Below are 53,380 nucleotides of genomic sequence, written 5' to 3'. Positions count from 1 at the left end.
TTTAATAGATGAAATAGCTGTAAGTGATATTTTCTTAAAACATTTAATGAGAATTTATATTATGTAACATATTCTGTGTTAGACATTTCAAACTAAATTATTTCATTATATTTTTACAATACACTCATGAGTTAATGGGAGAGGTATTCACATTTGTGAGATATTGCAGAATGGCATCTGGACTAGTTTAATTTACAGACAGCCTATTCTATTTATCCAGGTATATGTTTCAACAAGTTATGTTCTTTGAACACCAGATCCCAGAAGAGGAAAGAAAAGACTCTGCCTGCTAGCTCCTCATGGTGGAACTCTTTGATTTGGACCTTCTTTCCCTGGATGGACAGTGCTGAGAGTGGGCAGGGCCCTGATGGCTCCTGCAGAATACCACTTGCTTTCTTGGACTCCCATTTTCAGTTAATTAGTTTACTCCTGTGGCAGTTGTAAATTGAGCTTCAAAGTTCTGCCTTCTTGCATGGTCCTTCACTGAGCAACTGTCCCCTTGAGCATTTATATGACAATATGCGAGAAATGAGCGATTACTCTTTATTGATTTATTTCTTCCTCCACATCCAGTTGGAGGAATGAGGGTTCAATGATTTTTGGCTCTTGTATGTCAGTCTGACTTAGAGATAGGTTTACCAAGAGTGAAACCCAAAGCATTTCTTTGCCAGCCCATTTTGTTTAGTTTAAAAATAATCTCTGATTCATGCTATGTTTTGAGCCAATGTATTCTGTACCCTAAATATTAGTATAGCTTGGACTTCTATTTTTCAAAGGGAAGAAAAAAATAATAATCTTCTGTGAAGGAAAAGCCTTCTTACACAGGCTGATATCAGTTTTACCCTTTGATCCCAGCTAAGGTAAGATAATCACAAACATGAGAAATATCCAGAATCAAAACAAAACCTCAACTGGTCCATCAAGATCTAGTGCTCATGCTACTAAACCATTCACTTCTTGGTGCCTCCTGTGAGAATGCAGATCAGCATCTATCCAAGTGGTGGGATAGGAATGTTTGATGAAGAAACAATATAAGATCATAGTTAAGATAGAATTCCACTAGAATATAGTCTCTATGTGGGCAGGAAATTTGCTTTGTTTCTCCTGTATCCCCAGTGCCCAGGTCCTCAGTAAATGTTTGTCAAATTACTAAGAGACTCTCAAGGTATGGAATTTGCATTCAGACAGATCATTTATTACCTACGGCAAAATATTTTAATTTTTCTGAATCTTAATGTCTTCACCCTTTCTCTGACTTTACATTTAAAGCGCAGTTTCTGTGACAATAGTTGTTTAACTGGAAGAGAGGCCTGCAGAGAAAGGGATGGCTGGAGAAAGGGCAGCTTCAACATCAACTGTTCCTGTTTTCTTAAGGTGTAAGAAAATGAGTGTGCGCGTTTGTTTTGCTTTGTTTTGTTAATTTCAGGTTTTCTCTGGGAGGTTTTATGCCGTGCTACAGTGTTTCTTTGTGGCGACGTCAAATATGGTCATTCCATTTGCTTTTGGAGAAGATCATCTAAAACACTCCTTTTATCAAATTTTAGAAAATTTCAGTCTCCCTTCTCAACAATATTATTTCTGAATTTTCAAAGCCTGTTAAATTTGTTTCAGAAGCTTCCTTTGATCTCTGCATTCTGCAGTCAATGCAAATGGAGCGCCACTGATTCAGGAACACAGCTTCTCCTCTTTCCCAGGAGCAGGCATCTCTCTCTCACCAGAGTTCATGACTACCTTCCCCACAGCTCTTTGTGGTATTTGTTCAAGCCCAAAATGAGCTCATCATTCTGTGCTGTCTCCATTTCCTGCTCTGGAGTTCCTTAGGTCTGTAACTCTTGCTTTCCTGAACAGCCTTGCCTCTTGTTTCTCTTGTTTCCACTTATGTGTCCAATTTATATTTCTGAACATATTTTTAAACTGCTACTCATAGTTGTTACTGTCACCCGAGCTGGTACCCTTAGGGGCCCAGTGAAGACCAATATGCCGTCTACTCTGTGCCATGTCTCCCCTAATCCTGGCCTTTCCTCCTATTTTGAATTACTTTGGTTTTGGATAAGCTTCCTTACATTGATGGCAGCACTAATAGCCCTTTCTGCCATCCCTCTTCTCTGGAGTATAGCTGAGACACAGAATAATGGAGAAGCCAATGCTGGGTCATCAGTAAGGAATCCAAAAGCCTGTCCCCAAAGCTCTGCATGGGCTGAGTTAGGCTTGCCCTGGCTCTAGAACGGAATGGCATGGCCACCAGGCCCGTAGCTGTTCTTGCCCTCTCTATCCCAGCCAATACCAGATGACATTTATATGTACAAATCAAAATCTTCCCTTACTCTCTTCTCACAGGACTTTGCCTCCAAGAAATCCCACTCTTTTTGCAGGCTGATGTTACTGAGTAATCCAGACTCCCAAATCTCTGCTATGTGTCTAAGTCTGCCTGTTAAATTGAATCATATAAAATTGCCATTTTTGTAGGTCAAAATGGTCAAACAACTTTAATTGGATGATTCAACATAATAATTTGTGCTGTGACCCTTTGTGGGAGCCATGAGCGCTTTTGCTGTCTAGGAAAAGAAAGGTTGAACGAAGGTTGAGTGACTTCCATGTCCTCTGAAACCCACCTTGGCTCCAACTTGAGCCTCTACAACAGACAAGGGACAGTGGGTAGATCTCCTTCAAAACAGACTTGAAATTAATTATTGGAACACATTTTGGCTTCAGAAATGTTGCTACAGGACCCAGCCCTGACAATCGAGAAAAAGACTGGTAAATTTAGCTACTTAAATTCTTGAAACCTCTGGTGACCAAATGTAGCAGAACTTGGAACGGGCAAACTTGGAAAAGATATTTACAAAGATTTATTATTATTAATATATAAAGAGAACTCACAAATCAGTAAAAAACACAAATACCTAGTAGCCAATAAGCACTTAGAATATATTGTGTAATAATCAAAGAAATGTAAAACCAAGCAAATTTTTTACCTATCTTTATTTTGGATTATTTTATTTTTTTCAGCATTGTAAACGATATGCAAGGAACTTCACATATTTGAAGCATATAATTGATGAGTTTATGTAAAACAGCATTACAATCAAGAAAATGAACATATCCATTATCCCCAAAAGTCTCCTCTTTGCAATTCTTCCCTAAACTTTTAAAAACTAAATCATTGTGGCAAAAATTAAAAATATTGATAGAACCGGTATTGATGAGAGAACGTCAAGAAATAGGCCATTTCATACACTATTAATGAGACTATAAATTGATACAACCTTTTGGAGAAAAGTCTGGAAATATTTAACAGAAGCTTTTAAATTATATATCCCCTTTGACCCAGCAATTCCATTGTAGAAATTTATGAAGTAGATAAAGCACATAAACGTATAATAAGAATGTTTATTATTATTTCTTATAATAGCAAAAAAGAAATGTAGAAACTAGATTTTCTTTAGAAATGGATGGGTTAAATAAATAAGATACATATATTGAAAAAATATATACATTAAAGAAGATAGAATGTATGTATAGAGTCCAAAGTATTTAAAAAAGTATAGTAAGTAAGTGGAATAAGATGTTGTTTAGAAAGGATTCAGTTTTTGTAAAAAACTCTGTATAGATAATAAAAATTCTGGATGATATAAAGGAAAATATTAGTGGTTATTTCTAGGTAAAGAGATTAAGGCTGACTTATTTTTATGCTTTAGAAGTAGGTTTCTGTATTGCATAGAAACTTTTTAAATTGAACATTTGTTATTTTATAATCTGAAAAGAGACAAAGCTATTTTTGTTTTGAGTGAGAGAATAATCTTAATAGCCAGCCTAGGGATTTTGGAGACTCATTACAATCTGTGAACTATTATTTTAGCATATTTGCAGGAACTTATAGTCCTTTTGATTTCATTGCTCAATAGTTCTGTTGGTGAATAACATGGTGTTGGTGGATTATTTTCTTCCTCAAGACACAGATCTAATTACACAGTTACAGACAACACAGTTTATAGAAAGCAGCCCATTTAGACGCGGGAATTACACAATTAAAATGATTAGTTGCAATTATATCTAAATTTCCAATTTAAGGATTAATTTCTGTGTTGACATATAGTGTCAGTACATACTATTATAACTTTAAAAAGCTCAATTAGAGCCAGCCCTGATGGCCTAGTGGTTAAAATTTGTCGTGGTCAGCTTCAGTAGCCTGGGTTTGGGTCCTGGGGTGGAACCACACCACTCCTCTGTCGGTAGCCATACTGTGGTGGCAGCTCACACAGAAGAAACAGAAGGACTTACAACTATGTACTGGGGTTTGGGGAGTTAAAAAAAAAAAAAAAGGAAGATTGGCAAGAGTTGTTAGCTCAGGGTGACTCTTTCCCAGCAAAAAAAAAAAAAAAAAAAAAAGTTAGGTTTAAAAACAAGTGAAAAGCTCAACTAAAGAACTTCCTATTTATCATTATCTGCCACTTAGCATATATTTACAGTGGCCTGGAATCTAAGAATACTTACTTTACCTAACTTCCAGTCAATGAATTAAATACATTTAAGTTGAGTTTACCGTTCTTCTAAATGGAAAGATAAAGCATTCCCCCTCCATTGAGTTTCTTCTGCTGAAAACATTTATTTTATTCAATGAAATCTGAAATAAATCATTTATTTCCCCAGACTGAGCTTTTAGGAAAATAGCTACTAAAGAAGTTTGTATGATTTCAAAATGTAGGGATCTATTTATATTTCCTCTCATCTTTAAATTAAAAACACAAGTAAAATATTGCCTTGATTTATAAAAGATTTCTCCGTAGAAAAATGTATCCAGAAATGTGGCTATGTTTAGATTGTCATTAGGTCATCCCTTTTTCCTTTGGGTGGGATGGGCAGTGGAAGATAGGCTGTGAGAATATGTTGCGATCTACCTTTAAACGGGTGTGATCAGAAGCGGTAGCAGTGGACCCATCGGTAATGGTACAGCAGTTGTAGACATTGAGTGTTCTGAGCTGGCAGCAGCCTCATGGGGATGTGGCCCATTGTTAAAGCTTGTGTTCCCAATCTGCCGGTGATGGAAAGATGTCAAAACCTTTGTATAATTGCCTGATAGTGTGACTTTGGGAAGCATTGATCATTGCTGGTAACATAATTATTTCTTTCTATGTGTGTTACCCTGGTAGAGTAAGCTTGTGAGCTCCCTGAAGGGAAGGACTGGCTATTTTTTATCTTGTTATCCCCAGTACCACGTGGAGGACCCATGTATTATAAACAAACAATAAAATTTGGTTGGGTAAAGAATGAAAGAATATGGAAAAATCGTAGTCACTAACTTGAGTCTTCTCTTTATGCTAAGTAATTCCTTCAGCTTTTTTCTGAAGACCTAGTCAAATCTGAAGTTCAGAAAACAAATGAAAGAATACTTTATTTGTCTGACATTGTTAAGGAAATGAGATATCATGAATAAAAACATTTTCCGGGTAATAAGAGTTTTCCTCTTTGAAGCTTTACTATTTTGGTGGAAGTCTTTCTAAGATCTAGCACACACTTCCTTACTTTAGTAAAAACACTTTTGGAGAGTTAAGAGTTTTGTAATCTGGGATCACCATTTTAAATCCATTATTGTGTTGTGCGTTTAGGATATTGTACTTACAAGTAATAATTCCTACCCTTCTTTTGAGTCTCGGTTTGGACTTCTTTACATCTGGAAACTGCCCTGAGACCCAAATGTGGGTCTATACTTCTCATTTCATAACTTATCCTTCTTGATTATAATTATCTGCTTACTTGTGTTTTTCCAAATACATGATAATTTCCGCGATGATAGGGATCTTCGTGGTCTTGTTTACATGGCACAGTGACTGGTATATAATAGTAAGTAACTGTGGCGTGTCTGAATACTACCACAATTAGTGTAAGAATGTCGCATTTCACTATTTTTAGAAATAAGATAACTCTGCTTTGAGTTACTTTCTTCCATTTCTGGTGATGGGGATCAGAATTTGCCACCCAAAAATGTTTCAGTTTGGCTTGATTATTTTTAAGAAGAAACTTTGACTTTCTCCCTAACTGCCTAAAAGAATTTAAGATAGAAGGCCTGTTTCAGGAAGGAGCCAATACCATAGATAACTATAGTATAACAAACTAGGTGTTTAGGAGGTAGGGAGGGAGGAACCTAGCAAGGCACATTTGATCAAAGTCCTCCCCATGTCCCACTGTCTTTGCAAGGTATTGCAAACATCTGTTTACCAAACATTTGCTTTTCCATTTTCATGTGAATTCTCTTCCTCCCCTTTGAAGTCCCAAACCAGCACCCCCAACATCCTTCTTTGTGTTTAGCTGAAGCTGGTATTTAGGGCGGTGGCTTTGGCTGTTTTGGTGAGTTACTCAGTTTTTTTGGGTTTTTCCCATGCATACATGATGTTAAACTTTGTTTGATTTTATCATGTTATTCTGTCTCGTGTCAATTTAATTCTCAGACCAGCCAGAAGATCCTAGAGGGCAGAGGAATATTTCTTCCTCTCCTATACTGGCTGACAAGAAATTCAATCTAAGTCATGAATGAAAGGTTTCCTCCCTTTATTTCAGGTCATGCAATGATAGTAAGAATCTTAAATTATAGAAAATATTTTGGAGAGAGGACCATGGTCTCCAGTCCTCACTAGTCACCTTTGATATGCACACTTTCCAAGCTCACAAAATCCTTCGAAGGCATGACCGTCCACTGCTTCTTTGCCGAGCTTGGGGTTCTTTGTGAGATCTCACATTCAGCCTCCCTAGATGCACTATGCAGTCCCTTCCCCCCAGTTCATGCACCTCCTTGTGAAAGGTAAAAGGCTAAATAAGCCTCTTGCCAGTCTCATGATTTAAGAATGTTCCCTCAAGTACCTGGAAACCATCTCTCTGAAGTGTAATCATCAAGGAAGACACATTTCTTGGGGATTATGAGCCTAACTTCATTTATCACCGGACTCCAAATTACACACCCGACCTCCAGTCATAAAGATATGAGAAAATTAGCAATTTTATTTTAAAAGCGTGATGGTCATGGGTTGTAGCCACTTAGCTTATAAAAGAGTAAGATTTTTTCCCTTCTTTGCACTCTCTTTTGTGAATTGCCTGTGATGAGCACTGCATCCAGGTGAAAGCTTGTTCAATAATGAGATTATTTTCTTTCTCTTCTATCTTTGTGGAGAGGTTGTCTGGGTTGAGAAGAAATTTTGTTTTTAATTGTATGTCCCCAACACTTGGAGCACTCTACAGACTCTGGTTCCAACTACGTGTGAGATACTCCAACCACAGATCCTTTGCCCAGTCTCAGAGTAAATGAATATTATCCTCCTTCCTTTTGGCAACTGCCAGCTGCTGAGTTTTGCCATGCAGCATGAAAGCCCGAAAGCAAATGAACTTTCAAAGGCTTAAATGGGGAGTGATGAAGATATGTGATTTTGAGAATAAAATTCAAACCTGTGTGATAATAAGAACATACTGGAAGAAATTGAGTTTGTGCTGAGAATTACTCTTTTAAGGACAAATAAAAATTAAAAATAAGAAGTTTAATTCTATTAAAAATAAAGGAAGAAACTTCTCCTTCCTACTTTTTCTTAGGGGATTTACTTTAGAAAATTGTAATTATAATTATAAATTATACTTTTTCCCCTCTTTGAAATGTGTACATATTCTTTTGAAGACTAGAAAGGGCTTTTTGTCAGCTTAATGATCCAGGAATGTCTCTCTCAAGGCTGTAGGAGCCATCTCTTTGAAATGTAAACATCAAGGGAGATAGCCCTTCCCAGTTTCTGTGAGAGGGTTGGACCCCAACTTCAGTGGGCACCTTGCTCCAAGTTGCAAAACTACCTCCTGTCATAAACATATGAGAAGTTTGTTTCATTTCTGCATAAAGTGTGGAGAGGACTTCTGAGTTGGGAGAAGATTTGGTTTTTAATTATATTTCCCCAACGCTCTCAAATATGGCCTATTTACTCATATATCATGGACGCTGAGTCAATATTTTGTTCTTTATTTTTGTAATCGCCAAATATATTCTACCTTCTAAACATCCTTGTTGGTAATTCCTATACTTCTGGGTCACCTGCCTTCTAAAAAAACTGTGTCTTATTCTGTAAAGTAATTAGGCCACTGCTAATAATCAACCCAAGACCAGATGGTGTGTAAAAAATTATTTTATATTATTGATGCCATCTTTTTTTTTTATCAATGGATTTATTTACTCCAAAGATGTTGTCGATATGTGAATTCAAATGGAATTTTGAGAAACAGGACAGTGACAGTAATGGGAATTTAAATGGCTCTTTACTGCTTAGAAATTACATCAGTTGCAGGGTGAGAAATGGATCTTGGTTTGCTTATGTCCAATGAAGACTTATAGTACCCCAGCATAGTGATTTCTTTGGAAATGTAATACAAATATTTTATAAGTAGGTGATCATTAAAAATACAATAGGAGTTAATCTGCATAATTAACTACATCCTTTAACTCCCCTCTCCCCAACCCAAGATTTATTTTTGAGAACCTGAGTTCTTGGAGCTGGAGGGATGAGCTGTGTGATGATGATGCTACGTTAATATTGATGTCTAATGAATCATTTTCCCTAGTAAGCTGCAGTGGTCAGAAGCAGCAGCAACTATTCTCTAGAAGCTCTTCCATTTGTTTTTAGAAAACCACTTTCGACTAAGCATAGTTCATATGTCTACTTTGCTTTTCCCAACCTTTCTAAGATATAGAAAAGCTGCTGCTGAAACCTGGGAAAATGTCAAAGGAAAGACAAGGACTACCAGAGTAAATCAGAGCTTGCTATATAGAGGGAACCACTATCAACTTTTTCCTTTTCTCATTTGAGAGTCAATGGTTTTTAATATGACCTTAGTAGCTTTCAAAGGTCAATAGGAAGATACTACCTCTTGTTCATACACAGGACAGAATGAGAGCATGCTAGAGACTGGTGACTTTTTCCTTTTATGCGTTATTTGGATTTCTAATCACGTTTAGCTTTGAATGATATTGATAGAAAAGTTTATTGTTTAAATTAGTGGACTTTTCCTTTTAGATGACTGAGAGATTATCACATCCTTCTGCCATGAAGCCCTAACAGACTGTTCTCATTTGAGGACCTGTGTGACCTAGGACATTTTATGTATAGTGGGTTCTAAGATACCTGATAAATAAATAAGAGCAATAGGATATATTGGAGTATATGAGGAAGCCTTTTGGTTTAAAACTAATTTGGCCTGAACTCGTTTTTCCAAAAGGGCCTGACTTGGTCTGTTGAGCATGCATTGTACATCAGCTTTAAACATTTACAGTGTCCCAAAGACAAGAATGATGCCATTAAAGATAGGGATGTAGCTTCCCCCATATCGACATTTCTTTAAGGATAAGCATTTCTTCCTGGAAACTAAGGATTCATTACCAACCTGCTGTGCTCACCTTGTGGCCCCCGACCTGCTGTGCTAGCTAAGCATCATACGACAGTAATAAAAGAGATATTCCTGTCATGTGTGATGCATGCTCTTTGTTCCAAGACGGTATATAACCAGTCTGTACACCTTGCTTCTTCAGAGAGCTTCCTTCCTTAGGGAAGGAAACCCCCTGGGCTATAGTTCTCAGATCTGACACATAATAAACTCAGCCCAAATTTTGATTTATAGATTGGTTATGGATTATTTGTATCGACACACCTTTGTTATTATTGCAACCAAACACTCTAAGCTTCCAAGTGAGTAATAGACACGGAAACAGCAAGTAACCTCTAAGGAAATGTGAGAGTCTGATCTTAAAATAAGTGCATTCCTGCCATGAGGCTCAGAATGTAATAAGGTGATGGCCAATAGAATTCCAATTATCTCTGAATATTTCATCCATATTTCTTACTCAGAGAAAGCATCACTGTGCTTTTTAGGCAAATGGGGAGAGAGTGGGGGGAATAGAAGGCAAAAGTAAAAATAAAGTCTGACCTGATAGAAGGGTCAAAAGGGGAATGTGTTTGTGATTTCTATCTCCCTCACTCCCCCGAGGGTCTTGAATAACAAGAGTCTGTGTCATTTCAAAATAATTCTGACTGTTGCAGATAATAGTTTTGCAAATCTATTTTACATCCCCTTCCAGTCGCTTTCATTAATATTGGGACAAAAGATGGAACTCCGTCATGGCTTTCTGACATGAAGCAACATAGCATTGGAACATATTCTGTTATAAAAGGGGAATGTTGTAATTATCTTCAGAAAAGTGTTACAGGAATTGCTCTTTATCACTTTAGTCACAGAATCCACCTGAGGAGCTCATTTCTTGGCCTGCTGATGTCATGCACAGTTGTAATGGGCAGCATGAAATGCAACCAGGCAACCAAGAACGCAGGTTCTTAGAAAGCTCCTTAGCCTCAGTTACCCTCCTTCTTATAAGCACTTTTGTTTCTGAACATGACTTTGTTTATACAGCGAAGAAAGAAGTCAAGGAAAATTTGAAATGTCTACTTGCTTTATTTATATCATAATCCCCTGATTAATGCTGATGACTATCATTTAAAATCAGAGACATCTAGCTCTTGCACTTCTGAATAAAAGCAACGTTCCCTCAATGACTCACACTATAAAGCTGAATGAGTAAAATGTTTTGTAACTGTATAAAAGGAGGAATGTGATTAAGTAAAATAATAATAATAGTAATAATGATAGTTGTAGGAAATAGCGTTTTTCCAGGCAGGTCATCAGAACTTTGCTCTTATACTTGTCAATGAGGGGATGAACATTTCTTCTTGGCTGAAGTTTCCTTATTACAGTAAATTTGGTTTCTAGAACCTGCTGATTATCCCATTCCCCTAAAACATCTTTATTCTAGCTTTATTCACCTTTATTTGTGTTCCTACATCTCTCCATGTTTTATTTATTTATTTATTTTTTGAGGAAGATTAGCCCTGAGCTAACTGCTGCCAATCCTCCTCTTTTTGCTGAGGAAGAGTGGCCTTGAGCTAACATCCATGCCAATCTTCCTCTACTTTATATGTGGGACGCCTACCACAGCATGGCTTGCCAAGCGGTGCCATGTCCGCACCCAGGATCCAAACCAGGGAACCCCGGGCCGCCAAAGTGGAACGTGCGCACTTAACCGCTGTGCCACCCGGTGGGCCTCACCATGTTTGTTTTTTTGAATGTAAACAACACCTTTTCTGGAGAGTCTGTTTCCTTTTCTCATCACTGTAATAAAACCAAAAAAGTGAAATAAATGAATCAAACACAAACAAAAACCTTCATCACAATTTCTGCTTCCTTTCTCATTCATTTAAGTTCAGCTCTTAATAGGAAAGGTTCTCTGCCATGAAAGTTAACTGATGTAAGAAGCAGGAAGAATTCATCACACTTCTCTTCTCAGTGGTTTGAGGGACATTGGTAGTCTTAAGAAGTCCTCACAGAGATCTATTTTACTACTCTTATCTATTAGTGGCCATAATATGCACTTTTCACTGTTAACATAAATCAAGCAATTTCTTATGACAGTCTCAGTAAGAGTCACACCATTCCCTGTCCTACTCGATGACAGTTTTTGTTTGGCTGGTTTAATGTTTTTGATGGAGATGAAGTAGAATAATGGACTAAGTATTAGATGAGGTTTCAAATGAAAAGACACAAGACCCTCGGAAGACATCAAGAAAAGCTGGTGGTCTGGCTGCTGTTACGGGGCTCCTCCCATGAGTATTTCTCTGATGAACTAATCAGAAAGTGGTCCTCAGTCTTGAGGGAATAGAAAACTGATTTGTCAGTACCCCTAGAATAGGTTAGTTTTTCGGGGATGATTATGTAGTAACAAAGCTCAGAACAGTGATATATAGCCAATAATTCTCATTTATTGTGTTGTGTAATGAATTATAAGGGTTACATACAATAGAATAGAGATATGGCTCGTACATTCTCCCCCACAGTATAGATACTTGGCAGGCAGGTACTAGGTGTCCAGCAGGAATAGGGTCAGCAGGAGAGGGCTGCTCTGTACGTGGTGTTTCTAAACCCACCATGAGCGCTTCTGTCAGGGAAATGAGTGCCTTGGTTAATCCCTGCAGCAGGACATGGTGGAGAGTGGAGCGGTGGAAGAACTTCATAGCACCTGCTTCTGGCAAGTCTGGATGAAAATCTGGATCAGGCTCATCTGTACATTCTGTCCCAGATAAAAAAGAGGTAGCAGGGGGTATCTGGGTGATTTCAGCTCTTGTTTGCCTCTTGAGTCACACTGTGGCAACGAGTCACTGAAATCCTAGAGTCTCCTTGTGATTCCCTTCACCGTTCTGTATGACATCTCCTGTTTCCTGCATCCTGTATCTTCTCTCTAGGCTTTTCTTTCTCATTGTGATAAAGTACATCTTTAAGGGACTTCTTAAAAACAGATCATGCATGACAGATATCTTGATACCAAGTATGTACTGAAAATGTTTTTATTCTACCGTCATACTTGACAGCTTGATTTTGTAAAACACTCTAGGTTGGAAATTATTTGCTTTTGACATTATGAAGGTGTTTATCTAGTACTACTGGTGTTGCTGCTGAGAACTTCAAAGCCACTTGATTCCTCATCTTTTGTATGTGATCCTTTTTCACCCTCTTGCTTCCTTGGAAGCTCATAGAATCTTCTCTTTGTCTTCATGCAGAATTCTGAAATTTTACATTGATATTCCTTAGTGTGGGTTTGTTTCCACACTGTCATAGGTCCTTCCAGTGTGGTAAATTATATTCCTTAATTAAGAGAAATTAAATTATATCCTGCCTTCCATTTTCTCTTGTCCTTTCTTCATGGGAAGACTAGAGCTTCAATTTTGTTATATTTTCCTTCTTATTTTTCATTCTTTTGTCTTTTTGATCTACTCTCTGGGATATTTACTCAAATTATCTTCTAATCTTTCAATAGTGGTTTTTAAAAATATTTTTCTTCTGGAATATTTTTAAATTTGAAGGCCTTCTTTTTTCTTTTCTTTTTAAATATCCTCCTATTCTTGTTTCATGGATGCAGCATCTTCTCTTATCTCTCTGAGGATATCAATGATGGTTGCTGGATTGTGTTTCCTCCTAGTTGTTTTTGTCAGTTGTTCGTTTTGATCTTCCCATCCATTTTGAGACTTGGCTCAGATATTTGGTAATCCTTGATTGCCTACTCATGATTTAAGGTGAGGAAATTAAAAGGTGATTAGTGATCCTGAATGTGTGGATGGAGTTTTCATATTTGAACCTCAAATTGGACTCTGAGTTAATAATTTGCTGGGATACCTTCCTAGGTATTTCCTTTGGGAAAGGTCAGATTCCCTGCCTGGATAGTGGGTGCCAGGCTCCTGGAGTCTTTGGGAGTTGAGTGGGGTCAGAGGAAAGGTGGGCTCTGCAGTCAACCTTCAGTGGGTTCAAAGTTATTTAGTCTGCCTATACTCTGAGCTTTTCACTCGACTTCATGTCTTCAGGTTCCTTTTATTTAAACATCTAGTTATTAAAGTTTTAATGGAAATTTGGGAAAAGAATGAAATACGATGTAAATGTTCAATCTACCATCCTAACCTGGAGTGTATGGGAAGATTTTGGGGCCATCTCTTCCACAAGAAGGCCTGCATTAAAGCTACAGTAACAACATTTAATTATAACAATTAAGGAGGACAGCGGTTATTCGGTACAACATCCTAATTTTACAGACCAGGTAACTGAGGTGCAGAAACTATGAGTTGCTGGGTTAAGAGTAATCCGGAATCAGAGATATAATTCCAGCATATTTGTCTTATCTTATTGAATGACAAGTAGGGATGTGGCAAAGAAGAAATATGAAATTCAGAAATAAAATGAAGTATAAAGAACATAAATTCCAGGTATATAAGATTAAGGTTCTTTGCGTGATCTTTAGCTTTTATATTAAGGGAAATTTCTGCTCATGTGAGGCCTGTAAACAATATCCCTATTGACATAAGGTGATTTTACTGAGATTCTATATCTAAGAGTAAATTTAAATATTATACAGCAGTGAGAGAAGAATATCTTGTGCATTTTTTTCATATACTTTTACACTGGTTTTAAAGTTAACTTGCTTTGTAGTTTCTTGCTGTTGAGCTATTTTTGTGAGAAATTCCAAGGTTGACAAGCAGAAACACAGTGTGGCAATAAAAAGGAATGTGGGAAAAACTGGCAACATGCAGCCTTTGTGGGTGGTCGTATTTTAAAACAGATGGAAAACTAAATATTTAAAGCCATGTTTTCCAATGGCAAATAAACATTTTAGAGTAAGATAATTACATTTTGAAAATTATGATAAAAACATTCTCTCTAAGGATTTGAATTGCTCTTAAGATAAATCTGGTTTTTGAAAACCTATGACAAAAATGTTCTACCAAGCAGGAAGTTTTGTCATTTTGATAGTTCAATTATAGCCTCCCTGAGTGACAGAGTTCTTTGTGCTTTTCTAAGTATATAAACATCTTGCTGACACGCACAATCAGGTTCAGGGCTCTGGACATTATCAACACTAAATAAATACTGCCGGACTGAGAAAATGGGAAAGGTGATGTAGAGATGTTTGAAAGGAATTATTTTAAAGAGCAAGCTATTGATGGAAATCTGACATATAGAATCCCTAAGTAAAAGTAGAAATTATAACTTAATTATGTAAATTTTTTTGTTTTATTTTCCACGTTAATTGTATTGCATCTATGGGAACACCTACGCCAAGCCCATTTAGCAAGTTTTTCTTCTTAGTGCTAAGATTGATCTATGAGTTCTGCTGTCACAGCTAAACAAATATAGGAGGAAGACATTTGTTCACAGTATGTCTGTGTGAATTACTGCCAGCAGTCTCAGTGACCAAGAGTGCCTGTGTTCAGGATTGTCTTAAACAAGGAGTTGGTTTCTCTCTGTGTAATTTTCAGCTGTAGCCAAGTTCACTTAAAACCTTTTCCTATTACCAGTTTGCAGGCAGAAAGTGCTATTTTCTCTTTCATCTAGCATTCATTTGAAAAACGTCTGCCTTATATGGCATAAAAATGATAGCCCTATTAAAACTCTCTGGATGTACATTAAAGACTTTCAGAAGAGCTGGCACAGAGCAGAGTCAGTAGGGCCGAATCCTCCTGCTTGTACCTGTGGGAGAATGTTCAAGACAATTACTGCCCTTCAGCAGGATGCAGGCTTTCACTCTCTGTCCTAATCTTTCCTTTGGTCTTTCTTATCCTCAACCTGGCTTTCCCACTGTGTAATTTCTTTGAAAAGGACTATCTAACTCTAATAATAGATCCTCTACTTTGTTCCAAACTGTGCTCCATGGATACCACGTGTGTCCAGAAAGATGTTAATAGGTATTCTGGGAAGCAGAAAGTTTTAGCTAAAATCACTTTGGGAGTGCTGCTGGCTGAGCCCTAGCCTGCAGAGTCACTCTATCAGGGCCTCTTTGCCCCTCCAGCACTTGCTGCTTCACCCAGGCATCACCCTGAGGGAGCGTGACTCTCTCCTGATACTCTCACATGCTACCTGGAAGGGCCAGGGGATTAACCCCCCCACAGGGCCATACTCCCACAAGACTCAGGGAATAAAAACTCCCCTCTCCCACCTCCCCTATGGGGTCTACAATACTGAGGCCCAGGCTGCGTGACTCTTCAGAAGGTTCTAGGCAGATCTAGCTCAGTTTCCTACCATGGTGGCTGGCTCAATAACATGCCCTTGTATCGATTCCTTCCTTCTCTGTTCTACTGTTCCCGTAAAGCTCTTGTCTCATAGACTCTTTTCTTTTTTGTTTTGATTGAGGTAACGTTGGTTTATAACATTATATAAATTTCAGGGGTACATCATTGTGTTTTGATTTCTAAGCAGACTATCTCATGTTCACCACCCAAAGACTAATTACCATCCATCACCACACACGTGTGCCCTGTCACCCCTTTCACCCTCCTCCCTCCCCTCCTCCCCTCTGGTAACCACCAATTTAATCTCTGTATCTACGTGTTTGTTTGTCGTCATTGTTGTTTTTATCTTCTACATATGAGTGAGAGCATACAGTATTTGACTTTCTCTGTCTGACCACAGAATGCTTTTGATAGAGAGGCAGGCTAAAGTGGTCACAATGAAATTAGCTTATTGAAGTCTCTTGAGAGCGCCTACATTTAAAAAATTAAACAAACAAATAAGAACACAAACAAAAGCAAAACCAAAGACTTGTTCAGCACTGTTTCCTGATTTATATCTGTGGAATCATTTTTTTTTTTTTTTTACTAACATGTTGTTACTGAACACAAAATGTCTTCAAAACCTGGAGCAGGGTCAGCTTCATGGGTGTGTGTCCTGTGAGGTAACATCAGGTCCTGCACTTAGAAAGGCTCTGGGCTTGGTTTAATTCTCTGCTTGGTTTAATTCCAACGTTTTGAAATGCCTAGTCCTTTATGAAAAAGGGGCCCCACATTTTTATTTTGCACTGGGCCCTACAGATTACATAGCTGATGCTGACCTGGGTAAAACTGAAGGACAATGAAAGAAACACAGACGATGTTCCTCAGGAAACCTTTTGCAATTCTGTAGTCCTTGTGGTTGGAAGAACCCCACACTCATAATGTGGGTCTCCAACCTTTTCTTTGCTGCTTTTCACCTTATGCAGGTGGCTTATGATTGAACCTACTGGGCTTTAGTTTCCGTGACTGCTGATGAGTGCTGGATGAGATGCTGGCTGCACATTAAAATGATCTGAGGGGCTTTGAGAAACATGAAGTCAGAATGGGACAGTGCCAGCAGTGTATTAAAGCTCCCTGCAGTGGTTAGGATATTCAGCCAGGGTTGAGAACCCAGGATAGGACGATGCCTGAGCTTCCATCCAGCTCTGCTGCTGTGTGTATAATGTTAGTTACAGGCTTGGGCTACACAAGCTTCTACAGTTCTCATTTTATAACATAGGATAAATTATCAAGAGAACATTGAAAGCTCTTTGTATCACAGTAGTGTTTAGGGAGAAAAGTTTAAATTTTCATAGGATCTTGTCTTTGGAAGGTATCTTGGGAATTTATAGCCCATTGTCACACTTAAAATAAACTGTATTCATATATAATAGTTCAGCTGTACACATAGACACAAGAAAAAGAGTTGTAGGAAAGAGAAGCAGAGTTCAGAAAAAAGAGGAAATCCAGATGGCTTTAATATGAAGAATTACTCAAACATGTTATGAAAACAAACAAACAAGCAAGCAAACAAACAAAACCGGTTGTTGGACCATCCTTCATTTCAAGGAAAAAACAGCTTCACTGTTTTTATTTGGGAGAGAAGAACTCTGAATCAAAGACAAGGCTGAAAAGAAAAGAAAAACAATCTTGTAAAAATATTAATTAAATAGTTGCTTCCACCCACAATGTGTCAAAGCTCTAATTGATATGCAAAATAGATGTATAAATATTATTTGATGGATAGTAAATATGCATCTGAATTCTTTCTCAGATTTTTCTCTGATAATGTAGAAAGAAATCAATGATTTGCTATCTGTTGGAAGTTGGAGTCTTTCTAAAACCCAGCTTTTACATTGTTAATATGTACTTCATTGTGTTTTCCTCACATACCAATTATTTTTCAGGAAGGGAAGAAGTTAGTTGCCTGCCATCTTTCTAACAAAATTTGTTGCTGTTTTCTCCTCCTAGGACCTCTGGACACTTGACGAAAAGAAAACTGCTTTTATTTATTATCACCCACTAATGTTTATCTACTAAAGTTCAGAGACCGTCAATGAGACGTCCATAAAAATAAATTTCTATTTTATTTTCTTTTTAAAAATCACAATGTGAGATCAAAACTCTGTGCCTTTCCATGCTGGTTTCCGCATTAAAGGTGTTTCTGCAGGATGTGTGTTACTTTGTGCAGAAGACATCTGCTCAGAGCATTCATTCCCTCCTCAGCTGTCATGGTCCCCCAAGCTTTTTGTTTTGTCTTTTCGGTCTTTTTCAACCTCAGAAATTTTAGCCCTTCTTTTGAAGCCTAGTCAGGTCAGTGAATTAGATGATGTCAGCTGTAAATCTTACGTGCTTTTTTTATCTGCCTGATTTGGTAACAATGTCGTCTGTGCTTCTGCCTGTCTCTCAAGAATGTGTCAGGCTTTGAATGGGCTCTTCACACCCTCCAATGCACTTTCTATTCTACACCTAATTTTTCTTTGTTACTGTGAAGGCCCAGGTGGGCTTTATTAAATTTTGGTAAAAGAAGTGAGGTTGACAGCCTTGCTATCCTATTGATCAGGAGGACAGGCTTTTATTTAGAAATTAAGTAAATGAGTAAAGAATGGATCACATGGCTTCAATTTTCATTTTTGCGCAATCTGACTCAGGGACTTCACTGGTATTCTGGATACTCAGAGCCTATGTCAATGGAATGACATGCTGAAATGATTACACTGTATTGAGAGAAAATTATTCTGAAGGAATCTTATGCTGATTCTCCATTCCATGACTTAGCTATATTTCCTGCTTTATATTTTTGCAAAACCCCTGATAAAAGAGCAGCATGTTAGCACTTAAAATTTATGCACTGTATCTTACTCTAGCATATATGTTATACCCATCATTATCCTAAATATTTATGGTATTCATAAGTATTTTATAGACTGAGAAACTGGGCTTCAGAAAGCTTCAATATCTTGCCTGTAGTCACTGCATTTAGAACTCATAAGTCTTTTTAGTTAAGTATTTGCCAGATTGATCACTCTACCTTTCAGGCAGTTTTCTAGTCTGAGTCATTTTAATAGATGTATATAAAAAAAAACCCCATAGAGATATCTTTTTATACCTATGATACATAGACAAGTATAATCTGCCTGCCTTGTTGATATATTTTTATGATGAAATGCTTAACTGAAAAAGTATAATTATGGATGAATTTGAGTGAATGAATGAATGAATGATGAGGAATTTTACAGTGACCAATAAAGTAACTTACGTATAAATCCAATTCCTTGAGTATCCACTGAAATGAACTTTAGATACTCGTGATATTTAATCTTCTTTCTCATTAGTTCCTTTTGGAATTGACGCAATGTTTTGTAGCATGGGCCTTCATTTGATCCCCAAACTGACGTCTGTCCCTTACTTAAAGCTTAGCAATTCTTGAGACAACAAAAGAGTTGTTTCTTATATTTAGTATGCTCATTAGAACAATAAGAAATTCTTCCAGCTTGGAGTTTTATAGTAGGGACTAAGATGACCATCTTCTGAAATCCCAATAACTTTGGTATGTTTTAAATGGAGAATTATGTAACATGCACAGAAAACAATGATTGAGAATGACTTTTGCACACATAAAAAGGATATACTTTAGGAGCGTGGCCGTATACTAGTTTGGTTATTTAGGGATAAATATGAAATTAATGATGAGTAATATTTACATAGGGATAATAACAAAAATAAATAGCCAGTCTTTCTGATACATCTATTTTTAAAAAGATCCATTCTGGTTTGTTCAGACTTTTGGCACACACAGGAATAGACTAAGAAAGCAATATTCTACTATGACGTTCTTAACTGGATGATCTCTGGACCCTAATCCAAATCCTACCCCTAACTCACACCTGTCAGTTGTTACCAGTTACTTTGGACTTGTCAGACTCTGGGCCCCCTTTAGATATGCATTCTCCTTATCTCTTTAATGTTTTGCTTTACTGCTCATCTCTCCCTTGGGAAATCTTCTCTTTCTCTTGGATTTGGGGACTCTGAGAGCTTGGTTCTCCTCCTGTCTCGATCACTGTTTTTTCAGTCTGCTCTATTTCCTCTTTCTCTCCTGCTCCTGACTGTAGGTGCTTCCAACTCAGTCCTCATCCCTTTCTTCTTTCTTTTCTCTCTCCTTCCACACTCATTCACACACTTGACTCCAACTCTCTCTTCTGCCTCTATAGGCAAATAATGCTTTTGTAATGACTTCCATTAGATTTTTCCCTTTTTCTTTCCCTGCAGTCTATTCTCATTAAGGCTAAGTCATGTGACCAAGGCTCACTGCTCTAAGGAAGGAAAGAAGAAATACTGTCTCCAACCAAGAAGTCATTGCTCAGCTTTGAATTTCAAATCTGATATTTTCAATTCTTTGGAGAGACAATAGGTTTAAAAGCTAAGGGGCTGTTTTTAAATACTCAGATAAATTTGGAGGATTCAAGGCTTTTAAAGGTGTAGCCTGAGGGAGCCTACAAGACTCTCAGAGAAGTCCATATTGAACATTACCCTGTCCACCATGATGTGGGAATGGTTGAGTAACAAAGATGAAGGCAGGTGGCCTAGGCAATTGGGCTTGACAACTTCATTGGATCTAGCACATCAGAATGATGCAGAGAATGCAACTGTGAATTCCAAGATCTCTAAGTAGTAGATGACATAGAAGTGCTGGGAGGAACACAGGAGGCCTTTGATAGTGATGAAGTGATTGTACCACCTTGCACCTGGAGGCCATGCATCTGCAAGAGCGCCAAAGTGATGCTCAAATGGCCCATGTGACAGTCTCAATTCCGCACAGACCATTTCAGGACACCCAGGGACCTGGTGGGCCAAGGTACAGTCAAGCAAACATATCAAGACCCAGAGGATGGCATAAGGACTGAGCAATCTTCCCCATTGAAGCCACATGTATAGATAGGGGTTCTGGAATCCAGATGAAAAACTGGAAAGAGGAAGAGGAGAGATCAATTAAGAGAGAGAGAAATCTTTACAGCTGGATATTTATCCCAATGAGGCTATTTTAAAATGAGAAATATCTGCAATACATTTCATTTGAAAGATCAGATAATTTCTCCATTAACAGCCATGTCTTTAGCATCTGCTTGGTGTGGTGTGCTGTATTTGGATCTGTGGGTAATGAGGAAAGGGCTATATTCCTACTTTCCTGGACTTCACAACCAGTTGGCAGTATTTCCAAGCCATCTTTCCGTCTCTAGTAGTACACCTTCCACTGACTAATGGATATGACCTCAGTATGCTAAACTCAACGTTTGACACTTAACTCATCATTTCCTTGGCTCTTGCTATTTCAGCTACCTTCTCTATTCCCACAATTACACCTCTCACACTCATAATTTAGGTATCTTCTTTGAATCTTCCTTCCTTTTTCTGAGTTCCTCAAAGACAGTCTCCAATCATTTCCCCACAGTTCCTTTCTCATTGCTACCATAACGGTTCAGAAAGCTATGAATAAATGTGACAACGTGCTTCATCTTCATGTTGTTAATATATTTTGATCCTAAGCTTAGAAATGTTCAGTACATGCAGGGAAGATTCCTAATTATGTAGTATGGCCCTCGAGTTTCCTGATGCACTGATACTCTGTTATTAAGGTAACAAATTACCACAAACAGAGTGGCTTAGACAACACACATTTAATCTCTTGCAGTTCTGGAGGTCAGAAGTCTAAAGTTGAGGTGTTGGCAGGGCTGTGTTTCTTCAAAGGAGAATCTGCTTCCTTGTCTTTTCAGCTTCTAGAGGCCACCTGCATTCCTTGACTCATGGATTCTTCCTCGTATCATCCCAACCTCTTGCTTCCATCATAACATCTTTTCTATTCACTCTAATCTCCTGACATCCTCTTATAGGAACCTTTGTGATAACATTGTGCCCACCTGGATAATCCAGGATAATCTCCTTCTCTCAAAATCCTTAATTTAATCACTTCTGCAAAGTCCCTTCTGCCATATAAGGTAAGATTCACAGCTTTCAGGGATGGGACATGGATGTTTTTGGGACAGAGCATTATTTAGTCTGTCACACACACCAACCATTCTAGGCCATTTTCCATTTTATCAACCTCTATTGTAGCCAGACTCTTCCAATCACTGTCCCGTGGATGAACCTTGTGCATTCTCATCTCAGCACCTTTGCTCTTGACTTTTCCCATATTTGAATGACTTTATCTATGGACGCCAGCAACTTGAATTCTACTCACCCTTTAGTTCTCAGTTTCCCCTCCTCAGTTTCCCAGCTCACTGTGATTTTCTTCTTCCTGATCTCTTCTAAGTCTTATTTTATATACCAGATGAGCAGGAAAATATTTATTATATTTTATCTTGTATTATTATCACAATTATGAAAAACTTTTAATCAGAGTCTACTGCGGGTAAAGCATGAATTTTAGATAGTAAGAGAAATATACACATATGTAAAGGTGATTCCTGACTTAACAGAATTTACAATCTGATAAGAAATTTTAAAAATTATTATTAGGTCAATGTTATGTGTTTGGAAGAACATAGATTTTTGAATCATAAAGTCCTGAGTTGAATTGCAGCTCTAACTTGGGGCAACTTGTTTATCTCCACTGAAATTTGAGTCTTCTCATCTAAAAAAGGGAGATATTTTCATTATGAGATTGATTGATTCAAAATGTAAATAAATTATAGTTTGTAAAATGCTTGGTTCATATTGGAAACTCAATAAAGTTTTCTACATGATTTTTGACATTAAAAAAAGAAGTCTATAGGTGTTCAGAGGACCAAGAGAGATACACAGTCAGGGAAGGCTTTATGGAGAAAGTGAGATTTGAGTTAGGCCTTGAAATCTGGATATACTTTGCTTATTTGAGATAGAAGATAGGCTCCTGGCCATAGGTGTTTGGTTAATGATGTATACAGATAACTAGTTTGGGGGAAGCGTGGTAGATTCCTATAAGAAAGGTTTAAAATATAGGCTGAAGAATTTGAAGGCCAGGCTAAGGGTTTATCCTGTTGTCAAGAGATTTGATTCCTTCACAAGCGTTTGTCTAGGCCTTCATCTGTTCTTACCTGTGCTATTAAAAGCTCTGAAAAGACTGGAACTATGTTTTGTTCATTTCTGTATCCCTTGCATCAGGGCAGGCCTCAGCACATATTAGCACTCAGGAAATGTCTGTTGAATAAACATAGTGACGTACAGGAAGATAAACATTACCACATAATTCCTTTTTTTTTTTCTCACGCAGAACAAAAAATGATCTGAAGACATGATACTTTGTTCACAGCTCCCCAGTTTTAACTCTTTTCCTAAAAACCTGTAGTGAGGACTATAAATGTGAGGAGATAAATTATCTGCTGTGTTGGAGGCTGGAAATACCTACAAACGCTTGAGCACTTTTAATAAGACAATAAACAGAGGCCAGCCCCATGGCGCTTAGCTTTGGCGGCCAGGGGTTTCCTTGGTTCGGATCCTGGGTGTGGACATGGCACCGCTCATCAGGCCATGATGTGGCGGCATCCCACATAGCACAACCAGAAGCACTCACAACTAGAAGATACAACTACGTACTGCGGGGTTTTGGGGAGAAGAAAAAGGGGAAAAAAAAAGAAGATTGGCAACAGATGTTAGCTTAGGTGCCAATCTTTAAAAAAAAATTACAATGAACAAAAGTATCTTGCAGTATGTCTCAAAGTCATTTCTGTGAAAAACTATTAGTTGTCTTGCTATGATTCTGAAATTTTGGTTGATTTGATAATTTATGGTGATAGTTTTATATGTAGACTCAGGAGGATGGGTTTGATAAATGATTGAAAAGAATAAACAGATTCAATTTGCTGATGCTTTATTGTTTTTAAGCAAATTTATATTTTTGCATAATTCATACTACCTCTCACCAGTTTCTCTCTTCCCAGGAAGTTATAATGGTTCTATGATGTAAAATGCTTATCCCTTTGAAGACTGATTGCTGTAGCTGATGAGGGAAAAAAAACATACCATGGATACAAGAGAAGAATCTGTTGAACATCAGAGCCTGAGCTGTTTTCTAATATCCAGACGTTTTTTGAGAACTTTGGGCCTTACAATCTGCTAATAAACTGAAAGCTTCTCTCCATTTTCAAAATATACATTCTAATGAGCATAAGGAAGCAAGTTTAATCATTAATAGGTAGATAACCATGGCAACAGCACTGTTACACTATTATAACCAGCATCCTTTTCTATCTGAGCTAAGAATAGCATAACATGTTGAGCGTTTTACTTTAAATCTGATTTCTAAGACTGCAGGTTGGTGGATGAGAAGATTTAAATGCCACATTATAATTGCTCAGCCAAAATTTTGCATTTTCTCACAGATAATGGGAACAAGTTATTGAGATGATAATGATATCTACATCAAATGTATGTTAGTATATTTCCACACATCAGGCTACATCTTAAAGGGACATGTAAGATTTTTCATAATAACTTTTCTACTCCTTTTTATGGAAGTAGCCACTCAAGAAGTAAAAAGGGAATGAAAAAAGGTCACAGAATTGGGGGAAAATAGAAACCTACTTGTTGATGTATGTGGTAGAGTCTGCATCTAGGTAGGACCAAAAGACTAGTTCTTGCCGTGGAATATGAGAAGTTACAAGTGTCACCATTCAGGCTGAGATGGTCCTATCGTCTTTCTCTTATCTCCTGTCAGTTGTCCAGATGGAAAGGATCTAACAAAGGAAAGATGGTGGAGTCACTAGATAGAAGGATCTGAGGTCCTCGAATCATTGCATAAAGCAGAGTACTTTCTAGAAACAATGACAACAAAAATGTTGCCGAGAAAACTCAACAAAAACAATATTTTACTTTCTTTTCTCTTCAGAAGGAAGGAGGCAGATAATGAATGTGTACCTGCTTCTGTGTGTGTGCAGCTTGAGAATAGGGGTACGCACAAATAAATAGTGTTTTACTACCCAAGAGTATTGGGAATTACTCCAGTTATCTCTCTTTGTAGAACAAATCACACCCCTTCGCAACTAAGTGGGATAAAACCACCTTTTTTTTCTGCTCACAGTTTCTAAAGGTCAGGAATGCGAACAGAGCATTGTCTCTGCTCCCCGATGTTTGAGGCCTCAGCTGGGACAACTCAAATACCTGGGACTGGAACCACATTTCTGGTGCTTTGTCTGAGATGGCTCAAAGGCTGGGTCTGTTGACCTGAGTCCCGCCATGTAGCCTCTCCATGGTGGCCTCAGGGAAGTTGGACTTCCTACCTGGCAGGTGAGGGCTCCCAAGTGAGGTTTGCAGCAAACCAGGCAGAAGTGGCATGGCTTTTTATGATTTATCCTCAAAAGTCACATTGTGTCCCTTCCTACATACTCTATTTCTCTGTTTTGTCAAAGAAGCCACAGCCTACCAGATTCAAGGGGAAGGAACATTAACACCCCCACCTCTTGATGGGAGAAGGATGAGAGAATTTGTGACCATCTTTTGAAATGGCCACAGGAGGATTAGATGCAGATAAAATCTAAAATCCAACAAATTATTTATATAATTTTCTCAGTATTCTGAAGACCAGAAGTTTGGAGATTAACTTTTCTCCTTTGGCCCATCCTCACCCTCTACACCTCTACATTTTGGGTCCTGGAGAGTCAATTTATTTTTTTTCCTGTGATTTTCTTTCTGTTTCTGAGCTTTAGCTTTGTACTATCTACAAAGTAGAGCTTTGTATTATCTACAGAGACTGTCAAACGTTGTTTCCTCTGTGTTTATCTGATGACAAGTATCCTTAACAAGATTAGAGGACGTCTTGTCTAGGGAATTGGACATAGCCTTGATGCAGTGCTATAAATCCCATGAGGGAAAGAGGAGCACTACATTGATCTAACTCCAGGAAATCTCAGTGTGTGCTGTCCTCCCTTCTATCGCTCAGCTTACCTGCAGGGCTGACTGTTTGCTCCCTCATGTTTTCTTCTGCAGGGATTGGCTTCCCCTACAGAGCAAGAGTAATACAGATTGAATGGTGGCATCCAGTTGCCTCAACCTTCAAGGAACTAACTTAAGGTGCTTTTCTGTTTATTCCTGCCTTTGTCTTCTTTTGATTGTTTACCTGCTGATTTCTGTTTAGGATTCTAGAAATATTCTCTAAGCCTGGTCATTGGTTACATCATTCAAAGATGTCAGATCTGCTCACTTTCCCTGACTGTGCTTGTATTTACAACTGTCCTTGTGCATGTGATGAGTTGGCCAACTCCTGGATCCTGGTCTTTCTCTGTTCTCCTACCATAAACCATACTTCTACCTGCATGACACCAGCAGAGGCTCACTCTCCCTGCAGTCCAGCGTGACAGAAAAGAACTGAATGCTAATCCATACAGAAAATCCTTCCACCTAGGAGGGTTTTTGACAAACTGCAACCACCAGTTTTAGTTAGTGCTTTTAAGTTTTAATTCTATTGTATGATAAGGCCACCTAACCCTGTGAGATAAACACTATCTTTCTAAAGAAAAGTGCACAGTCCTACTTTTTTGATTTGCTTGTGAATTGCTGTGGGTCTTTTTTGTTTGATTGTTGTTACTAAATTCATTTAAATCAATTGTTCTTGTTATTGTAATTATATAATTTAATTAAATATTATAGAAAGTGAATGAAAGGTGAATACAGAAGAAGAATTGTAGCTTCTTGGAAAAATAAATTGAATGCATTCATTGCTTTATTAAATGCTTTATTGAGCAAAATCTTTTTAAAATTAAATGAAAAAGAGAGATAAGGTTGAAAGGTTGTAAAATAATTGTAAAAATGTAGAGGATTCTGACTAAATTTGCTACCTCATCTGATATTTATGTTATCCTCAATAAATGATAGCTATTATGTGTTGTTTTGAAGAATAAATAACCAGGTAGACAGCACATATTATGTTCCTTTTCTTTTGTCATTGTACTGACAGTTGAAACAGAACTTGGATGGGAGGGGAGAGATTGTGTTTAAACTTTCAAGGCATGAAAAAAATGTTTCTCTAACAAATATCTTCTAATTACCATCTTAGGAGGCTGCGTTGATTCCTCCAAGCTTTGATGGGCACAGACTGTCAAAAGGTGATGAATTATATGTCTCCTCTGAGGAGAACATCATGGCCCTAACTTCTTGTATCAAGAAATTTTTGTAGGAAGCCAGCCCATGACTGAATGGTTAAGTTCATTTGCTCCACTTCAGTGGCCCAGGGTTCACTGGTTTGAATCCTGGGTACAGACCTATATACCACTCATCAAAACAAGCTGTGGCAGCATGCCACATAGAAGAGCTAGAATGACATACAACTAAGATATACAACTATGTACTGGGACTTTGGGGAGAAAAAAAGTTTAAAAAAAAGAAATTTTTATGATCTAAAGTTGATCAAAACAAATTCATGTGATACAGCCTCATTTCTATAGGTAAGTTGTTAACCTACAGGGCACCCAAATGATGAAATGGCATGTGATGATGAGAAGTGCACAGAACAGTGAGGTCTTCCCCAACCACCCTACTTAAAATTCCAACCCTTAACCCACTGCTTGTTCATGGTTCTCCCTACATTCTTCCCCACTCGCTTTTTTCTTTTGCCATAGAAATTATCACCTTCTTATATACCATATAATATCTGTATTTATTTTTATTGCCTCTCTTCCCCATAGCCTGATTATAAATTCACAGTGGTAGAGATTTTTCATCTGTTTAATTCACACCTGTACTACAGCATTAAGAATAGCGCCTGACCATATATGGTAAATCCATACTCTTGCATGCAAGCATGCACACACAAATTTATGAGTAAATAAATTTGTGAATCAATAAAAAAGTGAGTTAGTTATATTAGTAATTAATAGAACTTTTCCACCAGATAATAAAACTTACCTTGATGCCACCCCCGGATTAGATTAGATTATACACCCACTCATACACACCTACACACACCCACACACTAAATCGGGAAATGATGTAGTAAAAAAAAATCAGTGGTGAATATTTATGTTTATTTCAATAACTTTGAGAATAATGCTGGATTCAAGAGACGGAAACCAATCTCAAAATAACTTAAACAATAAAATTATCTATTGCTTCTTATAACAAGAGGTTTTCCAGAAGCAGTGTAGCTCCATATTGTCTAATTCAGGAGTCCATTAAGGACATCATGGACCCAGTTTCTCTGGATCTTTCTGTTCTTCCACTCTCAAAATTCAAATTTATTCTCAGGTTTCAAAGTGGCTGTAACAATCCAGACATCACAACCAAATTCAACAATGTTCAGAAGAAGAATAGACTGTTTCGATATATTTTCTTTTAAAAATTAGGAAAAATTTCCTGGAAGCCCTCAACAAACTTACCCTCATGTCCCATTGGTCCAAATTGTATCACATACCTACAATATTAACCAATCATTGGTGAGGAGAGTGGGATCACCATGGGTGATGAATTAAGACTCATGCTCTGGCACCACACCTGTGCTGAAGCACATGGCCATGAGAAGAAGGATGGAAACTGAAACAAAATGGTTTTGCAGAGGGAGAATGGAGGGGTAGGAAGAGGTGCTTGATAATGTCTGCTACCACACTAAATGCTTCTATATGTGGAGTTAAAGCTAAATAATTGTAGGGTTGTCTGACAAAATGAAAATGGTGTTTCAACCCAAATTGAGACATAAGGAGAGGGAGGCAGTGTGAGAGTAATATTTTCTTTATCTTTCATAGGAGAGAGTCAATTGATATTGTTGATACTTGAAGTATGTAGTTTAAAACAACATAACAAAACCAACCTCTTTAGTGGTTTTCATGTTTTCCCTTAACCTTAGCCAACGAGTTCCTTGTTAGAAAAGACATTTGTCTGATTTCATAAATTCTTTAATTTAATTTTAGTTTCTTTTCCTAATGTTTAAATTAAAGTAAAATTGTATTTCTTATTTAAAATATTACTTATGTTATAAAGTTACTTTATGTATATATCCATCCATCTATTATTCTCTATATATTTATGCATGAAGAAATATCTGTAATGAAGTTCATATAATGCTATTGAGAGTTATTTTTAGTTGCTTATATTTTGTATATATTTTTTGGACTCTTCCAGATAGCCTGAATATTTTGGAATGAGAATACTTTATTTTTATAAGAATAGTAACATTTTTCTAAAAAGTAATAAAAAGACAAATAGACATAAAATCATAAAAGTATTTCCATATTGTTAAATCCAATAAGCAAATTTTAAACAATATGTGTGTAGTATAAATCTATAATGTAAAAAAAAAGAGAGAGAGAAGGAAAAACTATGTATGTTGGTAAAGAAACTGAAAAATTCTAGACATTTATATATAAAACAGATAAGAGTGCTTATCTCTGGAGACATGCTGGTTTATTGGGATTTTGTTTTTTTTAAGATTTTATTTCTTCCTTTTTCTCCCCAAAGCCTCCTGGTACATAGTTGTATATTCTTCGTTGTGGGTCCTTCTAGTTGTGGCATGTGGGACGCTGCCTCAGTGTAGTTTGGTGAGCAGTGCCATGTCCGGCCCAGGATTCGAACCAACAAAACACTGGGCCGCCTGCAGCGGAGCACGCGAACTTAACCACTCGGCCACGGGGCCAGCCCTGGTTTACTGGGATTTTGACTTGTCACATGATATATTTCTATATTTTTGGAATCACTCCTCAATGATTGTACAATTTTTAGTAAATATTAAATATAATAAATATAAATGTATAAATAATAATCAATCAAATCCCCCAATAATCAATCCCATTTGCTGGGTTACTCTCCCAAAGCTTCAAGTCACTGCTTGCTGGGTGCCTCTGCAAAGGCCACATCAGCCAGTCATTCTCTGCTGCTTCACACAGCCCCTGACTCTGTTGAACTGCTCTCCCTAAAGTTGGAGATGTGAGTCACAGGTGCCTTCCCACAGGTGGCAAATACTGACTCATTTTATTGGTGCTGAGGCCAGCTAGATGGAAGGCCAATGGTGTGCCTCTGGCCTTTGCTCTTAGATTCCCCACTCTGCCCTCCTTGAGCTCCATCAGCAGGTGTCTTGACAAGAGCCTACTGTGCACACCAAATGGTGGCCCTGAAGCATTACTGTAAAATTAATGATAAAATGATTACCTTCCTTCCAATGTCTCGGGGGTATCATAGGTAAGGCCAGAACTTTGCAGGCAGTTGGAGTTTCTCTATAGCTAAGCATATCAGATTTTAAGACTCAGGGGTTTTTGGGCATCTGTTTCCTACAGTAAGTTCTGGACTTTAAATCCAGTTCTCTCCTGTTTTGTCAACTTTACTTCTTAGTTGATCTGGAAGATTAACTTTTCAACAGAAAATCTCTTCCTGAATGCTTAAACATATTAGAGTTGAGAGTTATAGAGGGTCAGCTGGCACACATCTTTAACTTCTCACTGAAATATCAATGAATATATATGAAAAGACAAAATAAAGCACATACCACTACTAAGACAGTGTCAGTCTTATGGTGGCATTTCACTAACCATAAAGATGAGGAAACTGCACTGAGAATTACTGGCCTTCACGAAACAGGGTAGAAAGAAACTCCATAGTGAAAACAGGCATTGATGCTACCTGAATAAACAAACAAGGCTGCCATGACAAATACCACAAACTCAGTAGCTTAAAACAACATAAGTTTACTCTCTCATAATTCTGGAGGGCAGAAGTCTGAAATCATGGTGATGGCAAGGCCACGCTTGCTCTGAAGGTTCTAGGGAAGAATTCTACTTTGCCTCTTCCTAGCTTCTAGTTGCTCCTGGCAGTTCCTGGTGGTGCTTGTCTTGCAGATGCATCACTCCAGCCTCTGCCTCTGTCTTTATATGGTCTTCTTCCCTATGTTTCTATCTGTGTGTGTCCTTGTCCTCTCTTGTAAGGATAGCAGTCATTGGATTTAGGGCCCACACTAATCCAGAATGACTCATCTTAACTTCTGCAAAGACTGTTTCTGAATGTGCTCACATTCGCAGGCATTTGGGGATAGGATTTGAATTTATCTTTTTGGGGGGGATGACACAATTCAACCCACTACACTACTTGCAGCCAAGAGAACTACACTGAATGAATGCATACTCAATCCCGCATTAGTCAACTTTTGCTAAGTAAGGCAGTGGTAACAATCTACTCCTGAAATCTCAGTGGTCTACAATAATAAAGATTTATTTATGGCTTGTATTGAATGTCGACTGTGAGTATGCAGGGCTTTACTTCACATGTCTTCTTCATTCTTGGATTCAGGATGAAAAAATAATTTTGATTGGGAACACTGTTATGGGTTAAATTGTGTTCTCCCCAAATTCCTATGTTGAAATCCAAACTCTCAGTACCTCTGAATGTGAAATAGGGTCATTGCAGATGTAATTAGGTAAGATGAGGTCATTAGAGTGAGCTCTAATCTAATATGACTGTGTCCTGATAAAATATGGAAATTTGAATACAGAGGCAGACATGACAGAGAGAAGACAATGTGAAGAGACACTGGGAGAAGATAGCCATCTGTAAATCGACAAGAGAGACCTGAAACAGATCTTTCCCTGACAACCCTCAGAAGGAACCAACCCTGCCAACACCTTAATTTTGGACTGCTAGACTCCAGAACTGAGAGACAATGAATTCCTTCTGTTTAAGCCACCTGGTTTGTGGAACCTTGTTACAACACCCCTAGGAAACTGATAGGCATGCCAGCCTCATGGCAGAGGAAAAGTATGTGTGTAGAAGCATGCAGGGCTTTTAAAGCTCCTCTCAGAACTAGTTTATGTAATTTCCTCTCACATTCCCTCAGTCAAACCTGACAATGTCACTTGAATTGGAATCTGGAGGAACTGTGACTCACAGGTCCGTTGAGCGCTGGGACAACAGGGACGATGGGGCCCGGACTGAAAAGCAAAATGAATTCCCCACAGTCTTCCTAGGCTTTAGTAGACAAAGCCATGCTTGGGATGGGGGTTGGTGGAGTAGGGTGGGGCCTGTCATAAACACAGGCTCAGACTCAAACTCTTGATACTAAGGTGAGCTGAGTCTCATCTAAAACTGCATCTGTCTGGAGCCAGCTCAGTTCCTGGTTAGAATCAGGTGGTCAGCCCCTCACTTTATTTGCCCACAGAGGAAAGGCAAGCCTTCTCTGAAGAATGTGGGATGGGGATAATATTAACTTCAATTTCTACGATCCTTTTATACACAATGTCTGGAATAAAAAAAAGAGAGAGAAAGACATGCAATGAAGCAGGAAAATGAGATCATAACCAAGATCAAATGTAATTAATCAGGTGTTAGTTTTGGGAGCTAGACAGAGTTTTGCCCCTGGGGTCTTTTAGGCAGAAGTTCTTTAGACATCTCTGTTAACTTAGTGTCTTGCAGGCAACTGTGTTTGTGACTCACCTCTCTCACTGAAACACGAGGCTTATGTTCCATATACATTAGGACAAGGGAAAATAAAATAAATTTAAAATTTCAAAGGATAATCATGTTTCTAATCATATGCTTTGAAATGATCAGAACCAAAAGAAAATTAACTCTTTAGCATCTTCAATATCCATCAGTTTACTTGTTCAATAAATACATTCCAGGCAGTGAGATAAATGCTAGAAATTTGAGAATGAACAGGACAAACCCAGATTATGTCCCAATGGAGTTTAGAAAGAACAGGCAGAACCATTAACTAAGTAATGAAAATGAGGCCAAAGACTGCTAGGGTGAGAAAAAATACAGTTCTCTATCTCCCAAAATGGTGTTTCTGGACCCCAGAGCTGTAATGAAGGTGGGCTCCATCTGGTGAGCGCCACTCTCTCTTCTGAGTGGGCATTTTGGTCCTTTGCCACAGGGCTGTGGCCCCTGCGTCTTCTAATGAAATTGCTTTTGCTTATGAAAACTGACTTCTAGGAAAGATTTCTCTCTCAAACCTGTAATTGTTTCCACTGGGGAATCCCTTCAGATTTCTAAATAGCAACTTGCTTCAAGAGGCCTTGGGTGGGGGCGGGGTCAATGCCTCTGCCTGTGCTCCTCAGAATACCACTTCTCCTCAGCTTTTGGACGCCAGAGGGCTTGACTAGGAGTTTTACTTTCCATTGTCTCGGTTGAGCTAAGATATGTTTCTATTAATGTACCCTTCTTCTCTTTTCTGTCCCTACTCTTTTAGGACGTCTCTGTGGTGTCTAACACTTTATTTTGTTTATGTTAATATCTTTACTCTTCTAAACTTAACAACAGTGATAATAAGGACAACAGACAACACTAATGTAGCACTTACCAAGGGCAGACACCGCTCTAAGGATTTCCCATGTATTAACCCACTTTATCCTGACAATGCCTGGGTGGAATATGCTTCTATATTATTATTTTATTGTAATCAAATATTATTGTTTATTATTATATGCTCCTCGTTATTATCTATTCTGGGCTTCAAGATCTCATATTTCCTTTAATATCCACATCAGCCATTTCCTCAGATCTTACCCTTTCTCCTGAGGAAATTTCTTTCTTCCTCCAGTTTAATCAGTCTGTTTTCTTTGATTTGTTCTCATTCTTCCACAGCCCCTGTTCTGAGAGTAAGACTGAATCAATTTTTTTTTAAATCACTCTCAATTGCTCCTTGATTTCTGAGCAAACTTGATTTCTAGAGGCAAAATGTTCCAAGCACAGGCCTTTTAAATCATCTTCCCTGGTTCTACAATATTTCATTGAGCCCAAGAAGATTGTATTTGTCTCTACATTAAAGGCCCCATTCCTTTTTATTTGTTTATTAATGAAATATACTACTCTCCTATGAGTTTAGCCATAATTTGAGACTTGCATAATTTTTAAGCCATTTAAGAACTTATGTAATTAACAAATTCAGAGCCAACTTGAGGCCATATTGGGGGCAGACTTTTAACAGCTTGTCAACAAGCCACATGTATCCAAATTCAGCTCCTCCACCATTTCTAATTTTTCATGAGTGAAGTTCAGAATGACATAAAACATTACAGAATTTCGAGAAATCTATCGCACTGCCTATCTAGGCCTCATATGAATAATTTAAAGCTAAAAATTTACACCGTAGTTTTCTGTAGTTCCTATGGAACATAGTTGTAATTTAAGATTTAATCTAATTGGCAAAACAAAACAAATAAATGATAAAAATCTCAACAAAAGTACCAAATAATTTACATTTGGTATCTAAAAAACCTGACATGGAAAGACTTTTCTCTGTCATCAAATCCTCTGCTCCCCGTGGCCCTCGAGGCCCACCTGCATTTGCTGAGGTCTCCCAGCTGCATTTAGTGTCTGAGCCTGGTACCTGAGCCATTTCATGGTTAAGCCACAGCAATGTGCACCCTGAGGCCTGTCCCTTTGCTGATCCAGGACAACCTGGGAATCAGACATATGCTGAGACCAACACACCCTATGCGTTTGCTGAGGCATACTTGAATTTTCCTAAAGCCAGTGAAGATGTTCAGAATAGTTACTCACCTGTGAAAAAAGTTGTCAGAAGCTTCTGTGGCAGGTCAAGGACAAACAAATCCATGCAGCTTTAATTGCTCCCTATCCCACTCCCAACTCCCATACCGCAACTATTTTATTATTACTTTGTCCCCAAAATTCAGCTTCTTATCCTTTTCTCAAGTTTCAAAAAGATTTTGGGGTTTGAGGAGGCCCGGTGATTGACTCCACTGTTTTCTCTACCCAAGATTTGAACCAATTGAGAGAGACAAAGAAGTAGCAGATAGCAAAGTAGTACCTCCATTACTGGTAAAGGGTTTCAGGCGGCCTATGTGAGTGGTGACAGTGGGATTTCTAACCTTGAACCCTAGAATTAGGCTGGCCTACACACTGAGTCCCGGGCAGTGCTGGGAAGCCCCAGGCTCCCTAAGGCGAGCTGCTCCTTTAAAACTTACACAAAGAGGAGCAGATGAGACAAGTGCCTCCCATAGTTTCTATAATGGAGGGACACGGGCATTGGGGAAGGAGTGAAGCTTCACTTCCCAGTTCTTTATCCTAAACTCGCTAGTCAGTCATTCCTCATTCTTAGGGGTAGAGAGAGTGTGTGTATCTGTGTGTGGGGATTGGGGTGGGGTGGGGGGAAGTGTTGAGAGACCAAGAGTGTTACGTAGTGGAGCTCCATCCACAAAGAGGGTGCTGTGGTCTGAATGTTTGTGTCCCTCCAAAATTCATATGTTGAAATCCTAAAGCCCAAGATGATGGTATTGGGAGGTGGGGCCTTTGGGAGGTGATAAGGTCATGAGGGTGGAACCCTCATGAATGGGATTAGTGCTTTTATAAAAGAGAGACACCCCGCAGAACACCTGAGCCCCTTCTGCCATGTAAAGATACAAGAAGTCTGTGACCTGGAAGAGGGCCTCCACTCGACCATGCTGGCACCCTGATCTAGGACTTCCAGCCCCGAGAATTGTGGGCAATAAGTTTCTATGGTTTATAAGCTTCCCAGTCTATGATATTTTGTTACAGCAGCACAAATGGACTAAGACAGAGGGAAAAAACAAGAGTGGGAAGGTGCATTCCTCTACTTGTAACTCAGTAAGGAAGACACTAACAAGACTGCTAATTAGGCAAAGGACAACAGGAAATAGAAAATTTTCTATAGGAAGTTAGGCAAAAGACAAGGACGATTAACAGAAGAAATACAAAATATAACTAAGTAGCTTAAAAACTGTCCAATTTCTTTTGTAGTCAAATAATTGGAACTTAAAATACTAATGGGATACTGTTTTTCCACCAGAGGAAGTAAAAAACATTACAGAATTTCCAGAAAGTATTTCAAGCAACACCTTTAATGTATTTTGATGCGAAAACTTCAGTTTTTGAAAAATAGCCCACTAAATGATGATAATGTGGACAAATATTTAATCACAAAGATTTTTTTATAGTGTAATTTATACTAACTAAAATGGGATAATAATCAACTGTGGGAGACTGGTGAATTAAATAGGGCGTGATGGAATATTATGTAGTCATTAACATTAATTTTCAATAAAATTTAACGAGTTAGAGAAATGCTCATGATTAAAGTTTAAATAGAAAATCAAGAAACAAATCTTACCTATTATCTGTCTATCATCTATCAGTCTATCTATATATAATGATGCAAATTTAAACATGTATACACTTAGAAAAAAATATATAAAACATAAACCCTAGTTTAATTTTTATTTTACTGTCTAAACTTTTATGCATATTCTGATTTTCTGCAACATGTAAATATTACTCTTTGACAATTATGAAAATATAAGCATTTAACATGTGGTGAATTTTAATACAGTTAGCCCATAGTCATCAATCCCATTCCATAAAGAAAGAACCACAGGAAGTGGGAGGCTTAGGGGAGCAGCAATCGGAAGAGCTGGAGAGCAGAACTGAAATGAACTGAAGACGAGTGAGTACCAAATAGAACCATTCGGCCATGAGCATCATTATAATCATAGTGAGTATTCGTTTTGTTCTTAGTGCATCCCATGCACTATCCTTAGAGCCTTACATAAGTTAACTCATTAAATCTTCACCACAACTCTATGAGGGAGGTATTATTTTGTTATTCCCATTTCATAGTCAATAAAAAGACTGAGGCAGAGAGATTAGAACCTGCCTGTGTTCTGACAGCCCGTGGAGCAGAGGGCGGGATCAGTTGAAGGTTCATCTGATCCTAGAGTCTGGGCTTTTAATCCCGGTGTTCCACCACCTCCAGGCTGGCGTTTGTTTTATGGGCCAGGAAGGGACTTTTAAGACAACAGGTGCTCTTGTAGGTACTTGCACTGCAGCAGTCCCTGTATTGCCATCTTAATTGTGTGGCTCCAGAAGTTTGGCAGGGGTCAACTCCAGGAGATTTGAATCCAAATTTCATATTCTTCCTTCCTCACCATACAGAATACCAGGAAAGCTCTTTCTTGTTATTATAAGGATGAATCTTTGTATAAGAAGGCTAATTACACTGAGCGGCCAGCTTTGCTCTGCATCTTGTGTAGCATCTGGTGCACACACTACTGATTATTAGAGATCATATTTTGACTCATTGTGAACTATTTATTTTCTAGGTAGGTTAAGAGATAATGCTGTGACCTAATTAGGAGGCCAAATTGCAATTGCATTACTTTAGATATAATTATTCAGCTAGATTGTGAACATTGTTTAGAGAGAGTGGACACAAGAAAATCAACCTTCGAAGTTGAAGGAGCAAATATCCTCACCTACTTCACAACTAATTAGTCATCAAATTTTCTAAGTAATATCTATGGATTAAAACAACTCAATGAAAAAAATTTATGAACTCTTTTAGTATCCTGAGCTTTCATATGCCCCTTACTAAAGGTACCTAAATATGGCAATCAACTGTGGTCAGAAAGTAAATAATCTTTCCTTTAATTGTCACAGTAGGAATCAGCTTTAAGAACCCCTAAAAACACTGTCAATACAGAATGATTTGAAAAGTAAAATAAATGACAGCTCATTATTCTCCCTAATTAAAACAAATTAATTAGCTTGCTGTCAGAAAGAATGCTATACAAGGCAGGTGAATATAATCTATTTAAATAGCTCCTTGATTGCAAAAGAAATTCAGATCGTGTGAGATTTCAGTAATGAACACTAGATATTTAACGTCTTTGTTAAAACTGACAGTTTCATACTGTGTTCTCATAGTACTTCATAGTTTTTAAAAAAATATTTTGCTTTAGTGAAAATTGCAGGGTTTAAAGTGTATAAATGCAATCCATGGACCATACAACCAATGGACCAATTCTTGGGCTATATGACTGCCTCCCTCACATCCTTATTCATGATGTTAATTCTCAGCCATATCAAAGAAAGAAAATAATTTTCGTGATGTACTAGGTGACTTTCTTTTTTCCTAATCTAGAAAAGTATCCTATTATTGAATAAACAGATTATTGAAAACTTTAATTTTGAAGATATTTTCTTAGACAACTTGCAAATGGAAATTGGGGAAGCTGTAGCAGTGAAATGGATGGATTTGATGAAAGATCAGTCTTGAATAAATCTGTTCCACCAGACCCTGATGCAGAGAGATGATGATATCAAGGACTGGCCGACTCCACCCAATGCCTCTCTCTCACCCCACATCCCATCAAAACATGGATGCAACTCTAGAGAAATTGACTGAGATTAAATTTCTATTACTTGAAGGACAGAAAGTAAAAATAGTAAAGTTTCAGGAAAAATGAAATTTACATTTCTTTTGCATGTAAGTTCTGCAGACCAGTGAGGGAGACAGCGAGAAAAAGACGATGGACAGATTCTACACACACATGCACACACACACTGGTGTGATGCCACAGAATTTCAGGAGATACCTTCTAAATTATGTGAGCCAGAAGGGCCTATGAGAAAAGGTGATGTTTAAGCTGAAACTTGAAGGATGCAATGAAACAGAACATAAATATATGTGGAATCTAAAAAAAGCCAAACTCATAGAAACAGAGAATAGAATGGTATTGCCAGGGTCTGGGATGTGGGGGAAATGGAGAGATGTTGTTCAAATCATAGAAACTCTTAGCTATAAAATGAGTAAGTTCTGTGGATCTAATGTACAGCATGGTGAACTGTAGTTAACAATATCCTGTTACAAACTGGAAAGTTGCTCTGAGAGTAGATCATAAATGTTCTCACCACACACACCAAATTTTAATTACGTGAGGGGATGGAGGAGTGAACTAAGCCTAAGGTAATCATTTTGCAATATACACGTGTCAAATCATCACGTTGTATGGCTTAAACTTACGCAATATTACATGTCAACTATATCTCAATAAGGCTAGGAAACAAAAAAAATTTAAAAAATTGTGGAGAAAAGAGCATTCTAGGCCAAGGCTGCAGCATGGGGAAAGCCCTGAGGCAAGAGGGAGCTTTGACTTGGAGAAACCTGCAAGATGCCATCGTGTGTGTGGGGCTGTGTGTGTGTATCACAGTGAAAGAGGATGTGAGTTACTCAAAGTCAGGTAGAGCAGGTAGACAGGAAACACATTCCCCTCTCAAAATACCTCACCCACCTATAGTGTTTGGAGAGGTCAATTTAACTTAAACAGACGCCTGACCTTAGAATTGGGAACAGTGTCTGAGACAGTGGGGGCAGGGGGGGAGCTGAGCTGCATGGTCAGATTGTGTGGGCCAGTATCAGCACCGGGGGAGTCAGAGCCGCATGGAAGCTAAGGTCATGGGAGCCAGAAATAGGAGTTTTCAAGAAAAGGCACTTTTTGGAGAGAGAACAAAGCGACAGATGTTCAAAGAGAAGCAAAAATGAGAGCATGTGTGGATTCAGAGACTGGCCTTCAGAGAAAGTGGCTGCCTGACAATTTGTTTGTTTCTATGTGGTCCTGCTTTTCATTCTTGTGAGGTCTTGCTCTTCATATCCCATGTGAGTCTGTGGTGGGCACTCATCATTTTTGTCTGCTCAGTACTCATTTATCTCTTCCACAACTGTGGACTCTGGTGGGACTGTAAATTATAGCATCCATCCGGTCCTTTGGTCCAGGGAAGAGCACGTGGCCCAGTGAAAGTTTCCCTCAGAGACTTAGTACATGAACACCAGGACAAAAAGAGTCTCCCTTCCTTTTGAACCATGACTATAAAGGGTGTAGGTTCCCAAAGGCACTCTTTCCTGCTATGAGTTGAGAGGTTGCCTATGGTAAAAGGATGAGGTCAAAATACAAAGAGAAGCAGGGATGAGCAAAGCTGACACAGAGAACCCTCACGATGCTGTTAGCTTAGATCCAACATATGTTAATCCAATCTCACCCTTCTACTTGAGCCATTTTGAGAGATCCTGTTCTTTGCAAATAAATCATTCTTACTAAGATACTCTGTGATCATTTAATTCAATTTTCTCCTTTCATGGATGGGAAAGTTAAGGCTCAGAGAGGCTAAGTGACTTCCCCATGACTCTCTAGCACCATAAACTGTGGCATCCAAACCACAAACTCAGAGCCTTTTTCCATCTCCCTGGACCTGCAGAGTGTGCCTTATAGTGACAGCTTTTCACAAACAAAATGCTATTTAAAAACAGATTATACATCATAAAAAATACTAGGACTTCACAAGATAAAAATGCCCCAAATCAACAGATAACTCGAGTTAGGAAACTCATAGATAAGGATCAATCTCATTATTATCAAATAAACGCAAATGAAAAAAGGGAATAATGTCTTATCTATTCAATTAGTTTTCCCCCCAAATTAACAATATCTAATATGGGAAGCAGTACAGTCAAAGGTTTATTGCTCTCAGAGACCTTGGCTAAAGTTCTTTCTTAGGTTTGAAGCCTTGTTAATACTCATATTTAATTATTTTCTCTCTTTCTTGGGAAAAGAAAATTTAAGACTTTTGTTTTTATTCTCAAGTAATTTCCACAAAGATCAATGTGTCTTTCTCAGAAAGATAAATTTTGCATCATTGCAACAATAAACACTCAATCTTTGTAACACTTGCAAATTTCTACTGGAAAGCATTGCTCAAAGTATTGGCCAGTTTGTGGTTTAACGATGCCTCAGGTGACATGATGTCTTTGCTGCCAATTACATTTGCTAGGAGAATTTTTAAGGGATGGAAAAAAAAATCCTCCAGGTTGTAAGAAGAATCCTAATTTTGAAGGTCCAGTTATGTTTGGACACAAGAAAAAGAAAGAGGGGCCAGCCTGGTGGCGCAGCAGTTAAATGCCCACGTTCCGCTTTGGCAGCCTGGGGTTCGCTGGTTCGGATCCCGGGTGCCGCAAGCCATGTTGTGGTAGGTGTCCCACATATAAAGTAGAGGAAGATGGGCATGAATGTTGGCTCAGGGCCAGTCTTCCTCAGCAAAAAGAGGAGGATTGGCAGATGTTAGCTCAGGGCTAATCTTCCTCAAAAACAAAAAAATGAAAAAGAAAGAAATGTCACAGACAGCTTAAATCAATGTGGTAATATTTGCATCCTGTGTAATACTGCTCTGTGTAGAGAATAAAGGAACAGCTAAATAACTTTTTGATTGTCTTTTGAAATACTTGAAGTTTTGAAATGTCTGCATCATTGTGTATTTTTCAAAAAGCAGAGACTGGATGTCTTTTGGCAAACACGCAATAATATTATACATAGCATCATTCTTTGGCAAAAAATTTTTCTATGTAAAAATGATAATCACAGTCAGGAATCTATCAAGGAAAATTAGTATCAATTTTGGAAAAATTTAAATGGATGAACTTGTCCATTTCAGTAGTTTTTATAATTATGAACAATATCTACTGAGATTCGGGCACTGTGCTAAGAACCTTGCAAGTAGTATAGTTACTGTGCGCTAGAAGGTAGGCACTATATTATTCTCATGTTGTAGGTAAAGAAACTAAAGATTAGAGAGCTTGTATTAATCATGGTTCTCCAGAGAAATAGAACCAATAGGAGATTGTATATATGTATATATATGTGGAGAGAGAGAGACAGAGAGACAGAAAGGAAAGATTGATTTTAAGGATTGCCTCAATTGACTATGGAGGCTTGGCAAATCCCAAATCTGCAGGATGAGCCAGAAGGCTGGAGACCCAGGGAAGAATTGCAGCTCAAGTCTGAAGGCAGTCTGCTGGCAGAATTCTCTGTGTGTGTTGGTGTCCTAATCTCCTCTTTTTATGACACCAGTCATGTTGCATTAGGACCCACCCCAATAACCTCATTTAACCTTAATCACCTCTTTAAAGATCCTGTCTCCAAGTACAGTCACATTCTGAAATACTGGGGGTTAGAATTTCAACATACATATTTTGAGGGGATGCAATTCAGCACACAGCAGAGGATCATTCATTTGTTTGACAAATATTGATTGAGTGCCCACTATGTGTCTCTCTGTGTGAGATTCTGGAGAAAGATAAAATAGCATTTTTAAGACCATGCAGCTGATTACTGGTGGAAACAAAGTTTGTTTGATATCAAAGAGTGTGCTCTTAAGTATTCTAATGTCTTATAATAGCAGAAATCTGAAAACAAACTAATAATTGAGTAGAGTATTGGATAATCTCTTGGAATGTTATGCAACTTAAAAAAGCTGATTATAAATGTAAGAAATGTGGGAAACTTTTTTGATAGTAATAGAAAATGTGGGTTACATATATTTATATATTAGGGCTGCATCTGTGTAAAATTGCATAGGAAAAAAAGATTAAAAAGAAATATATCAAAATACTAACAGTAGTTTCATTGGAGTAGTAAGCAATCTTAGTGTTTTTCTTCCTTTCAAAATTTTTGGTAATATACTTTTCTGAAAAGTTCTAAGAGATTAAATAATAAAAAGTGATTATTTTTGTTACTTTATAAGACTCATAAATGACTGAATAAGTAATTTTAACATAGTAAAATCTCTTTGTGGACATATTGGTTAATCAAGGAACCATTAGTATTGGAACTAGACTGAATACCAGTACAATGGGTAATTTAATGATATTAACAGCTGCTCATGTTACGAGCTGACAAGACTCACTGCCATCAGTACCAAAGTGATCTAATGATGTTCTTGACCAAAACCCATTTATTTTGTTCTTGAGCTCAATTTCCTTTACGCACGCTTTACTGAATTTGGAAAGTCTATGGTATTTAAAAAACATCATTTATATTTCTTTCATTTTTAATTCTGAAAACTTAGTGGGGTATTTGGGGGTTTACGGAATGGAAAAAAATGGATATATTTTTATGACTCCCATATATTTACCCATGTCACTCTTCTGTAATGGCTGCTTGATCCTACTTTGGTAGTCTAGTTAGAAAGCATATATCCTTCCAAACATCAGCTATTCTTATTGTTCATCTCTAGGCTTTTTCAGATTAAATTATGGTTGGTTACAGAAAAGTTAAAAATAACTAGCATAAGTTATGAATATTTAACATTTCATAAGCATACGCGATGTTCTGACCACTGAATATTCTCCATGGCAAGACAGCCAGTGCACTGTGCTAAATTTCAGCATTCCAGCTGATAGTAACAGCCTAGGTCCCTTCCCTTAGCCACTCACCAGTCTTGACCCACACACCAGTCTCAACAGAGGGCTGCTTTTAAGTAGTCACCGTGAAGAAGATATTATATCGTAGGACACAACAGAATACAACAAAGAGAAAGGAATATGAACATCTTTCAGATGAGTGACTGCTTGTGTGGTATACCAGAGGAACAAAAACAGTGCTCATTTTCTTCCTTCCAACAAAAATTCCCCTCAATGAAACCTAAAATCTCTCTGTTAGGAGTTATTAGGTAATCCTTTGGTGCTTGAAAGAAGTAACAGTTAGGACTCTATGGCCTTGGTGTGACAGAACTGTTAAAAGTCTTCTTTGTGACGCCAGAGTAGAGGTAACATATGAACCCAGGGGGGTGGTGGGGAGGAACTAACCAGAGGGAATGGGCAGCTGAACAAGGAAGACAGGTGATGGGGAGAGTAAAGACAAATGACCCTCTTAGGGTCTGAATGTCTGTGTGCCCCCCAAATTCACATGTGGAAGTCCTAACCTCCAATGTGATGGTGTCAGGAGATGGGACATTTGGGACATGGATTAGGTCATGAGGGTGGAGCCCTCATCAATGGGATTAGTGCCCTTTCAAAAGAGACACCAGAGAGCTCTTAGCTTTCTTTTCACCATGTGAGGATACAATGAGAAGACAGTGGACTGTAACCAAAAAGAGGACCCTCGCCAGACCCTTAACCATGCTGGCACTCTGATCTCAGATTTCCGGCCTCCAGAACTGTGAGAAATCAATTTCTGTTGTGGATAAGCCACCCAGTCTATGATGTTCTATTATAGCAGCCCAAACTGACTACAACAGGTCTCTACCTCACAAGAGGGCCTGGTAGTAAGGCTTATCCCAGCCAGTGTGGATCTTAGAAGGGGAGGGAGGGAGGAGGTGGGAGGCAGAGACTTGTGCTTTAAAACGTGTCTCTCTATTTCAAATGGAAAGGATGACTAATAATACTGCAACCTCAATGCAGAGGCTAAAATCAGATTCTCTTTTTTTTAAAGTGAGGCCAGCTGGGAGGTAGGCCTGGTGTTTGTGAAGGGTAGAGGTAATCTAATGGGAGAAACTGTCCCTGCAGACTTTGATCATGACAATGACCCAAACTAGGCCAGCGTGGGAAAGTCATGTGGACTAAGGTAATTTTAGAGAGGATAGCATAAATTTAATCTCAATGCCCTCTAGATTCACTTTTAACCTTTGGCCCTAGCTCATATTGCTGATTTTGTTTCTGATGTAACCTATGATAACTATGGAGGTTTTGTTGTGCCTCCCACAACAGGAGTGGGAGGTGTTTATATTGGAGAAGTTCAGAAAGGGGAAAGCCATCAAAAAATTGTTGATCAAATCTGAGTATGGGGGTAAGGTGGGGAGAAAACTGGAGAAAACGGTGGATATCACATGAATGGAAATGCACGTTTTTCTACTCTCTCTACTCAAATTGAGGATATTATTACATAGTCAATTTTAGTGCAGTTGAGAAGTCAGAACACTATGGCAACAGCCAGACCAGTGTGTGACTCTTGGTTCTGCCTGGATGACTTGGGGCAATTACTTAATCTACCAGTCTCTTTTCTATAATGTAATATCATCTACTTCATGCTTGAGGATTGAATTAGATGATGTAAGTAGGACATTTGGCAGAGTGCCAGGCACATAGTTAGAGCTCAAGAAAATATTTATTGGTTTCATTATTTAGAGGAGGGTCCCCCCCACCACCCCCGGAATGTTTGCCTGAAGAACTGGTGTGGTAGGAAAATAATGCCCCCATCCTCACTCAAGAGGTCTATGTCCTGATCCATAGAACCTATGGATATGTTACTTACATGGCTAAAAGGACTTTGCAGACCTAATTAAGAGTAAAAAACCTTGAGATAAGGAGAATATTCCTGTATTATCCAGGTGGGCCCAATTTAAATACTTGATTATAGAGAGAGGTGGTTACAGAAGAAGAGTGAGAGAGAGATTTGACATAACTGGCTTTGAAGATGGAAGAAGATGGCCATGAACCCAGGAATGTGGGTGACCTCTAGAAACTGAGAAAAGCAAGGAGACATATTTTCCCTTAGTGCCTCAAAAAATGAAAGCAGCCGTGCTGACACTTTTTTAGCCCATGAGACCCATGTTGGATGTCTGACCTACCTGGGTAGAGGTTGTAGAGCTGGGAGCCTGAGCAACACCACACTGGGTCAAAGGTCCTCAGAAGGACTCCCTGCGACTAGCTATCATGGGTGAAGAGGATTTACTTCTGATGGTATTTTCAATTTCCATTCACAAGAAAGGAAGAGTTTCAGCCTAAGCTCAAGCGGTTTTCAAGACTTAGTTTCAAACACGTCTACACATGTCTAAAAGCTAATGGGTCTAACATGGAAGAGGTGCCATTGTGTGAGAAGAGAGGCAGTCAGTGAAGTCAGTCCAGTAAGAAGCCTTGAAGTTCAGAGAGGTGGCAGGATTCTGAGCACAGTGTTTCTTCCTAGAATTGTTTGAGTCCTATGGCAAATGGGGGTTCAAATTAAAACTAAGGAGTGTTTGTTCATTTTCTAAGGAAGATTAGCCCTGAGCTAACAACTGTGGCAATCTTCCTCCACTTATATGTGGGACACCACCACAGCATGGCTGATAAGTGGTATAAGTCCATGTCAGGGATCCGAACCTCCACCACCAAAGTGGAATGTGCTGAACTTAACCATTAGGCCATGGGCTGGCCACAATGTGTTTGTTTGTTTTTAGCTCCAGCTTATTGTAACCTACACCAGGGAGAGTGACTTTTCTCCTAGGGGCTCCCAGGTTCCTTTCGAGTTTGACACCATCAGGGCCTCCAGGGCATGGGCAGTGGCTGGGCCTGGTGTACAATATGGCACTGACTGGAGGAGGCAGAGCAGCAGAGGAGGGAAAAACGTGGATGGCATGTGGTAGGTGACAGGATTGGCTATGCCCTTAGCCAGGACCTCCACAAGGTCTCCTGAAAATAACTAAGGGGAACTTTGAAGAGGGAGAGGAGTCATTGAGGAGTGAAGTTCTAGAAACTAAAAGAATGTTCACAAATATCCCACCTGCATATTTGCTAATATAGTATTCTATATATTATTTATAATAACGTTGAGTTTTAAAACTTAATTATACCTTTTCTAGGACATCATGTTAAGAATGATTACAATCAGAGAAAAGTGGTCTCTCCAGTATGGAGGTGTTGGGGGCAGGTTAACAACAAAGGAAATGGGATATATCCTAATAGTGTCCTGAGCATTCATCTCAGGGTTTAATTGAAAAGTTTAATGAGCAACCCGGCAGTGCTACATTGCTTTGTTAAAACAGGTCAGTAAAATTCCCATATTATCAGAATATTTTCAGGATTCCCTTATCAGTTACTCTAGAAGTAACTCCTTAGAAAAGCAAATTACGAATGAATAAATGAATGAATGAATAAACAAATATCAGCACACTTCTCAGGGTAGCAGACATATGCCTGTTTACCCTTTAGGATTTGCCTAACACAACTTCCTATAGATAATGACTTTTTATTGCATCATGATGATCAAAGACGCAATTATAAGCTACCAGGCACCTTTGATACACATGTGCACTCATGGGCTGCCACTTGAGTTGTCCACAGACCAATCATTGCTGTTGGAGGGTAGGTTAAGAAAACATTCTAAGGAGTTCAGATTTAGTCTTGGTTGACAGAGCCATCCTTATCTATGATTTGGTTAATTAGAGCACATTCAAGATTTAAGATATCATATACACATAGGCATAGAAAACGTTCTAGAAGGATGCATCCCAACATATTAGTAGTGGTTATGTCTGATATAACTACAGTATATTATGAATTATATTAATGTTTTTTATGCTATCAGTATTTTCAAACTTTCATTACAATGACATATATTACTTATATAATAAAAAACTATAAAAACACGATTAATATAATTCATGGCTTTTAAACTGAAAATATCTTGAAAACATGTTCTCAGCAAGCATTCATTCTAAAAAATGTGCATTATATTCCTATCCTGTACGTGTTATGATGCCAAGAATGGTAACACTACTGGAAAAGAACAAGAATGAAAATAACCCACATCCATATTTTGATGTGACAGACATGGACATTTATACACAGGCCAAGCACAATTATTCAAGCCAAGTGCCATAGGGACACAGAAGAAGGGGAAATGGTTGGAAGTTTATGGAAGCGTTTTGGAAAAGGTAATTGACACAGACCTTGAAATATTTCAACAGGTGTCAAAGTAAGATGAAAATTAGTTCAAGGAGTAGCATAGTAGAAGCTTGAAAGGGTACCACATGTTCACTGCTGGAGTGTCCGTCCCACAGGCCTGGAGCGGAGCACTTGTGGGTGGGGGAAGAGGAGAGTAGAAAGTGATGCATCTGTGGAGACTGGATGGAGAGGCAGCGTTGCCCACAGGAAAGCGCACAGCTTTGGGGTCAAAGAGACCACAGTTGAAGTCTTGGGGTTGAATTTTCAAAAGATAACCAGAAGAAGCAGCTGAAACTCCGTTATACCCAAGCGCTCCTCTGCGAGCTGCACGGGGCACTCACAGAAGCATGTTCTCACACTAATGGCCTCAAAGGATTCATTCAAAGATCTCCTATAAATGACTCACTGCATATGGGCACTTTGCAAAAACAGAACAAGAAAACACTGACTTGACTATTTCTCTAAAACAGCCTTGCAAGTAAACGTTAGTCCATTTTTCTTTGTTATTCCCTACCCAAAACCTCCCCAAACTTCACACATCCAAGGATATATTTGAAAAACCAATCAAAATTAGAGATCTCCTTTCTTTACCCCTTGCCTGACACATATTTTCCTCATATAAGTCAGATGCTGCTTACCTGACTCCTTCCCAGTGCAGGGCCACCAGCTGGGGCCGGGCAGACAGTTGCAATCCCAGCAGAGTGTGAGGATGTGGAGCGTGGCAAGCCAATCCCCGGAGGAGTCTTTTGGCACCTAATGCAGTGTCCTATGAGATCCAGGCTTGCATTTTGGCAGCTCAGGCATTTCTATTTTCATTCTTGTGCCATTCCCTATTGAAACTTGCAAAGCCAACCCATAGTTACATCCAAACCAGGGATACAGAGCCAGTAAATGAGCCCACAGACTAAAAGAGAAAGCTGAAATTTAGACTTGGGTTGCAAACAGCTATGAGAGGGCCTTATATTTGAGCCATCCTGAGCTGTTCTATAGAACAAGATTGTTTTTTTGCTCTGGCCTAGTCTATGTCATGGAAGCTATAAATGCAGATGCCGGTCCCTGGAAATATTTGGAAAGAATAGTTTAATTGTTTGAATAATTGAAGTGATTATGGGCAATTGAGACACAAATTTGCAGAGCCTGCAGCATCGCAGCATCCCCAGACACCCATTTGCCAAGCAAGCCTGTGAAATTCCTCTTCCAGTCTTTCCCTGGATCTCACATCCTCGTCATAACCAATACCTCTGCCTGAAGACAGCCTAATATCTACTACGTATTACTCCCTGATGAATCTGTCCACTGAGGCAGCAGATAGGGGGAGGGAGGAGGTTAGATATGACTACGTCGTCTGGCTAGGGTATTTTTGGCTCCAATCTCTGGGACTTTATCAACAAATTTTTTAAAAAACCCAAAACAACCCTTTCCTATTTCTAAAACAGGATTTCTCAAAATGTGGTCTTTCCCAGAACTGCATGGATTAAAATCTCCTAGGGAGTGCTTGTTAAATGCAAATTCCTGGGTCTCAACAGACACACTGCATCTCCAGGGATGGAGTTCTGGAACTACATCTTTCTAAAGCACCTTAGGCGATTGTGTTAGGCACTAGCATTTGAGAAACATTGTTAAGGCAAAGGAATAAAACTACCCTCTTTTCTCTCCCAGATTGCTTTGCAGTGAACGTTTTTTCCATCAAAGTTGCCTTTGAAGGTGAGTCTTAGTTCATTTGTGCAACTATAACAGAATATCATAGACTGGGTGCTTTATAAACAACAAATTTATTTCTCAGAGTTCTGGATGCTGGGAAGTCCAGGATCAAGGCACAGGCAGATTTAGTGTCTTCTCAGGTTCATAGACAGCTTCCTTACTTCCTGGATCATAGCTGCCTTCTTACTATGTCATCAGATGACTGTAGAAGGGACAAGGGTGCTCTCTAGGGTCTGTTTTATAAGGGCATTAATGCCATTCATGCAGGCTCTACCCTCATGCCCTAATCACCTCCCAAAGGCCCCATCTCCAAATACCATCACACTGGGGATTAGGTTTCAACGTAAGAATTGTGGGGGACACATACTTTCAGTTTGTTGCAAGGTGTGTGTGAAGGTGGGGGAGGTTGTAGAGGTAGGTGGCAGGGAAGAAGCAAGAAAGTTTGATGAAAAAGGACAAAACTCAAGATCCCTTTCTCATCATATCCTGACATCTGAGATCTTCCCCTGGGACTTCAAACATATAGATTCTGCCATGGATATTTTTCAAAGGAATACTCTTAACTTTGATGCAGAATTATAGTTAGCACAATTTTGTTGACTTCAATTCCTGGAGAGAAATTCATTGGAGGCCAAGGATGGAGAGAGCAGAAAGAAGGCTACAGTCCATCCAAAAAATATGTTATTTCAGGTCAAATTTAGGAAATAGCCGACTGATTATATGTGTCTAAAGGGCATATCAAGATTCTCTGCATATATTCTGTACAGTAATACTCATTTTATTCCTTTATGTATCAGTTCAGTACTCACCCTATTGTGAATACTAGGTACTTTCAATAAATAATTAGTGAATGCGTGCTCTTTGTTACGTTATTTATCTGATGCTGAGTGGTTGATCATGAATATAACCTCAATTCTGCTGCTGTAAAGATGGTGTGGCATAAGGGAAGGGGTTCTAATTTGTGGATAGAGGATTGTGGTTAATGTGAAATGAGAGAGCACAGTGCTGGGTGCAAAATCAATGAAAAATAAAGCTTGGGTCCCTTTAGCCTTACTCTAAGGAAAAATGTGATTCCCATTACAGCATATGTTCTCAAAAAACATCTGATGGAAAGCAGAGGGTTTAGATAGACTGTGAAGAGCCAATTACAACTTCTGTGTAAAACAGGGCTACACTGTTGGATATAGAGGCATATCAGGCATGAGGCACAGTGGCCTTTATCAGCAAGGGCAAGAAAGGAAGACAGATGTCCCTGAAGAACACAGTTTCCATCTCTCCTGGGGGCATGCAGACGACAAATAGAACTAACACAAATATCGTGCAAAGGGTATGCACTTTAGAGACTGTGTATGTAGGGAATTTTCCTTTTAACTGTTCACTCCAGATAACAAACAGACCTTTATAGAAGAATTCCTTTTCCACTGATTCTTGGATAAAAGTCAAATTATAAAAACTTCATAGAAAAGTTATATAGACACACTGATAACTACCATCTAAAAATATCCCCAAAGTAAAATCATGTTGCAAGAGAAAGAGAACTATTTACCTCTTTTTTTCACTTTAGACAATTTACTTATCTTCCTTTTAAGCCTTATTTCACCTATTTGTAAAAATGGGAATAATAACACCCAAAGGAGTTTTGTAACTATTATATTAAAAAATATATATAAAGTGCTTAGCACAAAATAAATGCTCAATGAATAGGAGCTATTTATGTTAAAGGGAATATTATGGAATGACTAATAGTAATTGGAATAAGGATTAAGGGGGATGTTGAGTCTAAAACTGGATTTATTTTGACAACACTTTGTAGATATTTCTTCTGAGCATGTATTATTGGCAATCTCCCTCTCCTCTAGCTGACACACAACATTTTAAATGCTGAAGTAGATTTTAAAGACATTTCAAGGAAGAACAGGCTATCTTCTGAAGTTACTATAACAATACCCATAAGCCTCTTGAGCCAGCAATGTTCTCTTATCTGAGGAAATTGCTTTACTGAGCCATGTGCAAATTCTCAACAGACAGTTTGATCAATATATTTTATGGGAAAAATTCCACTTTTGAATAATGAATTCTTTTCCTCATAGGTATATAATTTGCAACCAAAGTTCAGACCATGCTTAGAGTTATACAGTTGCTATGAATCAATTAAAGCAGCAGAGATGAAGTGAGTGGAGTTTTCTTTCACTTTTTATTTGTTTTAAATGTTGTTGCTTTTTCAAATAAAGATATAAATAAAACTTAAGAACTAGGAAAAATATTTTAAGGTTTTAGAAATTATTATATATCCTTGTATATTATGGTTTGGATAGATTTAATTCAATTAAATAAGCCCATGAATTTATTGCACTGGCTAAGATATAAGACATAATTCCATGGTCAGGCAACTTGTATAAAGGAATGAGAATAATGATACAAACAATGTCTTCAGTAAAAAACAAATGAGATGTACGAAGTGCTATGTATGAAGCACACAGCATTATGGTGCTGAGGGATGAGGGGACGCTTCCTTGAGGAGATACATTTGACCCGGGTTTTGGAGGCGTAGAAGAATTTGTATTCTAGAAATGGGCATTCTACTTGTTAGAAGAGGCATAAACAAAGTCACAGAGACAAGAAAATACATGGCAGATTAAGGGAACAAAAAATAGTCAATTTGGCTGGAGTGAGGGGTACTTGAATGTATGTAATATGTAATGAATCACAATGGTAGGCTAAGGCCACATATGAAATGTCATAACCTCGGGAGTTGTAAGCAAAGGAATCATTATGGTGAGAGGTAATCCTGATGGAAGAATCGTTCCTGTGAATAGTATGGAGACAGTAAACAGGTTGGGAACAACTTCTCTAGTCAATGGAAAATAGTTGCTTTAGTCAATAGAAAAGCTGATTGTTTCTAAACAGAGGATTGACATGATCAGGGAGTTAGGAGACCCTGGTAACTTACTAGACAAGAGGAAATGAAGGCCAGTAGCTAGTTAAACATGCAAGTTAAACACACGAACTGAATTTCTGCCCCCTCCTCCAAACCATTCTAAAATGAGAGTAAAGAGATTTTAGTTTTTAAACCTAAAAAGACAAAGGAAATGGAGAGGAGACAATAACAAAAATTTGGAAGCTGGCAAAGTAGGTGGATGAACAAATACTTAATCAGCAGACCTGAGAAATATGAAGAGCTGAAAAGTAACCTAAATTATATTCTGGAATTCTCAATGGCTAAGGAATTGGTGGCACCAGGTGCCTCTGGGAGTGCAGGTAAATTGGGGACTAGCAAAAGAAGAATTAGCTGAAAGTTTGTGTAGGTAGAAGATTGTCCTATAGGGGAGGCAAATTCTACCTCTACTCATCTTAGGTTTTCCGCTGCAACTCTTTAACAAAAAGACAGATTAACAAGAGAAAAATAATAGTTTATTAATGCAGGCTGTACACATCAGGTGAGAGAAACCTAAGCCAAAAGTAACTCAAAATGACTGCTTAGAATTCCAGCCTACATAGCATCTTCAACAAAAATCAGTACATTTGTAGAGAAATGACATAACAAAGGAAGGCAGCTTTAGGCTTCCAAGGGCAGCAAACTGGGAAGGTAAGAATATGGGAGGAAACTAATGGAGTAAAGTTTATTTGCAGATTCCTCTGGTGCCTTCTCTGGGCTGATAAGAATCTGTCTCTGGTAAAAGGAGAATTTATATCCTGCCTTCAGACAGCAAAGGGGAAGCTTTTCCTGCCTCTTAATTGCCTTCAGCTCAAAATAATTTTTATATGAAAGAGGTATATTTTGGGGTGACATATTCTTGTTTCCTTCATCCCCTCTATTCTTTCTTCTATTGCATAAAGCCAGGACAATCCTCTCTTTTAACCACGATTTAACCAGAGATTTATTCTCTGAGGATTGTGAAATAGAGGATCTCTGGACTGGGGAATACCAAGCAGATTTGAAGGCAAGATTATTGTATGAAAACAGGGGCATTAAATGAAAATTTACTCCTAATCTGAGACTCTCGGCCTTCTTCTTCTCATTTACCATAATGCTGATAGCTAGGCTTATACCATCCAAGCAGAAATAGGAGTTTTTCCCTGGGAAACCTGAGCAGTCAAGAAGAAAAGTTTGACAGAAATTTCATGTCAGATGTTTCTCCCAAAATCTAGTCTGGTTTGAGATCTGCTTTGAGATTACCCTTTAGTTGAGCTCCTCTTTGACAGCCCCACCTACTCATTCAAGGCTTCCAAAAGGCCATTAGTGGGCCACTCTGCAATACAAGTGGACACCCCAGGGTCATCACAAGTTTGAATAAAACCTCTGATATGGAAGATAGAAACTAAAACAAAAACTTAGAGAAACAGACTATGCAAGGAGAAGAAAACCTTAATGAAAGCAATCGTTAACATCCTCTCAGAGACAAAAGAAGAGATTACATCCATGAAACAGGATAAGATGCTATGAAACGGAACGGAGAATGAAAAGAACCATTGACAATTAAAAATATGATAGAAAAGATGAAAACAAAAGCCTCTAAGAATGGTTGGAAGTAAACGTTAAGAAAACCTCCCAGAATGCAGAGAAAAAGAGGAAGATTCCTGTCCGTTCAATATCCAAATATTAGGAAATTCAGAAAAAGAAAACAGAGAAAGTGAAGGAAAATAATTTTCAATTATATAGATATATGTCAATTGTACATATTTCAATTATTTATAAATTATATATAGTATATGCATAGCATTTATATTTTTATTCATATATATACACACACATATATAAATCTCACTATTAAAGGACGTAAATTTCCACATATAAAGAGCTCTCTGAGTTGAGTGCTCAGCAAAATGGATGAAAACAGACCCACACTGAAGCACGTTATTGTGAAATTTCAGAACA

General features: G+C 38.3%; 1 long non-coding RNA gene across 1 annotated transcript; it reads right to left on the bottom strand.

The window, feature by feature from the left end:
- Positions 1-17,087: 17,087 nt before the first annotated feature.
- LOC139073353 (uncharacterized) lies at positions 17,088-47,501 on the bottom strand. Its single transcript, XR_011521991.1, has 6 exons — positions 47,442-47,501; positions 33,084-33,169; positions 24,192-24,343; positions 22,706-22,808; positions 18,892-20,595; positions 17,088-17,259 (listed from the first exon to the last, which is right to left on the bottom strand). It is a non-coding gene; the product is annotated as an uncharacterized lncRNA (long non-coding RNA).
- Positions 47,502-53,380: the final 5,879 nt, after the last annotated feature.

The sequence above is a fragment of the Equus przewalskii genome, chromosome 9, assembly GCF_037783145.1.
Source record: "Equus przewalskii isolate Varuska chromosome 9, EquPr2, whole genome shotgun sequence".
Lineage (NCBI taxonomy): Eukaryota > Metazoa > Chordata > Mammalia > Perissodactyla > Equidae > Equus > Equus przewalskii.
Note: the sequence above shows the minus strand (reverse complement) of the source record. Positions and strands in the feature narration are given on the sequence as shown.